General features: G+C 41.0%; 2 protein-coding genes across 2 annotated transcripts; one reads left to right on the top strand and one right to left on the bottom strand.

Annotated features, from left to right (window-relative positions):
• The first annotated feature begins 2,943 nt into the window (after positions 1-2,943).
• Positions 2,944-7,917, top strand: myl1 (myosin, light chain 1, alkali; skeletal, fast). The gene is made up of 6 exons (XM_053439865.1): positions 2,944-3,123; positions 3,987-4,014; positions 5,718-5,861; positions 6,598-6,771; positions 6,871-6,948; positions 7,423-7,917. Exons 1-6 carry the CDS (start codon positions 2,995-2,997, stop codon positions 7,449-7,451), a joined length of 582 nt encoding a protein of 193 aa, XP_053295840.1. The 5' UTR covers positions 2,944-2,994; the 3' UTR covers positions 7,452-7,917.
• A 984-nt stretch (positions 7,918-8,901) lies between these two features.
• On the bottom strand, positions 8,902-41,750 carry map2 (microtubule-associated protein 2). Its single transcript, XM_053439148.1, has 17 exons — positions 41,540-41,750; positions 33,958-34,047; positions 33,761-33,835; positions 31,348-31,563; positions 29,228-29,530; positions 25,189-28,149; positions 24,826-25,068; positions 24,539-24,658; positions 23,663-23,724; positions 22,022-22,160; positions 21,459-21,515; positions 20,965-21,272; positions 18,483-18,617; positions 17,295-17,387; positions 11,642-11,723; positions 10,756-10,868; positions 8,902-10,257 (listed from the first exon to the last, which is right to left on the bottom strand). The coding sequence occupies exons 1-17, from the start codon at positions 41,748-41,750 to the stop codon at positions 10,036-10,038; spliced, it is 5,430 nt and encodes a 1,809-aa protein (XP_053295123.1). The 3' UTR covers positions 8,902-10,035.
• Positions 41,751-60,948: the final 19,198 nt, after the last annotated feature.

The following is a 60,948-nucleotide window of genomic DNA, read 5'->3' as shown; positions in this document are numbered from 1 at the left end:
TCTTGTCATCTTCACAATGTGTCGCGTGGGGTGTTGATGTTGTTCTGTCGGTCAGTCGGTCAGTCGGTTAGTTTGACTGAAAGTATTCAAAAAGTATTGGATGAATGGACCGCCATAAAACTGGGTACAGACATTCAGTAGCAGCAGAGGTCAACATGCAGTTGAAATCAATCTTCAGGTGGTGTGGTTCACTTTATATCCCTGAAGGCCCCGCCTCTCTATAAAAGATATATGACTTGGCATCTCCTTTCCCAGAGGAGCTGGACACTGACAGTTACTACGTTCAGGGTCAGTTTAGTCAGAAGAAGACTTATTTCACTAATGTGATACTTAGAATGACTCAGTAACAAGATGCTAGATCTCATCCATCGCGTAAAGTTCGGTCATGAGGATAAACCCCCTGAGATGAACCATTTTGTTTTCGAGGGGGGTTTATTATCTAGCCCTATCTTTGAGGGTCGCCGGGAGCTGGAGACAATCCCAGCTGACATTGTGTGAATGGGTACATCCTGGATTGGTCACCAGCGTCGCACACGGCCAACATACAGTGACAAACCACCTTTTCACACATCAACCAAAAACCAGACCTGCAAGTGTTTGGACTGTGGGAGGAAGGAGGAGAGCCAGAGAAAACCTTCACTGGCACAGGAAGAACACGCAAACCAGGCTACACTTGATTTAAAAACAGGTCGCAGTTAAAAAGATGGGTTGTTTTTTTGTTATTTGACAGGAAACTGATTGCAGAGGCTAAGGTTCAGTGGATTTAAACAGCTCACAGTTATAACTGGCACCGGAACTAAACTAAACTAAATTTGACTCCCTGAAACGGTTGTTAACAGAATGCATACATGTCTGTGATGCAGTTCATGTGCAGCTCACGTGCTGCATATGATTCACACAACAATACCTGATACTATTCATTGCCGTTTCTTTCCTCTACTCACACTGACCGGCCATCACTTCTTAATAAAGCCCAGCTCCGCCATGTCGGTGAATCCATTAAGACTCTATAATGGAACTCAGACTGGACAGCCGCCCAGGTGCAAGGACCGGGGCAGAGTTTCTATCTGGCGAGGGATTGAGGGGAAGTCAGACCCGGAGAAGGTGCCACGGGGTGCCGCGGTTGAGCCGAGATGACAGCTGAGGGACAGAGGCTTTCTCTGGCATGCCCTCGCTGGAGATGGGGTCAGTGAAAGCAAGTGGATGAAGGGGGAAGGGAAGGGCCTGCAGAGTGGAGAAGTTAATGCAGCTCCGTCATCACCGGGCCCTGTGGTGGTGGTGGTGGCGGCGTCTGGGGATAGTGCTGCACCGCTGGCACAGGGAGACAGATATAGACAAGAATTAAGAAGACAGAATTTGCCCTCTTAGCCTTGACAGGGTTACTGGCATCAGCAGCTGAGAGCGCCACTAGACGACCCGGGCGCTGTACTTAAACGCCACATCCTCCCCCGGGGGGCAGCAGGACTGCTCACCAACATAGAGCCTGAGCACAGGTGCTGCTCTACCTTACACAAATCATCTGACTGGAAATAAACAAGGGCTCATAATTACAACTGAAAGACACCTCCATGTCCAAACGTCTGCTCATTTGACTCTTTTGGGTTAAAGTTTGGTTTCATCACTTCACTGAAGCTCAAAGTGAATAAAGTATTCTTCTAAACATGCAGCATTTTTATGGCAGCACTGTTACATAAAGTGCAGATATCCTACATATAACATATAATATATATATATATATATATATATAATGAATACAAAAATAGAAAATGTACAAAGGAGAAAAAAGTTAAAACAACATAAAATTGAATTGAAATCAAATTTATGAAAATAAAAATAATTTTCAATAGCTAGTTAGATCAGAACAGAAAATGTCTGTTTAAGAGAGATTAAAACAGAATAAGGAGGTTTTTGTGTGGGATTTATTGTACGGACACAGCTCCATGCTTGTCTTAAATTAAAATGCTAATCATGATAATGACGATCTGACTTAACCTGCGCCTGTTAGAGACTATGATAAACACTGTTAATGTGAGAGTTGACCTCTGTGTATGTTGGATTAAAGGATAAAAGTAAAGAAAGATCAAACTACAAGGTGAGTTAAGGTTCAGACACCATCCAAAACATCTCAGACGCCATAAAAACATCTACACTGGTATTTGGTGCCCAAGGCATATCACTACTTATGGCCTTATCTTTTTTGGGAAACACCCTTCGTCATTTCCAGTATCTTGTTTCCAACCTTTCACTGGAACAGTAATTTCTATCTGACAGATGCTGATGTCTACCAGTGTAAATAAGATGTTACGTAACCACAATCAATATTAGGATTATATACATTAGAATTCATAATATCCATTTGAAAACAAAACAAATAAAAGGGTCAGATTAAACTAGTGGCAATAAGCGAACGTTTTATTACACTGGTACAGACTTGACCTGACCTGGGGGTTTGAAGGTGTGTGTGTGTGTGGGTGGGGGGGGTCTCTTGTTTTGTGCCTGGACCATTGGACATTTCAGAGCAGCTGCTGTTATCAGGCTTTAACTTTCCTATTCCTTCCCCAAATAGACGAGAAACGAGTCCTGTGCGTCACGCGTAACGGTGCGCAGCGCCGTGCGTAACAAGTGGAGCAGCTTGACTTGAGACCCAGATGGCCCCGGGGTCAAATAACATTTCAGACCGGTCCCGATGTTTTCGTTTTTGATTATGGATCAACGGCCAGAATTAACACCTGCTGGCCCGCAGCCCAATATTCCATGTTTAGAGAGGACCCCCCCCCCCCCCCCCCCCCCCCCCACCCACACACACACCCCTCACACCAACCATCCAATCCTTACGCGGGGAAGGCGTTGACGGGGGTCAAGAGGGAAAATAGCCTCATATATATACGCCCAGACGGTGATTTCTTGCTCCGAGTCACGTCCACTTTGTGCTGTACACTCCTTGACTTGTCACACTAACCCCGGGAATTGTCCTACATCTGACTATCCGCTGAAATGGCACCAAAGAAGGACCCTAAGGCTCCCGTCAAGAAGGCCGAGCCCGCAGCAGCAGCTCCAGCCCCGGCCCCGGAGCCCGCACCTGTTCCCGTAGCAGCTCCCGCTGTCGACCTGTCCGCCGTAAAGGTAGAAAGCATGAGGTGGTCTGCGGTGGGGAGGGATGGAGATTGGAGGACCGCTGCTCGGGAAGAGCGGGGATTCGACTTTTACGCACAGAGGTGCATGGCAGAAGCAGAGCTACTGCAAAATGCGAAGGGGGTGATGGTGATGGAGACCTGGGAGAAACTTTTTATATTTTATGCATTTAAAGGAAGGATAATGAGAATATTCAGAGCTGTTGTGACTGCTTTGATTATAGAGGTTCAATTGAAGAGAGGATAGATACATCTATAGAATGCATGTATCATATCCAAGTAAAAGGATAGTGATGGAAGAGAAGGTCAATTTCATATTTAAATAAAGGTCTAATGCACATCTATCTTCACTTTGACTTAACTGGCAAAGTCCATCACACTGGCACCTGTGTGGACATTCACTTCATGGCCAGTGAGTTGGAGCAGCTGCAGACTTTAAAGGACCCCCCTCAGGGTTGTGCAGTGTTCTGAGGTAAAGGACTAGAACCATGGATAGCTCACCATGGTCCATCAGACCACGCCCCCCCGGTTCTCCTGATTGGAGCAGAGCGGTGACGCACTGCGGGATGACGCTGCCCAGCTAACACCAAATGTGGACATGTTAATGTAGCTAAAGATGGACCACACGTGACTCCGGAGCCAGAATGTGAATTTAATATTGGCAAAGAGACTAATTTAATCCTAGTCCGGATTGTGTGGTACCCAGATTAAGAAGGGACAAAAAATTGCCTGTTTGTGCTGATACTTTTTAGTAATAAGACCGTGAGTGATTATGTTGTTGGTTATTGATGGCGTGTCAAAACTCCTGCATATGTATGTTCATACACTAACAGGGCTGCTTTGTGTTGCTTGTAGGTGGAATTTAGCGCAGACCAGATTGAAGGTAAGAAAACTTCATTTTACTTTCGCATCTACATCATCTCATCTTTTTCTAGAGTGTCTCATTCTGCCAAAGTGTTGGCAAATCAGAAAGCTCATCGATATAATCCATATTATTAGGAACCCAAAGAAAATCTCCCTTCGAGATTAACGTAAAGTCAAAGCCAGCCTGCAACAGACATCTTAAAGAGTCTCTTCATGGCAGACAAATGTGTTTGGAAATGGCTGGAAAACTTCGAGCGAATATTAAAAATAACATCCGAAATCAATGTATTTGTAATATAAAAAAAAAAAATGTCAGTGCAGCATTTACAAGTAACAGGGTTTTAAAAAATGAGTTTGATTATCTGCAGGCTTTATATTTAAAGAAGCAGCAGCTCATTGTACTGCAGCAGGTAAATCAAAAACCTGCATTAATTTGTTTCATCTTCAAAAGAAACCACATTAAATCTCATATTAAACATAGACTGGAGGCCACAGGGCCACATTCATGAGTAAACTGGGAGTCAGTGCGTCACAAACGCAATTCAACCAATCCCTGTGTCCTCAGATTAACTTGCAGGTTGTTTATTGGCAGCTCTCCGGTGACATGAGCCCCTCTGTCACCGGATCTGTGATATCAGAGCATTTGCCAAGAGGCAACATTCTTTTTCTTACAGCAGCCAAAAATATTAAGAAGCTCATTAGTGGGATCACAGAAGGATAAAGTTCAGAAGAACCATGGTTTGTTTGGGTGCTTTCGATAAACGTAGGGTCGATGCTTTCTAACCTGGGTTGTGGACGCCATCGCACCGGACCTGTTGCGTGTGGTCTCTGCGGGTTACACTGCAGTCAGCATTAACTCAGATCACCCACAGAGGGCCGTGCCTGTAAAAGGAAGGGGCTCATATTCTCAGCTATGTTTATCAATTCCAAGGTGGTCTTTTAAAAGAGAGAGAGAGAGAGAGAGAGAGAGAGGGAGAGAGAGAGAGAGAGAGAGAGAGGCAGCTGAGATAGAAATAGTCTGAAGGTTGAAGCAGCTTGGCACGAGTCAGTCTGTTCAGTCCTTAATACCACAGCCCAGAGAAATGTCTTGCCCTTGTTTGTAGAGGAGCTGCCTCCATCTGCTGGCAGGTCGACAACAAATTCAAACTACTGATAATAAAACATTTTACTTATACTTATCCATGGATATCTAGTATGAAGAAAGAAGTTTGGCTCTTTAAAATTAATACTGTTATCTAAATATACAAATACCACCTTTTGTCCACTTTTAAAATAAATTTATGCAAAGTGCAGGAAGTGGACAGGAGATTTCCATCTACTGACCGCCACAGATTATTAGACGGTACTGCAAAAAGATTTTTAATGAACCTATTCAATGATATTCTAATAGGACTCTGCAAGAATATAAAAGTAATGTTTCAGAGTTGATGCAGACATAAACATCCTGACAGTTCCATTGTTGTACTTCAACTCTATGCTAACTTTAGCATGGTAGCTCGCTTTAATAAACAAGCTAATAACCAGTATTTTTTGAATTTGCAACAATTATAGTATATTTTTGGAGAAAAGTAAATAAACGGAGAGCAACTATAATATCACACTGATTATTCAGGCTTCGCAAAGTTAAGTTCAGTCCCTGTAAACTTTAACATGTCTAACGCACACAAACAACATTGATCCACTGAGATGTTAACGTGCCCCCCCCCCCCCCCCCCCCCTCAGACTACAGGGAGGCCTTCGGTCTGTTCGACAGAGTGGGTGACAGCAAGGTGGCTTACAACCAGATCGCCGACATCATGCGCGCCCTGGGACAGAACCCCACCAACAAGGAGGTGAACAAACTGCTGGGAAACCCCTCCGCTGATGGTGAGAGCAATCTTTCACTACATGATTTCATTAGTGAGGTGATGTTTGGGTGTATGGTGCAATTCATTACGTTTAGATTTTTATACAATACTTTTTTTAACTAATCTAATTGAATTTCCGTGGGACTGAAATGCTTCCTACTGGACATGGAAGACACAGACCTACCTCTAGTCATAGCTGTATTTCTGATGATTTTTGTATTCTCTTTCAACGCCATCTGCAGTATAGTCATTTACAGAAGTGCTCACACTGTTATGCCCTTTTTTTTGGGGGGGGGGGGGGGGGGGGGGATTAGAAAGGAAGAAATGATCAGTAACTACTTTTGTGGCTGAAATTAATCACGTTCAGGCTCATGAGCAGCTTTTCTTACAGCCTGTACTATAAAACATGTTTTATTGAGAAAATGCATTGAGCAGAGTCTCAGAGCTGATTCAGAATCTCCATTTTTTGGTATCTCAGTGCCTAGTCATGCAACTGAATTTCAAGCTTTCAGCCTGTAGGGGTCAGTGCAACATTACTTTTACTTCCTCTTGAAACTGAACGTTTAGGGTTCGCAAATAAGGGAAGACACAGAAATCTATAAATTTCGGCAACCTTAAGGAAAATTGCCAACATTATTATTTGTGCAAATAGAAAATACAATGCTGAAGCTGTAGTGGAGATGTGGACAAAATGTTGACAGGATGTCGTCCCCCTGGTGCAGCTGGTTCAGTCATTTTTGTCTCCCTTCACGCAGACTTGGTCAACAAGAGAGTGGACTTCGAGTCTTTCCTGCCCATGCTCCAGACCATCATCAACAGCCCAAACAAGGCCCAGTACGAGGACTACGTTGAGGGTCTGCGCGTCTTCGACAAGGAGGGCAACGGCACAGTGATGGGTGCTGAGCTGCGTATTGTCCTGTCAACACTGGGTGAGTGAGCCTCTAGGAACCTGCTGTGTACTCTCTCTACACGTGTGTGTGTGTGTCACTGTGTTGTTAACTGTGGTTGTCCTCTGTCTCCCCCTACAGGAGAGAAGATGACTGAGTCTGAGATCGATTGTCTCATGGCAGGACAGGAGGACGAGAACGGCTGTATCAACTATGAGGGTGAGTTACAAACAAAAATATATGTGCACATGATAAGATACAAGTTTTTATATTCTACACTTTATCATTTAATATATGAAATAACTGGTGTTTCAGGAACATTTGACCTGTGCTGCTTTGAATTTTGACCTTATATGATTCCAATGAGTCCCCATCTTAATAGTATTGAAAGTATAGAAAGTCTGGAGTGACCCTTTAAATAAATACTTCACCCAGAATGTTTCCATTTAACTTAGATTGTGCACACGTGAAAATACAGTAGTGACTTATAAGGTTGTTTAAACCAGGCTGAAGACTTTTGATGGTGTTCTAGACAATATCGCAGTGGTCTTATGTTATTTGTATAGTAGCTGTGCATCGGAACTTTTCTAGATTTCTATTTTCTTTTTTGTACAATTTACTTATTCGTCTCCTCACTCACTCATTTCCCTCCTCTCCTGTCTGTCTGTGTGCCGCCCTGGTCTCCGTCCACAGCCTTTGTCAAGCACATCATGTCCGTGTAAGGACCCTGCCACTGAGGCGGGTGACCATCGTACATGTGCAGACCCCATGGTGTCACGACATCCACTCACTGTTTCTGCTACAACCTGAGGAAGCAGGGGGAACAAAGGACTATGAGATGTCATTTCCTGAAACCTTTTGCTTTTGTTCCAAACTTTATTTTTTTCTCGTATGTCCAACTGGTGCTTTCATTTTATTTTTTTCCTCTTGTGGGATCCGTTCCTACCAGATGTCCTTCACCATCTTCACCCAGTTCTCATCGGGGATATTTTTTTCTTTTTTCTTTTGGGAGTCGTCACTGGTTTTTACTCTCTGGCTGGCGCTCGAGCCGCCAGTGAAGTGACTGATTTGGCCCAGGACTGGCAACCATCAAAAATGAATCCACTCCTCCCCCCAAGCCCTTCCCTAAGTCTTAACTTATTGTAGCCACTGCCATTTCACAATAAATTTTCAAAAACTCCCATTTCACCCACGAAGTTCTGACTGATTTCTTCACAAGATCAAACCCTTAAAATAAATATATAAAGCGTTTTAGAAAACAAGGTTATTTTAGTGTTCTTGCAGAATAACATTAGATTATTGTCTCGTCTATCAATTCTATTAAATATGAAGATACAACTTGTAGTCAATTCCCTTTATGCAGAATTGCAAATTTTGACATATTATTTTATACAGGTTATAACAAAAGATGCTGCTAGAGGGATTTTGTAAATATGGACATAATCACGCCAGCTTCTCCCATAATTTATGCTAAGCTATGCTAACAGGCTTTTGACTCGATGACCCTGTAGACATAAGAGTGATGTCAATCTTTTAATGAAAAAAAAATCTCATTCTCAAACTACCGTCTTGTCATGTGAAAAAGAAGACAGAGCTCCAGCATCAGTTTTTGTCCTTTTTATTGTCATTAATTATTGTAAGTGGTGTCATATCAACAAGAGAAAAACTGCGTACATTTACTTGACCTTTTAAATACATTTACAGTTGCTGTATGTTGAGCAGGAGGTGGGGAGGGGGCACACGGAGATGGGGGGGGGGGGGGGGTGCAGAAGAAACACAGAAGCAAACAAACAAGTCGGGGGTGAGGGCAGTAATTAGGCGGGAGGCAGGATATACCACAGATGGTGTTTGAAAGAGAAACTAGATAACCCAAAACACTTTTTTTTTAAAAACAGATGTAACAGAAGTTTCCTCTGTCGTTTTATTTCTTTTTCTTCATTAAGTGTTGTTTTAATTATTGATGTTTCAACCAAAAAAAGCAGAAAAGAAAAGAAATCCAATTTCTTCTCCGACATATTGCCACTCAACATCCACATACGGTAGCATCTGTGGTAAAACAACTTGGGATCTGTACCGAATGCTCGAACGCACACGCACGCACGCACGCACACACACACACACACACACACACACACACACACACACACACACACACACACACACACACACACACACACACACACACACACACACACACACACACACACACACACATACACACACTAGCTGCTCTTCCTCTATATCACCTGTTGCAAACAGTGGCGTCTTCCTCTGTGGTTCAGATTCAGTCCTGATGAGCGCAGCATCAGTCTGTTCTCTCGTCAATCATGTAATCTGATTACCCGCAGCGGTAAAGACAACACACTTTTTGCCAATTTCCTTTCTGGGATGGAGGCGTGTGGACCAGCTCCGGTGTGTAACAACGTTCTGACGTGTAAACAGGATCCTATAATGAACTACTGAGCAGGTACACGTGTATGATGCTCTTCAACAGGACGGAGATGCATCCCGTAGCAACACCACACCAGCTGTCTGACACTGTCACCAAGCGTTACACTGTAAACACCTAATAACTACAAAACATGAACTTGTTTCAGTCTTATCCAATAAGTGAGGAAATAACTTACTAAAATTGCTTTTTTTTAAATTACAAAATAGCCTCTTTTGAATATTTGAATCGATACATGCTTGTCATAACACGAGACCTAGTTCTTGCACTTACGCAATTTTACAGGTATATCTTATAGCCATAGTGTCGCTTCCTTTCAAAATGTTTCATGGACATTTAGATGGCAAAGGACTTGTATATTTTTTATACATGTTTCTATATATATTTGTTGAATATATTATATATTGGATGACAAGAATGACTCGCAGTAAGGATGCTTGGTTTGTTAGGGGGGTTTTGGAGTCCATGCACAGTTACTGAGCAAGAACAACACGTGCTGCATGGTGCGCTGGCCAAGGCTGTAGCTTCTTCAAAAATACTGATTCAGGACAGTTAAAGTCAATGACTGTTCCTCAATCTGATCTAGGACCAGCGCTCTATCTGAACTATTCTATGCAACGTCATCCAAAGAGAGAGAGGCCAACGGAATGAATCAGAAATAACACACATCTCTTTAAAGAGATGAAAAAGAAAGAGGACCAAAGTACAGTAGCTCCTAATTTCAGTTTCTACTCAGAGTTGAGACATGGGTATTGGAGGCGGAGATGTTCATGGTTTAGCTGAGGTTGGCCTCAGGGTGGCAGGAGTGGGCAGAAAAGTTTCAGTGGATCATGGCGAGGGCGTCCGGGGTCCAGAGTTCACAAACCCTGCTTCGCCAGAGCTGCGGTGACGTCCTCAGCCAGGGTCGCTAGTTGTGGCGACTCAGTCATGTTGAGGCTGCCGGAGGAGGACAGGTGGCTGTCCCGGTTGCGGTTGGGGGACACCGTGCCGGACAGGCCTGGAGACTGGATACTGATCTCGGCTCCTTGGTCCAGCCGGGCCTTGGCCTGGTCGCGGAACGCCAGCTTGTGGGTCTCGATCTGATAAAAGAAGAAAGCGCGAGGGGAGAAATAGATAGAGGAGAATACACCATGTTCGTTATGTGTCAAATAAAAAATAAAGGAATGCTTTTTTGTGAGTTCACTTGAGATCAACTGCAAATGATGTTTAACTTCAGAGTCTGTTTTGAAGCCCTCACTCAAAGGCTGTTGCTTAGTCCTGTGTTGACACCAGAGCATGATTAAACTTTACTTTACTTTTTGATAGCGGAATATACTTTACCTTTATCTTTGGAGTTTTTTAAAGATTGGTCTGAAATTTTTTTATATGTTTTACATATGTATTTATGAATAATTATTATTTTAAACTTGTTATAATTACAGAAATATTCATGGACTAGGGATATTTCTCTCTACATTATTTTCATTTAAATTAACAAATTAATGTAACTGGAAATTCTGCACACAATGACATGTAGATTAAATATTATTTACTATTTGTTAGTTTGTTGTCATGTATTCTCCATTGAGGACACTCACCGGGATTTGGCCTCCACCAGGCATGTGGCGAGAATAATCCAGGGAACCCACCTTGGCTTGGGCCTTGTCTTTAAAGTCCAACTTCACACTCTCTATACGCACGTGACCGCCCCCTGGGAAGAAGCAAAGTTAGTGTAAGAAAAATATATGTATGCCTCCGTTAACCAGTATAGTTTCTGCCTACTTCTGCCTATTTTTTTCAAGGTTCATATAAGATAGTCCTGAAAGAATGTTTGTGTGCCCAGAGTCAGACAGCTGATGGCCAGCAGATGGCGTTGCAGGAGGAAAAGGAGTCACCACAAAACCAACTGGGAGGGGGCAGTGGTTTTCCACACCTCAAATTAAAACAGCAAATACTCCAGAAACCTGTTAGATGCACATAATGTCATTAAGCTTCCCTTCTGGTGGTGTAGACAAACATTTGCAGCACTAAACTATGCTGTTTTTATTAATCTGTAATGACGTCAGACACCAGGTCAATTCAAAATAAAAATAAAAAAGTTTAATGTCGATTTTACAGCTGCACAGGTTTGACTGATCTGTCGTTTAGAGTATTACCACCAGCCCCACACAGTGGAGGGGAGAAGAACTGAATTCGAATTGATAAATGACCAAAACCAACGTCATGAAAACTGGCTATGGACTGTTTATTTATTCGCCTGCTATGTAGACTTCAGTGGTCTAATGCATTTCTGGGCTGATTTCCCTCTGATGAATAAGGTCAACTGAATGGATTGAATTTGCCCCCCGGCTCAGAGACCTTGCATTAGCATGGATTCTTCCTCACACAGATATGATATCCAGATATAGATTTACCATACCCAGAAACAGATCGCGTGCTAATGCTAGTGTAAACCGGATAATCTCGTAGGATCTTGTAGGTTACCAGGTCGATGATGGATGTTGTCAAGAGAGCCACACTTGGAGGTCACATGGCTCAAGTCAATCTTCTTGTACTGTATCTGCACCTGAGAGAAACAGGAAAAACCCCGGTCAGAGCATGCAGTTACAAACTGAGGCTAGGAGTAATCTATCTTCCCTTTATGCATTACAGAGAAGAATATAGTGCATCTGATCTGCCCTTATCTTGAGATTGTCTTGAAAGAAAAGCTGCAGCTATCTACATTCTGACACAGTGATGTCAGATTGTACTTAATTCTGTGAAAACACGAGTAAGACAGGACAAGAGCAGAAAACCAGTGACCATTACATGACAGTCCTTGTGCTCTGCTGGGAGGCAACCTGCTGGTGTCTGTTCAACCAGCTCAACCAAGACTGAACACGAGCTATGTGAGTGCCGGGACTGAACTTTGAGCTCAAATGTGTCGGCACTTTCAGAGGACCTGTCAGATATACTGTCCACCAGAACACTGATCAGTGTTTTTAGTTGAAAGTGGCCACAGGCGGAGAGTAGATATATATGCGGCTATGTGACCCACCCTGGGGATTTGAAGAGAAAACCCCATGAGAGATCCTAAAGGAGTGAACCGATGAGACAGCAAACAGAGCGGAGATATAAAGCTTAAAGCACAGCACAACGAACATGAGGAGATACACCACAAACACTGGGTCACGCCTGTGGTCATCCATCACTTTGCCAAGTCACAGATTCAGCTGAAAACTATTTTCAACAGGAAAAGTGAGACGAGGACGAACAACACAGACCATGAGCCGCGTCAGAAGCCACGACACCAGTCTGCACTGGAGCATGCTCATCTACCCAGTGTTCTCTACACATGCACAACACCAGCAAAGATGAGATGTGGTTTGTGTCGGCGTGGGGGAACATCAGGCTGCTGCTTGGATAACTTCTCCAGCAGTGATATCTAGCATTTAGTTTGATGTATTTTTTTTCATTGTTTATAAATAAAAAAAACATCTAGTATTAGTTGTGGTATTACAGGTTAATAGAAATTGGACTGTCCAAGAATGTTTAATTGCATGCTTAACAATTTATTTTTATTTTTATGAAATGTTAAAATGTGGTTCAACTCCAGATGGTATAATTGCATTGTATCTTTTCGAATAATAGGTAACTAGATCTGCACCATTGGTTGTGCAATATGATCTCCCAAACTGCTATAAAATATGATTTATTTTATAATTGAATGAGATTCCCTAAGTGAACAGTAGACTTCAACCAGATAACAGATCTATCCAAACAAGTGAAGCTTTCTTAAACAAGTCATGAGGTTTATGTCAAATGTTTAAAATGTTTTACAACGTCTATCTATTTGTAAACCAAGGAACAAGGTGCCAAAATAGATCAGTGGGTGTGTTACTGGTTGTCAGAATCATGGCCAATCACATTGATCCTTTCATGACTCTAAAAAGAACGAGTGGGGCCTAATGTCCTAATTTAATGTAAAGTACACTTTGGTAATAGAGTGAAGAGTATTGGCCACTTCTCATCATGTAGATTTGTATGTATGTATGTTACTGTGCAAAGGTTTTAAGCAAATTGAGTATTAAGAGTTTTTCTCCGTCACACAATACAAGCAGGTGGCGTGTGATGTGGTTGCAAATCATTCTGCAGCAGGAAAACGACTTAAAATATAAATAAACCATCTTCAGCAAACAGGGAGTCCTGCAACAGATGGTGCGGCCGCCACAGAGCCCTGATCTCAGCAACATGGAGCTAAGTCTGGAGATACGTTAAGAAACGGCTTTCATTCACAAAGGAAGTCAGGCACGTTCTCCAAGATACTGGGAACAACCCATCTGAGAAGTGGCGCAGTTTAAAAGGCCAAGATAACACCAGATAACCAGATTTCTTATATTGTTATTCCTAAGTCAGACTTAGAAAATACTCAAGCTAATATTTTTGAAAGCATCCATCTTTTACTTCTTGTGGATAAAAACAACCTTTGCACAGATTTGACATAAACATAGGCCGACAACCGATTTATGAGTTTTAATTTGGTCAAGTGTTAAGATCTCTGTGTCTATCGTTCTGTCTGAAAATCATACTTTGCATTCTGATCTCCATATTTCTAAAGCTGTGAGGATCCAGTCCAGTGATTGGTCCATTTAACAGCCCGTTCACTGACCCTGTGACCTTGAGCTCCACTTGGTACTTGACAATTTCACAAGTGGCCTGAACTTTGACATGTGCTCGCTATATAAAGCTGCACAAGTGATTTTAAGTGTGATAATGTGCCGTTGGACACCTGCTGTGGTTCAACAATAGATACCTGTCCTTTTGTTTTGGCTCTTTTATGTTGCACTATGTGACTGATACACACAAGTGTTACTAAAATAACAAAGTTTTGTTTGGTTTTCACAGGTAAAATGGTTTATTTTCTTTTAGCAATTTGTAAAATCTATGAAAGTGTAAAACCTCTACTTATTATTTACTGTTTACATTTTGGCTCCATCTGTCAGTCCCAACGTGCCATAGACAACAGATGTCTCTATGTTGAATTAGAGGTTGTGTACATACATATATGTAACAATACAGATTGAAGCAGCACAATGATCCAACAGTAATCACATTTGTTCACATTAAATAATGCTACTGACGCAATACTGAGGACAAAACGTTTTGGATTTCCTTAGAATATCAAATCCTCGTTTTCCGGCTGCTTTTCTTTCAAATTTAACAAACATGAATGAGTTTTGCACTTATAAATGTGACGCCTCTGTCGTCTCGGACTTGTCAGAGGCTGTGATGAGAACAGGCTATTCTGTGGGCGAAATGATTTTAATTGTCTTATTATTATTATTAGGCTTGCACAATGTACTCTGATAATGTGCATTACACAAAGTAGGGAATCTAGATGGAGCACACACTGTACCTGCTTTAAACATCTGTAACCTGAGTTCATCAGCTAAGACGGAAGAGGTTCATGCAGCAAGATCCTTTTGAGGATGAGAGGTGTTAGCTAGAGTCTTGCTACCAACAAATTAAAAAAAATTATTTTTATAATTGCCCCTCTAGAAAAAATGTTGATGAGTGTTACAGGCCTGAATGTTTCAAGTGCTAGAGGAGGTGACATTCAGCCTTTTGTATAAAATAAATCCTCGCAGGACACAAAGCACAACAGGAGGGCGCTGTGTTAATGAGGAGCAATCAGGAAAAGAGAAATGATGCCTTAATAAATGAGTGACATAAACTGGGAAATAGTAAAAGAGGTGGAAAAGAAAAGGGAAGAAAGAAACAATAAAACAAGGACATACAGAAAAAACACTGAGACAATGGACTTGTGGCACAAGACTCACATTTCCACCTCCTGCTGAGTAGCCCCGCCTGTCCAAGGACCCACACCTAGACTGAACATGGCTATAGTCCAGCTTAACACTGGGGATGAGAACCTGCAGGGGTGGAGGTCAGGAATGAGATGGGAAGAAGCGCGGAAGGCGTTCTGGCATGGCACGACATTTCAAACATCTCTGAAACACAATTTCTCTCCTTTGTCTATTTTTTTGTTCTATCCTTGATATGCTAGTTTATTTGGTTGTTGGGCAGTGCTCTAATAATCAGAACAGTCGAAAAAGGCAGGAAATATTCCTCTCATAACAAGTCTCATAGCTTGAAACGTTGACACTGTGTGTAGTAAAATGTGCTACATCATGTGAATCCTCAGCAGATTGTCTATACCGCTTTGAATCAACATTGACATCCTATGAACAATGGATTCCCTGCAAAAAGCTGGTGCTGTGTGACTGAAGCCAAAGAGAGTCAGTGTGCTTTTGGTCCCCTTGAGGATTTGTAGGAAGAAGAAGGCTTTGTAACAGAATAACATGATCTTTGAAGATATTGCTGAAATTAATCTGCTTTGACTTCAGGAACACTCAGGAAACCGTAGCTTCACAAGGTGTCGCCAGACAAATCAAGTCAACTCCTTGAGAAGATACTCAAATATGGTGTCAACATTTCCTTTGTTCAGATACAAATACGAGTAAATGCTAAATGAAAGCAGGTCACACTTGAGACTGTTAGGATGATACAAATATATAACTGAACAGCTGTGTAGCTGCAAGGAGAGAGAGCAGGAGTAAGATGCAGACACAACCAGTTGGCACAGACATATACTACCAGTGATACACATGTTCCCACTAGCATATTGAAAGCAACAGAAACTAAACTGGGGGGAGAAAAATGACTTACAGTTTAAACAGGAGTGGAGAGCCTGTGAGCCCTGAACTATCTATATCCTATGGCTACTTTAATATAAATAGATTCAAAGCTCATCTATGGGGAAAACAGAGACAGTATAAAAGACAGATGTGTCAAAAATGCAAAAGGTATTTCAGTTTTGAACGAGGGGCTTATTCAAAATGGCAAATCTGAGAAATCCTAACACGCAAACAGGACTTTGTTGGTAGTAAACTGAATGGGTCCAATTCTTTATTCAATTAGCAGTGTTGTCTGCCATTGCTTGCCCGTCGGTCTTTAAAGTAAATGTATTTTGGGTCCTAAGTAATTTCTATTAAAAAGGCATAAAACGGCATTACCATAAATTCGCCCCCAAAGCTTGAAATTCATAATAAATTATAAATAAAAACTGTGCCAAGTTATTCTTTCTTTGTCTTGAGACACTTCTTCACCACAATTAATTAGGACTGATCTTATATAATCTGTTCCTCATTAAAATAATATAAATGTTTAACATTTGTTATCTTTAATGCAACCAGTGCAAAGAACTTACAGCAGACAATTCAAAAATTTAACTGATATACTTGCTTTTTATATCGTAAAATTCAAACATAAAATGACAGATTTCTTGCCACAGCCTGACTTGAGTGGCACAGTTAAAAAATCTAAAAGAAGCTTCCATCTGGGATTCATCTAGAATTTGAACAAACTAACACCTTAGGAGAAAATGGGGATCTGAACATTTTCTACTGTAAGAAAAAACACTTTTAACTTATATATCCACATAAAGGATCTGGGATGATCTTTCACAGCTTCAACCACACAATTGGAAATAACTACCAGACACAGGCCAGACCCAATATGCACAGTATGAATTACATGTAGAATCTAACCCAATATGAATTATCAGAGGGGTTCCTTTAGGGAAGAGTTTGATGGGACTTAAATTGTCTCACTCAAGTGCACACGAGCACAGAAGACATTTGCCAACATATGGCTTTGGTCATATAATTATGAGACCACCTTGGTGCCACAGTTGAGGTATTCTGGGCTTTATGGCACTGCTCTCACAGGGTGGCTAAAAACAGAGGCTGACAGCAGTTGGTATGTTGCTACCATCTGCTTGTGGGTAGTATTTGGTATAAAATACAACAATTGTACAGATAAGCTTTAAATATCACCTGTGTTACCCACAAGCTAACGGGAAAACTAGAGACAATAAATGATAGTATACAGTACATATACATGTTTCAAGCACAGGAATCAACCTGGAGTGGGGAAGTAGGGATTGTAGGGGAAATACAACTAGAGTACCACGATACTCGACCGCAAAGCTACGAAGCAGCTTGCTCCATGTCACCGAACTGGACTCAAATCTAACTACACAGTGGCCATCACCCATCTCCTCAGTGGAGAAAGCTGAAGATTGAAGGGTACATACATTGCCTCCACGAGGAGAGTGCTTCAGATTCTCCTTGGAGCTGCATTTTGACAGTGCGTGACTGAAGTCCGGCCTCCTGTTTAAAATATGATTCTATGGAGAAATACACAAATGGACCTCTTACATGGTGGACGAGAATAAAAACCTGTCATACACTGACTGGATTAGATGCTAGAGGAGAGGGATGGACAATCTACTGAAAAATGTGAGGTAATTTGAATACATTGTATGGCCATTAATTATTTGCTCCAGTTCTCTGGGAAAAACTTCAGTAAAAAGCCCCATGTCAAAAGATACAATTATTGGTATTTTTCTATTATAGTCCTTTAAATTAAATTATACTATAGGTGATGTAGAGAGATGCAGGTTTGAAACCATTTTATTTGAGTGACAATAAATGTATCTACCATCCATTATGCGTTACTTTGGATAGCTTTTTCTATAAATGTGATCCTATTCAACAATCCTAGCTGGACCTTGCCATATATGTTTTTCCCTTTTTACTTCTTGTACTTGGTGTATTCTTTTAGTTGTCTAAAACTACTTGTTAAAAACTATGGAACCTAGAGTGTGCCACTGAAATAAATCTGGACATTTATAATTTACAAATATGTTTACTAATATAATCACAATATATCTGTATGTATTTAGTTCGTCAAATGATCAATTGACAAAGTTATTGTAATGTGAAAAAATGCCCCAGAAATACTTAAAAATAGAGTCTTTTTAATTCTTCAGGCTACCGAATTCAAATACGTTTATTTCCTCTTTCAACATTTAACATTTCCGATAAATTATTGTTTTATTTAAAGACAAAACACTTGAATTTAAAGATGTGTAAGCCCTGAAATTAACTTCTTAATCTAACCAACGCAAAATCTCGGATTGACCTAATCCCCTCTGCCTAAATATGACAGCTTAATCAAATATCAAACTGTATATATACAACTTATACGTAGAGATCAATTCATCATTAAGAAAAAGTTACCTATATTGTATTTTGTTTAATTTTATGATTTAATTTAGGAGCACCTCTGGCTTTACTCCACTTTGAAATACAAATGTATTGATCAAAATCTAGCCTTTCAGAGTCATCATTGTTTACTCAATATAGTTTTTTCAGTGGCACACTTTTATCAGGGCTCTAAAAAAACACTTTGTTTAATAGCTAACAGTTCTGAGGTGTACCAGCAGGTCTTTTGTCCAGGTCACACTCTGTGCCGCTGACACACACAGAGTGACAGAGATGAGACGCAGCAGTGACTTCCAAATCCAAGAAGCCTTGTGTTTGGCCTCTGGCGGCGTATTTTGGTCCGTGTGCTTCTATGAGGACAATGATGGACTGGTCAGTGGCTGAGAGAGGCTCACTACAGGAGCTCCTTGAAATAATACAAACTACCTGGAGCCGCTCAGGGCTACACCATGTCAGGAAAAGTATATAAGAGTCATATGACAATGGTTACTTGTCATGGAAGAAATCTGTGTATTAAGAGGATTTTACCATCTAGAAGGGACTTGTGCTCACAACAAATATTTCTTGTTTTTCCCTGGAGCTTGTTGCATGATACAGCAATATGTTGCTGAAGGATAGTTCAGTCAAAGGGGACACATGAAACGGAAATGGGTTGGCAACCCCCGCGTCTTTATATTCTAGATTTTCAAACTGAGTGAGTGTCAGAATATTTTAGCAGTTATTGTATATGCATCTCACACTGCAGTTTGCAAAAAAACAGCTGTCAAGACAGAGAGAAACATAGTGAGGAGTGGCAGACTGGAGCTTGTTAATTTGAGGATCATCACTGTCCTCACTTGATCAAATGGAAACATTGCAAAATCCTGTCACTGCTCCCATGGAGGTATAAGGATAAATAAACATACTCAATACTGAAGCTAGTATTAAAACTGCTGGGAGACACAGAAATTCTACCCAACCATGGACCAACCACATCCAAAATCCTGTAGCACCTGATGGGCAGCAGTGGATGGTCTACACTGTCACGCAAATATCACATATTCTCAGTGGATAAAATCCCCCACCCCCCAAAAAATGTGATTCCTTCTGCGGGTCGTCATCTTTCTTACCCTCTACACAGCTTTACCTCACAGAGATTTGCATAACAGGAACACCAAGCATCAGTTTCTGTATTGGCACTGATTATGACCCTGCAGCATGCATGCTTGCGCACACAGACATGCAAACATGCACAGAAACTCCACTCTGGCCATTTCTCCTGCAGCTGACAGGGAGGCGTTGGGAGCGCGATCCCTCCCTACTCCTGCTGGCTGCACAGAGCAGAACGCAGAGACTTGGCAAGTCATAAAGATGTCAGCCAAATGCTCAGACTCCTAATCAGGTCATCAGCGGAGGCTTGTAAGAGCTGATGGCTACAGACACATCACTGTTTTCATTACCGCGCTTGCTGTTTTTTAGCGCTGACTTTGTGTTTCAGACTAATGCTGGAGCAAGATATTTGTCAAACTGTGGGATATACTCTCCCAAACAACCTGTTAATGCAGATTCTAGGCAGCAAACGGGAAACTTGATTTGAAGGCTGAAGTGATGGTTTCAGTTCACAGACCAGGGCAGAAAAACTGAAGGAACAAATGCAGCTCACAAATTTGAAATGCAATGCGAGGTCAATGTCAGGTCACTTTTCTGTTTGTTTAAATTTGGAACCTGAGAATGGACAGTTAAAGAACATTTTAAGATATAACATAAGTACACTTTTACTAAAGTAAAGCCTGATATTTAGTCAAACTTTTGCATTGGCTTGGTTCATCTTGTTTTCCTATCTCTAAGGACAGCTTTCTTTTGGCTCGCATCTTATGCAGAGGACAGGAAGTACTTCAACTTAGTATGTGTGACCTCACTTGCTGCAAATGGCTTCCCTTTAGTTGAATTTAGGACAAACACTGGGAGGTTCACTACTGGTCAAACATGAAAGCAGCTAAACGGCAGAGTTGGGAGTCAGATCATTACTTAAATTAGGGCTTTCAATAAGTTCCAGTCTTTGTCTTACACCTTCAAGACCTGGGGAAACTTAACATTAAATGCATTGTAAGTTAAGAAAAGTTGTGCAATATTCATTGTTAAATAGCTTTGAGAGTCGATATTCTTTTCTTCCACCATTATTTCTAAACTCATGAGTCTTTCACTCCGGTGAGTCAGCAGGATAACTGTCGGGCTAAAAGTGGAGAGCAGTAGGTAAAAGACACAAAAGACAGCAAGTGTGAAACAGGTCGGAGAGAAGGAGGCCTGTCAAAGCAGAAGAAAAAGGCAGATGGTGTTAAACACACTTAAATACATTTTGTATTCAAAATGTTACTGTTGGTCTTGTTTTTTAGTTTTTATACATTAAGACGTTGCAGGGTTGTTGTGTTTACCCAATTCTTCTTATTGGTGTTGAACCCTAAGTTGCACTGTGGTTCAAGGAAAGAATCATGGGTCCAGTGCGGTAGGAGACTAGAAAACCTGAGAGGAGGCTGATTGCGCTCTATCTACATATTTCCTGTACTAACATATATAAATATCTCAATGAAGGCATCTATCTATGATCTCATGAAATAACAGACACATAGTAAAGGCAGTAACACAAGCAACATTGCAAAGATGAAAGACAAACATGTAAGAAGAAGCTACAGGTGTTTGGGTGTGGGAGTGAAGCGTCACCTGTCCTCCTTTGGGCTGGTACTTGATATTCTCTGTGGAGCCGATCTTGGACTTGATGTTCTTGAAGTCAGGCAGTGGCTGGTTGATGATGCGAAGCTGCTTGGGTGTGGTTGCGGGTGACTTGGGTGGGGTGCTGACTACTGCCACCTTCCTCTCCTGGGAAATCAAGCTGAGGGAGCGAGGGGTTCCAGGGGTCCTCGATGATGACGAGTAGCTGGGAGGGGTCCCTGGGGTGATGGCTGTGGACCCCGGGGTGCGGGGAGTGGAGTGGCCACTGCGAGCTGAACGCGAGCGCATTGATTCTGCAACTGGTTGGGAGACGTGAGAGGCTTTAAGTTGGACTTGTTTTGTAGAAAGAAATATGCAGTTATCACCCCATCAAAATCTATTACCCACATCCATTTACCAGTTGATTAAGAAGACCTGTAGAAGCTAATACAACCTAATACAACAATCCTGTGTGAATATTATTTGGTAGAGAAAATCCCTTCTACCTGTCATACTTGGGGCTCGTCCTGTCCTGTGCTCTGCCCTCATCTCAGTGCGGAACGCTAAAGAAAGCAAGAAAGGAGAGGGATGAAGTTTGTTTCAAGAACAAAGTAGAAAGAACTGGATATTTTTGATCTTGCTAGCATTTAAATTGCACATGCACACATTTGGATCTGTACTAAAGCAGGTTGTATTTTGATAAAACAAAGACAAATTTAAAGAAGTTTATCTTATATATACAGAATGAATGAAAAACAATACGGCAAGTAATGAAACAGGAAAAAGATGTATGAGCAGAATATCAAATATGTAAATCTATAATTGGACAACTAAAGCTCGGACTTGTTAAAATAATCCAAATTGTATCTGACAAGATGATGTTGCTTTTCACTACAGCACAACATAATACACTCAATGTCTTAATATCAACATTCAAGTCAACATTTGGCGAAATATTGGTTGAATCAGTGATATTTTGACTGATGTTGGAAGTTGGTTCTGTGCTGCCTGATGCCACCTGAACACTGATACTTTGTACAGTGAGTGGATTGGAGGAGCTGCAGCCTACATGTGGGTCTGCGGGGAGCCGTCGAGCCGGAGCTGGTGATGGAGGTGGAACTCTCCTCCTGGTCATGGTGCCCACGGCGACTCAGAATGGAGGTGTGCCGCGGCACAGACTTCTTGTCTGGGCTCCGTGATCCACCATCCTGTTGAGACACACACCAGACAAGAAGGAGATCCTTAGGCCAGTGTGGCTGTGATATATTTTTAATAGGAGGTGAAACAACGGGTTTAGATCCAGAATATATCAAAAAGAAAGTGATTTAAATTTTGTTTTGTTTTTGTTTTTCCCAGGCATAAACTGGCATACATCCGCCTACCTTGGCTATGAGTCAGTGTAATACTGTGGAGCCCTGAGGCTCTGCTGAGGACGGACGAGGTCTGTCTAATAAGGTAGTCACTGTGGATATGGAGGTGGGGATCTTTGTTAGGGGCAAGCGATGGGCATGACACTTGAGATGATGCAACAATGGAGCCTAACGGGCAAGCAGCAGGGCTCCAAAATGCACTGTGAAAATAACACAGTGCTTCTTCTGCACTATCAATGTAAAAGATCTGACGTATTAAAATATAATAAATAAGATATTAGAATCAGATATTATGTGTTTGCCCAAAAAACATGTGAACACGCCATTTTAACAAAAGAAGCATGTTCTTCCATTTAAATGTCAAACAAGTACAGTGTCCATGCAAGATTTCAAGTTGCACTGCATAGTAACAGATTTATTTAAAGACTGTGAAGAGAGTGCAAATCCGTTGTGAAATACAGAGTATGTGGGCTCAGGGTGACACAATACTCTGTAATGACATGACATTTAAGACACAGTAAGTGTCATTACCATGGAGAGGAGCAAAATGGAATCACGACCACATGTCGCCGGAGAAATGTCACAGGGTAATTCAACACCCACTCACAAAAAAACAACCACACTCTAAATGGATCTGTCTCATCTACTTTTGCAAAAAGCCATTAAACAAGGCAACAATGGCAACATTGAACAAAAATCGAAAGTAGAAAACATTTTTTTTATTAAATGCGACGAAAAAGTGCTCATACGGGAATTTTTTTTTTTTCTTGCAGTGATTCTGAATCAGACTTTATGTAATGTGTTTCTCTGAATAGCTGATTAGGTTGCAGGGAAGTCACATGAGAAGAATACACAACAGCTTCTTAATGAATCTTAATTCGAGAGATAATTATTCTGCCTAATTATTGTGGTGCGAAGTGTTTCAGTGTTTACAGTAAAAATGCACAAGGCAAGTTGGAGTGTTTGCGGTTCCATATGGGGACCAGGAATTAATGGTTTGAAATCAATCTCACCAGAAACGATGAGAGATAACAAGAGAATTGCAGTTTCCTGGTGACGGAGACATCAGAGCTGCTAATGAGAAAGTTAAAGAGATGCTGCTCACTTGTATCCCTGCACTGTATTCCAAAGGCATTCTTCTCATTTCCATGGAGAGGCTCTCACAGGTTAGAGGTTCGATCTTCAAGGTTAATTTGTCTTGGCCGATGTTTATTTATTTGCTCTGACAAAAACCCAACTGGAGTTCAGGCTCTTGGCCAGTAACGATTCAAAATGGTGTTTCTCTGGAGGTTTCTGGTGCCAGAGGTTGAGCCATTGTTGGGCTGGTGTGATTTACTTACTGATGCTCTGTCATGAGACTGTCTTGCAACACTGAGAGGCTGACGGCCGTCTGGTCGGGCTTCTGAGGGACAGAGAGAGAAACAGAATTTCAGGGAAATGGACATAATCTAGGACATGTATACCCCTTAAAGGAAATCTAAAAATATAGACATCCAGCTTTGTAATCCAAAATTTGGCAGTGTAAGCTACATGTCAAATATAATGTTCTAGGGGAACGTGTTGCTGCCCCCTTGAGAGCACTATTCTGAAAAGACTTGGCAAGACATCACACAGAATGGGGGATATTGGGTTATGTAATGCAACCTTTAAAAAAATCTAATTGGGGCCGTGCAGCAGCAGCATGGTGAGCTTTCATCATCCCTGACACAGAATTTTGTCCACCAGGGGAAAATGAAGAGCAAACCGCCTCTGGTACAGAGCAGCATCTTCACAGCACCAGGGCTATATAACATAAAAACGTTGGTTACTAGTTGCCTGGGAAACTGGTTAAAGTGGTGTGGATGTGCATGACCGGAAAAGTCAGAGAGGTTGTGTAGGGTTTGAAAAAAAATACCTCATCCACCATGTCCATGATTATCAAAGAAAGCATTAAACATTTGGAATCATATAAATGAGAAGCCCATTGAGAGAAAGAGAAAAACAACACAAAACAAACACCCAAAGATGAATGAAGTCAAAGAAACAAGTATGATAGTAAATGTTTATTTCAATGGAAAGACAAAAACAAACTGCTTCAACAAATAAAACAAAACAAATATCAAAAAAACAAAATGAAGGTGACAGTGGAGGTAAAATATAACGAAAAGTGGTCTTGTGGTGACTGTCCTGCGGCGCAGAAAGAACCAGTTGTGCGACAGACAAAGGGATTGTGTCACCTGTATGTCTCCTTCTGGGGCAGGAGTGGTGGGTGGGGCGGGTCTCGCGTACTGCTGGTTTCATCAGAGTCCTCTTGGACGGTGATTGAATGTGAGTCAGCTCAGTCTTCCTTATCACAGCTACATGATCAGATAAAACAAGGCCATCGACAGAGACACAACAAGAAGCAGAGAGAGAGACAGATGCTAAACAACAGTAAAATATGGAGTTAAAAAGCCCTGATCCATGAGCTATTGAGATATAACAGACCTCAAGAAAATCAGATGGAAAACCAAACAACAAGAACCTTTTTTCTTCTTGACCTCCTCTCTGGGGATGCAGACAGGTTCCTTGCGGACAGGTTTGCGCTCTGGTGTGGAGATTCTACCTCTAGGGCGCCCTCCTTTGGCCTTCGGTTTGAATAGCTTCTCCTGTTTCTCTTGCTTCTTCTGTTGTGAGTGTTTGCTTGAGACCACACCAGGCGTCTTAACTGGGCTGGGCCCCTTGGACAAGGACTCGATCTGCTCTGTTGCCATGCTCTTATCATCATCTGCAATAAAACAGGACACTATTTAACAATATTAAATGTATTTTTTATTAAAGAAGTAGATGCAAGAGAGGAAAGGGAAGAAAATCTATAGTCAGGCAAAGACAAACAAAGAGATCTCACCTTGAGTGTCAACCCAGGAGCTGTCCAGGATGGAGTCATCCATTGTGGTCTCATCTCTGTCATAGCTTTCTGTCTGTCCCTCTGTCTCGATGGTTTCTGCCTCCTTTTCGAGGAAGGCAGAGGTCTCAGGAACGTCAGCCACCTCCTCTAAACTGGCAGCCTCCATTTCAGCTTCCTGGGCCAACTCCATAGATTCCTCCTCTTCCTCCTCCTCCTCCTCCTCCTCTTGATCTTTCTGGGCAGCGACACAGGTTTCGGCCTCAGGCGGAGCCGAGAAACGAACGCTATGTCCCGCCTCCTCCGCTTCATCAATGGTCTGGACTACAGTGATGAAATCGTCTTCGACTGTCACCACTGATTCAATGGCAGCACGAGTCTCAGAGATCTCCTTCGTGACTGCTGCTCCAGCTGCTGCCCCTGGTTTCTCCAACATGTCCTCCTCTCCTCCCTGTTCCTCCACATCTCCTTTATCACCTGGTTGTGTTGCTATCTCCCCAGGTTTGTCCACAACCTTCTTGTCCATCTCTGCTGCTTTCTCCCTCTCTTCCTTCAATTTCAGTTCCCTTTCAACTTTCTCTTTCTCTTCCTTCTCTTTTAGTTCCCTCTCTTTTTTTTCTCTCGCTTCCTTTTCCCTCACTTCTTTCTCAATTCTTTCTTTTTCTTCTAGATCTTTCCTTTCTCTCTCCATTTTTTCTCTCTCTAGTCGTTCTTGGATCTCCATGTCTTCTTTCTCTTTCCTCTCTCTCTCCTCTTTCTCTTTCTTCTCTTTCTCTAATTTCTCTTTTGCCTCCAGCTCTTTTTGTTCTTTCTCCTTCCTTTCTTTTTCTTCACTCAATATCCGCTCTGCCTCTTTTTTCTCCCTCTCTTCTTTCTCTCTCCTTTCCCTCTCTTCTCTCGCTTTCTTCTCTGCCTCTTCTTTCTCCCTCTCTTCTTTCTCTCTCCTTTCTGTCTCTTCTCTCGCTTTCTTCTCTGCATCTTCTTTCATTTTCTTTTCAGCTTCTTCCCTCTCCTGGTCTTCTTTTACTTTTCTCTCTAACTCTTCATTAGCCTTCTCGTCTTTTGTTACTGGGGACACTGATCTTTTAGGGGAGCCATAAACCTCTCGTTGTTTGAGCTTGGAGGGTGAGAGCACAGGGGAGAGCAGCTTGTCATCTTCGATGTTGCTCTCCACAGATGACGCGGGTGAAGTTTTGACAGGTCTGGCAATTCGGTCCTTGGCCACGCCGGTCAACTGGTACACATCTTCGGCATCCACTTCCTCATAGGCCTCCTGGTGGACCAGCTTCACCTTCTCCCGAAGCTCCTGCAGTTCCCGTTCCTCCTCCATGCTGAGAGGTCTGTCCTCCATCTCCAATTTGCGGATCTGCCTCTCGTAGTCAGCGATCTCGGTTTCTGATGCTGAGCCTTCGCCACTGGCCTGTCGTTCAGTCTCACTCACTGACCTCCCACCTTCTTCTAGAGTCACTGTGACCGTTGGGGTCACAAAAGACTCACTGGGCAGAGGAGACAGTTTCTTCTGCTCACTTACAGATTTAGTCAACTGACCATCCGCAATCTGCTTGTCTTTTTCTTCGGTGGAAACCTTTCTATCTAACTGCTTCTGATCTTTCTCCTCAGTGACCTCTGCAGCTGCTAATTGCTGGGTGCTTTCCTCCAAAGACGAGTCTCTGACTGCAAGCCTCCTTGCCTGTTCAGCCACTTTCTCCTGCAGAACAGAGGGGGTGAAGACCTGTGCAGGAATGTTTGTAGGGCTAAACACATCTGCAGGGGATGGCATGGGCCCTGAATATTCACTGAACACACAATAACCCAACTCCTCAAGCTGGCTGTCACTTCTTATGGGACCAGGACTTTGTTCCCCTGAAATTAGGCTAGCCAGTGGGTCATCAGCGAAGGCAGAGACATCAGCTTGAATTGACTTTCTTCTGATTATTTCTGGGTCATTGTTCTCGGATGCTAGTCTTGAACGGGTACCAGCCAGGTCCAGCATCTCAGGCAAGTCTTGTGCCATCACTGTGCCATTTTTATAAGTATTCTTGTGGAGCTCGGGTGATTCAGGCAACTCTGGTTCAGGGCTAGGTTTTGAATCTAGTTCACTGGTCCTTGGAGGAGATGAGCAATCTGAGGTGATGGAGGCTGCAGTCTCCAGAATCAGAGGAGGCAAGGATGGAGGCTTTTCCACAGAGGGTGTAGTAACTGGGAGGTAGTCTGCTGATTCATCTAGACTTCCACTAGTGAATGACATTATATCTGTGGCCAGTGGGGAGAAGTGCTTGGGTTTGCCTTGGCCACTGTGATCAATTGCTCCAATGGTGATGTTAAGTGAATAACTCCTCTGTTCCAAGGCCAGTTTACCTGGGGAAAGCCTGCATTCATTATTCCTGTCAGGAACTGCAAACACTCCAGTATTTTCTGTCGTACTTGTTTTACTTTCAGATTGATCCTGGGCTCCAGCCAGGGTAGTGTAACTTATCTCCTGAGACCTGGAATCAATTGGACTCTTCTCTTCGCCAGCTCTGCTCAGTTCGTAATAACCTTCACCCTTACTTTGGGGAGCCTTGTCAGCCTCTGTGGCTGATGTTTCAAAATATGCTGACATTCCAGATCTGTCGCTTGCATCTCTTGTTGTGTCTTCTCCTTGAACTTTGATTCCCATTGAACAGAAATCAGAAGGCGCAGCAATGCTGCTGAACTCCATCACCTCCACTGACGGCTGCTTCTCCGACACTGTGATTGGCTCACCATATGTAGGCTGAAGTGTGAGCGGTTTGGCAGATTCTTTGGCTTGGGTTTGAGGTGCAAAGGATGGCATATCCATTGTAGGGCTCTCTGGTACAACTCGTTCCCCAGCAAAGAATCCTTGGACCTGGGGCTCAAAAAACTCCTCTGGGCGCTTCTCTGATCCAATGCTGTCTGGGCTCATGGACCCACTGCCCTGCTGGTCTGAGTCCATCTTCAAAGCTGAAAAGACATCTGTAAGTTGGCTGTTTTCATCAACACATAAATTACTTGCTTTGGCATGCTGCGAGTGGGATTAATATTAAGGCAGGGACTGAAAAAGCAATTATTACAGAAACAGGCAAAGCCGTCCTCAGAAACTTACAACACAATGATACGGCCATCACTGAAGAAGTACGGCGAGTTAATGGAGGTCCACCAATTCACAGATGGATGAGAATATGGCATGGTATGTGACGGAACCGGCATGAGGAGACTGTGATGCTGATTTATGGGAAACAAGCGATGACAGATAGGATGGAAATCCATGTGACTCTTCAAAACATCATAAACAAAAATAAAAAATAGCATTTCTGTCATTCTTTAAAGTGCAATTAAATATCTTTTACCTTGTTCGTATAAAATGCATCGGTGGTCAAAATTATTTGTGAACATCATATCAATTTAAGGTCTTAATTATGGCTTTCAAATGTCATTGCATATTTGAAACAATATCAGCACAAATACAGAAGCGCCTTGATGGAGATGACAGATAAATGCTGCATGCTTTCACCAGCTAACAGTGACAAAAACAAAATAAAGTAACGCACTTGATGAGAACAACTGTAACACAATGAACCTGAGACAGCCAACACAAATTACCCTGCAAATTCTCTACACAGAATTATGATATCAATGTGAGTGATCCATGTTGATGGTTAGAAAAATAGCATAGCACCGGCATACTAGCACCAAGCCATGTCTGGATAGAATGAAAAACCTGTAGGCTTATAGCTTGTAGCAGTTTATCACACCAATATGAAATGCCCGTCCCCAAGATCACAGCAAGAATAAAAAAAATGCAAGCGCAAAGATTACACACAGTAAAACCAGGCTAAGTTAAATATAATGTGACTCTTTTCACCAACAAGCCTGTGTTGCCTTGCAGCCGCAGCAGAGCACAGAGAGGATCACTTGCCATTCCACCTGAATTATAATGCCCATGTTATAAGCTTACGAGTTCCCTTAGACATATCTGGTGCTCTTAAACAGTGGACAATGCTGTAACATGCAGGCAGGGAGTGCAGAGGGCAGGACACACCTTCCTCAGGGCTCTCCTCACCCTCTGCTTCCTCCTCCTCTCTGTCCATAGAGCTTTCTGCAGGAGCACTAATAGCTTCGGATGGCTCCAGGTCTACGTCCTGAGCCTCGTCTATGGCCTCTGCCTGCTCTAAGGGCTCAGCTTGGAGGCTGTCCAGCTCGGGCTCGTCCCCACTCCATTGCTGCTCATCAAGAGCTGCTTCGGACTCTGCTGCCTCTGCACTCTCCTCCTCCTCCTCCTCCTCATCCTCCTCCGCTTCAACCTCCTCCTCGTATTCAGCTGTAAGAGCCTCCATGGTCTCTTCTTATCAAAAACAGGGTGAGAGGGGGACACATTAAGACTACAGGCAACACAGACTTGGGTTATGTGAGAACACAACTTATGACGAGACACTTTCAGCTTGGGAAAAGATGACTAAGTGCTTGCCTGTTCACACATATAGGTACAGTACATTACACATACAGTGTGTTTGTATTTAAATTCTGTATATGCTTGTATGTTTCTTTTTCGGGGGCTTAGTGAAACCCTTGTGAAAGGAATCCATTTATATATACTACATACATTTAAGGTAAGTTCAAACGTGAATGACATTTTTTATTTATTTAGGAAATACATTATCTTCTTTATTTACTGTATGATTAAGACAAATTTAACAATCCTCTCTCCATCTCTTCCACTAGTCAAGTCTTCAATCCAAGTTGACCAAACTCCTTGTTGGCTTGGGTTGTTTATAAATAATGGAAACATAAATAAACTCTTGCAAAAGCACTTCTCAAATCTCTGGGTTTTCAGAATATGCAACTATTAAGAGCTAAGGTCCAGTGAGACTCAAATTCCTGACATAGAATGGACTAGATTTTAACTGTGTTGCTTTACTCTTGAGAATAAAATGTTGCTGGGTATGACATATGTAGATGTTGGTCAAAATAAATATTTCAGCAAGATGATTTTGTCAGCAATGATGAAAAGGTTTGGGGGGGGTTGGAGAGAAAGCCACGATCCAGAATCAGTGTGCATTAACAGTATTTATGCATTATTCAGTTTCAGAGGCAATGGTTTATTCTCGACAACTCTTTGGAATGTGTTTCGTGTACAAATATTTAATATGATGAATATAGGAATTTATATAGTCATTTAGATTTATGCTAATGCTGGTCTATATAAGAACAGCTGCTCATGAGTCAGCTTCTCTCTGTGTAGGCATTGGGAAATGACAGAGGTAATAATGAGGATATTATCGATTGTGATGAACTGTCCAAGCAACACATTTATTATTATAACAATGCATTTAGGGGCTTGAACTGACAGATGGCCAAGTTATGTTATTGTGTAGCCTAAGTGAAAATACACTGAGGAGTTCTGCCTACGTCTTTGGGCCAACAATTTAAAAACAACCATCTTTTTTTCTAGTTTTCAAAAGAGAATAAAATAAATAAATGTAGTTCAGAAGGTTTTATAAAGACTATATGTTGGTTTATGAGCTGGTGAGTATGTGGAGCTGAAAATCTTCCTTGTTGCCACAGTGTCAGAGTAGTTAAAGATGAGTATAGAGGGTTACACGAGGCGCAGGGTAATAAAATGAATGAGGGGTAATAGGAATGAGCTTAAACAGAACTGCGGTAGATGACTGGTAGAGAAATTTGTGCAAAGTGACATTTCTATTAAAGCCACCTGGGCCTTCAATCAAGTCAGAAAAGTTAACCCTGTGCGCCATGTGGTCTGAAAGCAAAGGTGAAGTGTCTTAGGTGAGAGTTTCACAATAAAAGATTGTCCTACTTTAGAGATCTCAATATCATGTGTTTGACTCATCAGCATGGTGACCACAGGTAGCAACAGCTTTGGGTGAAATAAATCATAAAAAAAACTAAATATGACAAAAAACATGAAAGTGCTCAGATTTTGAGCGGACAAACATCACAAGGACACAAACACACACAAAGACCGACGAAGAGACGAACTGACGGACGGAGAGACGGAAGGACGGCACAAAGGAGAAATGGAGGGAGGAGATCAAATCACAGAAGAAGAAGAGGAAATCTGTGTTTAAAAGAGAAAAGGGAGAAAGAAAGAGAGCAGAGATGGAGGGGGGGAAATGGCAAAAGGAACCATGCGTGGTTCACCTTCAATCTGTCTAAAGGCCACAGCCTGCCCTGTGGGGCGAGCGCCCGAGTGCGTCCACTCTGGGCTGAACAATGGGTGATCATAGTACTCCTCGTCGGAGTGGTAGGGGTCGTCCTCGGGCACGGAAACTGAGATGGAGGGGGCGAGGAACTTGCACCTCTCCCGAGAATTTTGGAAGCAGCGGAGAGGGCCCGCCTCCTCCTCATCCCCTACATCTACAAACAAGACAGACACAAGGAGAAGAACTGGAGGGATATCTGGACACAGACTGAAAGAGTGAGAGTGAAGAGGAGGATAAAAGAAAAAAGAAAAGTAGAAGACGACGAGAACAAGCCAAAGAATGTCCACTTTAAAGGTGATTTATCATATAAGCTTTTGCAGATTTATTAGTAAATCATTATTTATTCATAAAGTTTACAATGAAAATTTGTTTTTTATTTTATTTACAAAAATCTAAGATTTATGGCATCTCTGATAAAACATTAAGGGAAAATGCTTTTTTGGAAGTATAGTTTCCTAACAAAGGCACAAGTGTATGTGTTTACTTGTTACATTTTGATTTAGCTCATAAGCTATAGCTGTGGTCTTTGGATTTTTAGCAAGAGTCAAAACAAATACCAAATTCTCTCCTTGATAAATCTTTAAGTGACATTTTAAGTTGGACATTTTTTGGCAGTAAGGGAGATAAAGCTTGAGGAGATAAAAATAACAAAAAAAACAGCAACAAAAACAGAAAGTCACCAGATAGGGGAATGCAAGGAGCAGATAAGTAATGAGTGAGAGCAAGAGAGAAACAGAACACACACAGGACACTGACAAGGACACGATGACAAGCAACTCAAAGATGACCAAGCTTCAGGGACCAGCCATACTCAAAAACCGACAAAGTGAGTAAATCGCACTAATGGAGAAATCTACACAAAAGGTTATTAAAAAACTGTACTTATACTATATAGCAGTAGTTGTAGTAACCAAATAAGTAAAACATGTTTTGCCTTTGCTAGAACACAAACAAACATCTATGTAAAAAAAAAACTCTGGATCCAGTCGAACAGCTGGATACAGTAAAACCATGGCATATCTCAGAAGGTCATCTTAAACAGAACACCACCTCTCAGGCCTGACCATGACCAAGCCTTTCATTACTTGTCCCGTACCGTGTCTATAGATAGAACAACACACCACTAACTGAACCTCTATATCACTCCATCTGGTCAAGAACATAGTTACACCATCCCCTGCATGATTTAACCTTTTATCTAGGATTTGTTACTTCTCATACAGTACAAATGACAGAACAGGCTATTTATAATTAATGCATGGCTGGCCCGACTAAAGATTCTCCTCATAACGTTCCTGCCAAGACTGAGCAGACATTAAAACACAAAGCCCAAACCAACACCCGACCTAACTTTTGGTACAATGTACGACTATATCTTGCAGGTAGCTTCACAAAAACTGTAACAAAGCTTAAATTTGGAAGTCAATAATAAAGAGACAAACTGCATCGCGGTGATAAATAAGATACAGAAGACCCATTCTGTTGAGTTTTTTAACGAGGTACTTTTTGCCATTCAGAGTGTGGCATTCATAATGACGTAAGGCTAGTTGACGTGATGCTTACCTATGTGCTAGTTGGCCTGGTTAGGCTAACTAGCTAAGGCCAACTAGCACTAAGGCGATTCAGTGATTATATACTGCAATTCAACAGAGTGCTTTCCGCCTTACTATTGTTACTATAGACTTCAGCAGCCTATTAGCCAGAAAATGGGTAACTCTGCAAGTAACGTATATATATTTTTAAAGCTACAGCCAAACACATAAATAGAAGACTGCGAGTGGACGATGACAATACAACACTATAATTAGAAGTGCAAAACTTTATAACATCATCCAACTGAAAAAGACAGACAAGGAGAAGTTGGAGGGTTACCAAAATTGGCTGTCATATTAGTGTGTGGGAAGACAGCAAGGTATGGAGGTTAGAAAATGGAAACGGAAGAAGAGGATGGGAAATAAAGACTTTACATAACAGGGTGGACATGTATGTGAGCCCTTCTTTTCTTTTTTAGATAAATGGTGAAGACAATGAAGATACAACGTGTATCTGTCCCAGGTGTACGATGAGGAAGAGGAAGCAGGATTTCAGAATTAATGGATGTTTGAAAAATGGAAATCATTTTCCTGCTTTTGGTAAATCTCATATGTTCATGTTTCTTGTAGAGGTTATCAATGTGCGGTATGTCCCTTAGAGATGGGGCATGTCCTGAGACGAGCTGAAGAGCATAAACAGGGCCAACCCACATCAGTACCCCAATGTGTTGGCGATCGCAAACCTCCAGAAGTTACAGTTATGTAAAGGAAGGAAACTCCTCCATTAGAGACGTACTCCTATAAACACATTGGCCCTACCTTGTTCCAGAGGGCCAAAGGGTTCTGCAGCAGGTGAGGGGGGAGGAGAGGGAGGCAAATTGGTGGTGTCTTCAACTGCAAACAGAAGTAGAGAGTATCGACCTATAAATCAAATACTGCAACTGGCTCTGTGTGAGTGTTTGTGTGTGTGTGTGTGTGTGTGTGTGTGTGTGTGTGTGTGTGTGTGTGTGTCTTACCTGATGGCAGCCTTTGGGTCTCCTGTTCTCCCTTCAGTACTGCCACAGCTTCTGCTGTCACTTCTTGCACAATCCTTGCCGACACTTGCTCTGGCAGAGACATGCACACAAACACAGAGAGACAGACAGGCAGGCACGAACGCAAACACACACACACACACACACAGACACACACACACACACACACACACACACACACACACGCACACACACACGTAGAGAAGTCAATTTTAAAGTTCCAATAAATAATAATGTACTAGAAGCTGGAAAAGTTTTCGAAGACAAGTGGAGCGTTCACCATCGTTGCATTTAAAGCCCTATTTCTGCAGGCCAGATGACAGACTAGTGACTTCCAATCCAAAAGTTTGAAAAAGGAGAAAATCTGAACACCTTAAAAAAAAAAAACTTAAAGGATTTATGTGCCATAGTGATGTTTTACATATAAGTCGGAGGAAGCAACAGCAATATCTTACAAGTAACTCCTTTAAGCTATTAAGTTTGGTTCAAACTGGCTGGAAAAAGATTCCATCAATTTCACAACACTGCATTTTTTTAATCATGTCACTCAGAGCCGGAATAGAAAGCCAGACAGGGGCTGAAATTGTGATTATAACTGCCAGAACGCTCAAGCTGCTGTTGAGGGCTGTCGCCATGGAAACCCATCATCCTTGCAGACTGACTGACCCACAGTTTGTGATAAAGACGTTTCTTTTTAAAACATGTGGTCATTTCTCACAATTTTCACCTAGTAGAGGAAAAATATATTTTATTTGCAAGGATTTAATGTTTCTTCGAACGTTGGATTCACAAAAATGAGGGACCTTACATCTATACAGTAATATCCAATCGGCAGCAGTTCAAAGACTAAAAATACATTTGCTGTGTACTACTGATTCTGCTTTTTGGGACATTTTATGGAGGACAAATTGTCACGGAAATTATATGTTAACAATAATATTATGATAAAAACATTAAAAAAAAATGCATTTATATATTAATCTAGAAGTAAATGGACTAAAATACATATCAAAATTATTTAATATTCAATAAGCAAAAACAGTTACTACATCATTCGAAATACCTAAAACAGCTCACAAATAAATAATTAAAAAGATAGCTTTTTTAATGCAGTTTAAAAAGAGAAGTAAATTGGATTGGAGACACTGGATTTACACATTGTATGAATACGGATTTTAATCGGGCATTGAAAAGGACAATTTTCTTTACCATTTGCATTTCCAATTTTCCGCTGCTTATCCTTTTCCTGCAATAAGGAGAAGCTAAACGATTCAAAAAATCAATTAGCTAATGTGGTCAAAGAAAAACACTTCAAGTTTGCAGATAAATAAAATGCAATGTTGATTTTAGTCTTTTGCAGGAAATTGAAGTAATATTGTGTTTATACCTTTCACATGTATTTCACACTGGATCACGTGTCAATATTTAAAAAGAGGCCGTCAACACAGTCTGACACTTGTGGGCAGCAGGTGTTAAAAGAGGGAGAAGAATGTGGCCAAGCTGAGACCCACAAGCAAACAGTTAGTGACTCTTAAAGACAGAAGTAAACCTGTGGTAATTATGTACACATGCATTTCAATAAAATGCGCCTTTTAACCCCAAAATTTAAACAAAGGAGACAATGTCCAACATCTGTATCTGTCTCTTACATCTCTCTGCCTCAATTACAATACAGTACATGTCAATTAGTTGACACTTTGTCCAAAGGTACTTACAATAAGTGCATTCAACTATGACGGGCCAAACGGGGTTAAGCATCTTGCACCAGGACAATTCTGCATAGGCAGGGATTCAAGCTGCCAACCTTCTGTTTGGAGGACGACCGCTCTATCCCCTCAACCACGACCGACCATTAATACCACTATTAAATCTAAGACCCAGTTTGAGTGTTGTCCAGATATAAGGCGTGCTGCACAGTGCTAATCAAACCTGCGTTCATTTGCATAGTAACTGTGGTTATGTGGGATTGGGCGGCAGTGATGCTTTTACTGCTGCCGGTTTCAGGACATTTATCTGTCCACAATCACCCACACATCAACAAAAGCAAGCTCTCAACAAGGCATACACACACATGCAATTACACACACTTATATACACACTTCTTCCCGAAACACTTAACACATGCAGCCCACTCACCAACTCAAAGCAGCCATTTTCTATTTTCAGCAGCAAAGTGCAGTGTATGTGTTCGGCTTATTTACTGCTTCCAGACTAAACCTTTTCTTCCTGTCCTGGAACATCGATGGTACTGTGGAACACAATCAGTGCGTGTAGCATCCAACGACTAAAAAAAGACGGTAAAGCTGAGACCTGGGGGGAAAACAGCCCTGTGGATTTGTGACTGGTTCCATTTTATGAGTGAGAAAAACACCTCCAAAGTGAGCGATGCTGTGTTAAGGTGGTACATTCTCTGCTTTATGTAACAGTTACTAAATGTTTCCTGAAATATCCTACTAGCTCACTCGATCTGATGAGAGGAGAGTTCAGACATGAGTTTTCACTTCTCTTGTACAGAGCAAAACATACAGAGGCTATTCTAAATATTAGCACAGAACTGAGGAAGTGAAGCTGAAATAATCAAACAGATAACATAACACTGCTAACCAGTTTCAGATGAGGAAGACTGCGGTCTTTAACAATGAAAGGTTTCGCCACCCATACAGAATTCATTCTTGAAAGAAAACTATTGACATTATTAGAAAGGTGAATATAATAGGATTTTTCTAAAAGTACAATAAGTATAATCTCTTACAGACATGCACATAAAGTGACTTTAGGGCACCGCCTTCAAACAGTGATGGGCTTTGTTAACTCTCTCAAACAAATCCCCAGACATGCACAATCACAAAGCAATGGCACTGTAAAAGTGACCTAGGCACATCCACACAGCGAGCAGGCAGTGATGAAAACAAATCCGGTCTAAGCAGTTCTGACATCGCCACTTGCCTTTTATTGGCTTCAACAACAGAATTAACCAAAAGCACAAACGTGCATCTGTACAGAAGATGCATCACATCTGTGGATCTACATCATAGAGACAGAGAATCCCTCACAGCGAAGTAAAAAGTGTGTATTACCTGATTAGAAAGACTGAAGCTGAAAGCACTCTCTCTCTCTGGGCAGAGACTCCGACTGTAAGCCCCAAATCAATGCACCACACACACTCACACACACACACACACACACACATACCCTCACACAGGCACAGTAGGACTGAAAGGGCACAGCGGGAGCAGAAGTGTCGTTTGGTTATGATACAAGCCAGCAACCAAAATGTGTAGCGCCAAAAAGGTTGCCATGGCAACAGACAGCTGGTGGGCCGACGACTTGGGTCCGTATGAAATTCAGATGCCAGCAACACGCCGCGGATGCTTCATCTGAGTCTGTCTTAGCTGGACCTTGTTGCTCTAAATTTTCTGATCCATGACTTAAATGATAGTAAATCTAACATGTGTGAATACAAACATTAATGAAAAAACAAGCAAACCAGATTTTCTCTATTTTCTTTTTTAAAACAAAGACTCCAAGGCATAATCATATTCATTCACTAAATGTGGCCGGAAAGTAAAAATAAAATGAACATGACAGAAAGAGGAATGTCACATCATTTTTAAATTGACTCTTTCATATATTTTTTTAAACGACCACAAGATGCTGCTCGTCAGGAACATCATATAATTATAGATCTCAATCTTATAATTCAAAGATCTGCATGATGGAAACTCCAAAATCCTGATTGTGCGATCTAGTCCATTCAGCTTGGTCACAGCATATAATCCCATTAACATCATATCTGACTTATAATGATACATGTAATCAAGACTATGAAATAATTTAACAACAATTAATGTGTGATGCATTTTGTAATAATGTACTAAATCCTGACAAATTTTTAGATATTTCCTCATAACGTTGCTGTAATTTTCCTATCAAGAACGTTGGATGTGTATACAAACAGATACACAGAAAACTTTGTTTCAGGTTATGGTTTTCACAAGTGCAGACAAACACAAGTTGTATTTAGTGATGTCAATTAAGTCAGTGTAGGTTGAGACTGAAGCAAAAGTTAAGATATCTGTGGCGTTAGAAAGACGTCTCTACCCGAGGCTAGCTCAGGCCTACATCGACCACTTGTAACATAAGAATCCAACAGAAGTGTTGGTGGTTGAGATGCATTATGGGTAATATTGACCTGGGGTTGAAAGAGGGAATAGGAATGTGTGCATTACAAAGAAAACAGTTATTTGCTCTGCTGAATCGTGTTTGATCAACTTCTCTAATACTGTCCCTGCCTAGTCCAACAATGTTTTCGAAGCTACAATTATTTTACATAAAAAGAGACATGTCTATGTAACCTATTTTCTATATCCTTCAACATATGGAGGGATAGGAATTTAACAACAAAGAATCTGGTCCAGGCTTTGCTATATCTCAAATACTACACAAGAGATTGCTTGATAGAAATAAATATTAAAAACAGCTCAATAACTCTACATTTTCTGATGGTTTCTATTAGCTCCCTCTGTTTTTCTTCCTCTCGCCACATCTTTCTGTTGGCCACTCTCAGCATGGCTGACCGGCTTCCTCAACCTCATTTTAAAGAGAAAGTCAAGAGGGTAATTTTGTGCTTCAGTAGTTCTTGTTGTGTCTGAAGTGCTTTTCACGGGGAGAGAAGGTTCACTGAGGGCCAGCATCAGCCCTACTGTCATCCATCCTGTCCCAAATATAACCTCGACCCCCCACCCCCCAGCCTGCCCTGCTCTGGAGCAATGCTAATGTACGCTGACAGGACTCTCTGCAGTCTGACAACGCTTTGGTTACACAGCTGCAGAGAACATGTCATGTCTATACACATGATTAGAAACCATGTTGAGATACACTGGTCGGGCAGGAGGGAGTTAATCTTTTGGACCAATTCATTTAGTTGATTTTGTACTAGTGTGCATCCACCACTTTTTCTGAATAGTGTTTGATTCTAGATACAGCTGAGAGATTTGCTGAAATTGAGGAATATCAGTGACTCTCACTAAATTCCATCATCTCCATCATCAGGCTCAAGCACTTACTTTGGAGTGGGAAGGAAGGTGTTACTACTTCCATGTATTCTTTCTTATTCTCATTTTTTTCTTGTGGCAGACCACTAGGTTTGAATATTACCAGCAGACTTTTCACAGAAAAAATATAATTTGTATTTTCATGTTGTCTGAATAATGACCAGGTTTATTGCTTGATGTGTTTTTAACAAAACACTGATTATATTTTAGAACTGTTCTTCAACTATGACATCTTTATCATGTTCTAATAAAGTCAAGATAATATTATAGATCAAAATTGGTCCTACGTGGGACAACAATAAAGTAAAGCAGAGGCACAACTACCTTCCCATCAGTGGGAAGGTAGTACTATATATACTATATATATATAGTAATACTATAAATTCATGTGTGTCAGTTGCATTTGAATAAAATATCAAACTTGGATAACATGTGATTCCAAATATTATTAATTTCACATGTGGCAAAGATTTGATCTACTTTGTTAGGGCAGAGGTATGGACCTTTTATTTTTCAGAAACCTCAAAGAGACAACTATGACTAATACCCAGTAGACTCATCTTAACCTAATATAAATGTGATGAGAGATAAACAACACACAAAGCTGAACAGGCTGAACTATGACTTGAATAACGTCTATTAATGTAATGTAAGGGTGTAGATATGTCAACTTTCCATAAAGGTGGGATTCCAGACGCACAACAGAAAATAACCAATACCTTTAAAAGACAACATGATGCATGGAGCATAGGATACCATGGAGATAGTTGCTGCTCCCCAAAAGAGCATCACTGTTCACATGAAGGTTGCCAAAGAGCACTTTGACATTTTAATCGTTTGGGAAGAACACACAGTACTATGTATGGTGTATAAAAGGGCACTGGTATAGAGATGGGAGTATCATCCAGGGGAAACTGTATTCCTAAATTTCTTTAGGCACCTAATAGGATAATGTCATGGTGGCTCTTCCCCAGCAGAAGCTCAAAAGAAGCAGAGTCAAAGTAAAACCAAAGAAAATTATTATTTTGGCCCGACCCAGTCAGAGCACAGTGGAATGATTTCAGATAGCAGAAATGTTGAGATACGACTCATTAATTTGATCTCAACAGATCGGTATAACTATAGAATTTGCCAAAATTTTCCTGAAAATAGATGAAATGACAGAATGACAATGCATCACAAAAGAAAGTAATGGTGCCATAAAAATGGCTACATTTCAATGAGCAGCTTCACTTAAAAACACTGTTATCAGCCTTCAAATCTAGCTTTAGTAAAGTCCTAACATTGTGGAAGAGAGATGTTTCATTGGGCTCTTATCATTGCCTGCTTAAGAGCTACAGGGCAAAAAGAACAAAAAACCCTGGCAAAGTAAATTGTAGGGGAGCCGTTGCCATGGTTACACCATTGGTAGATTCTAATTCTTGTTTCCATTGGTGTGAATGAGGATGTGGTGGGGAGCTGAGGGTAGATAGACAGATTTTATGTGTTAATTACAGCACCGCTAATAACAGTATGTGATTGTAGTGAGGACTGAGTATAAGGCCCCTCACAAGAAGACAGAAAAAGAGTACACACACACACACACACAAACACCACGCACACACACACACACACACACACACACACACACACACACACACACACACACACACACACACACACACACACACACACACACACACACACACACACACACACACACACATACACACACAGAACAGCAGACGAACTCTAGTGTGGACTTGTATCTCTGTTATCGAACTGCTGATCTGATTTGTCATGACTTACAAAAGCTATTTCCACAGATTCAAATTACTTTTGACAAAGCCCTTTTTGGTTTACATCAAGATTTCCAAATTAATAATGAGAATAATCTGACCTGAAGATATTCAACCATCTAAACTGTGAGTTTTGCTTGTGCTTGCAACTTGGTTGTCAGAAAGAGGGCCCCTACTTTGTAAATCTTAACACTGCTTTTGAATTTGATCGTCAGACCTCGCCTCTACTGGGTGCCAACTGTCTTTCGGATTTGCATGTTTTACCAGTTTTAATCCACATAGTTATGGGTATACTGCACATTTACATGTCTGCACTTGCCTTACTAGCTTTACAGTAAATCGTGTTGACTTCTTACGGGTGCCTGGGTGGTAAATGGCTTTGAAGTAGCGACCATAAACCACGTCACCTGTCTGTGCCTTGCTCGGGACTTTGCAAGTCGTTCCCCATCTTTCTCTTTTCTGTCGACTCCATGATAAAGGCATTAAATGCTTAAAGTTAAAATCATGCAGTGCACTATCAAATGTATGACTGTTTATGTAAAAATTATGACTCAAAAAACAAGGCCCTCAAATTATATATCCAAACATTTCCAGCTATACTTCACTGATTATAATGTAATGTAACCAATGACCTCTTCACATCTTGATTTTTTTGCAAATCTACTTACATTCAAGTAGATGCCAGGTGAGCCACTGATAAGGTAAAGCAGAGAAATCATGAGAACTTCTTACCGGCAGTTATTGCAGGAGCACCAGTGAGCTCCCCATTGAAACCATTCTCTCTGGCTGAGTAGGAGGATGTGGCCAAGTGGGCGCCACCAGCCTGGCAGGTCCTAAATGCTGAGGAAGGGTAGCCATTGGCTCCGTGAGTGCCAGCGGGCTCCTGTCCTCTTGATGGGTCCCACTGGGGGGCACCGTCTTCTGGCTGTCGACTGTCTGCCATGCTAGTGCTAGCTAGCAGCAGGCGAGGGTGGGTGAGGGATGGGGTCTCTCCTTCTGGCTAAGAGACGGGAAGAAGAGACGGAGGGAGGAGAGAAGGCGAGGCACGATCAGAACATTGGCTTGTTAGTGTTATTCACTGTAATGCAATGGTACAAAGAGGAGACTGAATACCTTGCAGACCAGAGGAGACTCCAGGAAACGCAGCATCAATTACATTCCCAAATCTATTTTTTGTCAGTCAGTCACTCAGTCAGTCTGCTGCACCTCTAGTCAGCTTCCCTGTCAACAACTCTGAAAGCAAAGCTGTGCTTGTGTGAAGGTGCATGTGAGAAATACTGCCCTTGGATGTAGGCGGGCAGGTGACAGCCATTGGAGGAAATTCTATTGATTCGTGAGTGTAATGACTCACACAGCCAGTAGCCAAGGTAGAAATCACAACTGGATAAAAAAATGAACAGCAGACCTCAGATTGCATGACTCAGGGTTGTGAGGATGGTAGGTCGGCTCTGATCAATCTGGCAAGATCCAGTTTGATGTTAGACAAATAGTTTGAATTAGATAGACATTGAGACATATTGTGTAATTTAAGGTTGACATTAAGTCATGTGATTTCTGTGCATCATAATTTTTTCACTGAATCTGTTTCAATTGCACTTTCACCATTTCTCAAAATACGAACTTTCCGACTATCTAACACTCAGGTTTTTTAAATGTGCTTATTGAAAATGTTGAAACTGCTAGATGGAAACACAACTGCTGTCGGGCTACCATGTGTATGAAAACCCATTCTGAGATTTAATGACTGATCAGACACATGTGGAGAGGAGCTCAAACACCAGCAAGAGGGATACACTATTGATCAGCCCACATGATGGAGGAAGGAAAGGCAGCAAGATTCAATGATCTCTTGAACTGTGCAGATGGTGGGGGATGGAGATTAATGGGTTTAACATAGCCTTGAGATCAATACACAGGGGTGTGTATGTTGGGTCCTTTACTCAGTCAGTATGTTGTGAATAATTGAGTTAGCCGGATGAGTCTATTGGCCATTTTGATTAAGTTTTATTGCAAATTGTTGTATGTACTTCCTCTTTCTTCCCATTGACAGGGATATCAACACATTATTATAATTTGCAGCTATTTCAGTCATACTATAGCAACATCAGTATTGGCCTAATGAATGTGGTCTTGGTGTGAAAGGGCAGAACAGGAGATAAACAAAGGGTTGAATGGGAAAAAGACAATCATGAGCACACATGCAAACACTATCTAAAGGAAATACTCTGAAAGGGATTTCATTTTTTCGAGAGGGTTGTGGCAGTTTGTACTCCAAGCATGAGCCAAGCGGCCTATAGTTGTGCATAAGGGTATGTATGAGAGAGCAATTTGTCATTTAGCTCTGCAGTCCACAGAGATCCCGAGACTAAAAGGAAGTCTGCTGAAGTAAAAAGGAGTAAATTACTGCAGCCTATAGGACCGAGGTAGTGCTACAGTGAGCACTAGTCACTGCATACCCACATAATATACATTCAATATACTGCTCACTCTCTGCACACAAAGAACAGAACAGAATATAATTGAAATAAAGACTACAAAAGAGATTTTCAACCAGGTGCACCTAAGTATGTGGAGTAAATATGTGGAGAAATTGAAAACTATATCCAAATAATAGATGATATGAAAGTAAATCTCTACTTTAGTATAGTGATTGTTAAAATAAATTAACCTAAGCTGAAGTATAAACCTTCTTTGTATACAAACTAATACAAATGTTATTAAAATGGTGACAGCAATCCTAAACATTTCATTAGTTTTATAGGTTCTTGGTGATGGATCAAAGCAGTAAAAAAATTCAACAGAACCACAGGAGTAGAAAAACATAAGGATCTAGCACAGAGCATTTAACACAGAATAGAATATTAAAGAAAAATATGGTGGCTGTTCGCAGCATAAATGGATCAAATTGCGGAGTCAATGAAGCTTTGCGTGACTCAGCTTTGAAGAGACCATCAGTGGGAATTAAGCCTGTTCAGACTCCGCAGAACAGCCTCCTTACCAAATACTCTTTCAGTCTCCTTCCAAAAAACCACAGCAGTATATTTTAGATCGTCCCTCCGCTGTCACTGTCTCTTCTGTTTCTTGTTCTCAAACTGGGCCCCTGCTCCACGAAGAACACTCTCGATATTAAAAGTCATAAAATAGAGGGATGAGCCTGCTGTCCTAGTGCTGCGTCTCAGTGCTCCCTGTCTGATGATGAAGGTCACTTAAACCTCTGTGGCTGATATCCAGACCCAACAACACCATCCTGACTGGTGGGCATGCTCTGGGTGACAGTGCTGGTGAAAGAGGATGGAAGACATTGTTGCCTGGTTTACTGGAGGCCTGTTGAGCTATTAAGAGCATAGTCTGCCTGTTTGTGACTAAGGGTGTGTCGTGTAAATGAAACAGCACCACCTGCTGGGCCAAGGCATGAAACGATAGATTGGGACTATTACAAATCATTATACAAAGTGCATGCTGGGTCTTGAGATTAGGGAGGCATTAGAAAACATTATCATGTGAAACGGCACCTCTATCATCAGCATAAAACATAATCTGGCTCTGCAATGCAGTACTGTGTCTCATCCCTGCTCATTAAGATGCATTGTATTTGGTCTATTTCTCACCATATACTAAAGGGTACTGTATGATGTGGAAAATCTAGTGTATCATTAACAGTAAGTAGCAAGGAGACAGGTGCAGAGATTTAACAAGAGAGAACAGGGGGGACTACTGAGAAGAATCTACTCAAGGTTAATTAAGTAAGAAAATGATGGAGAAAAGTGGAATACAGACAATTTTGGATCACAATTTTATATTGCCCAGATGATATACTGTCCTCCAGGCATCGTGTCCAGTGGGAAGTTACTGTCTGAGATGGTGATATGACAGAGATAGACATCAGGCACCTCAGTAGACAGCAGTTCAGCTGCACTTGGCATAAAGCCTGTGGCTCTTTGCCAGAGGGAAACTGAGTCTCTCTCTGCACCATGCACAGAATGGAACTGAATATAGAGAAGACTCTCTAAGATTTAACGCAGCTCAACCTTTTTTACACCAAGTACTTAAAAATGTCCATGAATATGGATATATTTTAATCCATTCGTAATCAAATGCAATAGAACGATTGTTTAAACTCACCTAGCAGCTAATAATGCATCTCTTTACTAGGAAAACATCTACATCATACAATCATCACATGGGCCAATCGTGTGGCAGCACTGCACTGCCAGACGGACTGCTGATCACCTGGAATTTTTACTGGAGTTTTTACTCAGAATGGTGCAAAACACAAAAACCTCCAGTGAGCAGCAGTTTTATGGACACAAATGTATTGTCAAGGAGAGACGTCAGAGGAGAATGGCTGGACTGGTTGAATTGACAGAAATGTTATAGTAACTCAGAAAACCTCTCTTGACAACTGTAGTAAGCAGGAAAACGTCTCAGGAACTAAACAAACTAACTGTTGCATGAGCAACAACAACGAGGTTCCACTTCTGTCAGCCAGACAACAGAAATCTGAGGCTAAGTTAAAGACTCACCAACACTTGGCAGATAAAGACCAGAAACACGCAGCCTGGTCTGCTGACTGTGGATTTCTGCTGAGGCTGCAGATGGTAGTGTTCGAGTTTGGCACCAACAGCTTACACCCAACCTGCCTTGTGTCAACAGTCCCGGCTGCTGGTGCTGGTGTAATGGTGCAGGGAATGTTTTCTTGGCAAAATGTGGATCCTTAAAAACAATCAATCCTCGTTTGCATGCCACATTCTATCTGAGTATTGTTGCCAAAAGCAAAGGTTGTCATTCATTTCATGAACAAAACACTGAGTGGACTTCAGTGGCCTCCCCAGTCACACCATCTGAATCTAGCAGAACACATCTGGGATGTGGTAGAACAGGGGACTGGCAGCTTAAATGTGAATGTGTGACAGATCTACAAGGATTATGCAATGCTGTCATGTCAACATCAAGGAGAATCTCAAGTGAATGTTTCCGACCTCTTGTAGAATCCATTCTACAAGGAGCTGAGGCTCTTTTGAGAGCAAAGGCAGTGTTGGTATGCTGAGTGTAATATCAAAGATGGTTTCTGTGAGCTATGTTTTCCTGGTACTTATATTTTCTTTGGTAAATAAAAGAGAAACAAATTTGGACCTTTTCTGAACACTGTTGACTGTGACAGTGGATCTTCAAAGATATAACTGCTCAAATTGAAATGGTATTACTGTATATTGTAATATTCAACATAATAGTCAATGCATTCTGAGAGATAGGCTTAAACGTATCATGGTAAGAACATAGATATATAGCAACATATTATGACAATATGGATTAAAAAACTCAGGATTATTAGTGGTATAAGAAAATAAAACAATTCAGCAAAAGGCTATGAAACAAAAATCCAGACCTGAAATCATGTGCTGGCTCTATACTGTAGAACCTTAATGTGAATGAATAAATTGGGGGGCATAGTAATTATAACAAAATAATAATCATACTAATTATAAATAATAATAATTGGTCTAATAATACATCTAATGTCAATCTACTGTTTTTATCAAGCAGTGCTACAGAGCTGTATTAAAAAACAACATCCAGAATTCAAGAATAACATATGTATGATATATTTATACTCGTTCTTAATATTTAATGACTCTGATTTTCCCTGCAGGCTACTTGCAGGGTTTTCAACAGGAGCCAATCAAACTGGTTGCTAGGCAACATGTACAGTATGTATGTATGAACCCAAACTGTGATTATAGCTTCATATTGGAAGTTACAGTGCCCCTCAATGATTAATATTTACATCATAATGTCAATTCAAGTATCCCAAATATTCCCATGTACTCTGGCATGTTTTGCAGAATGAAACTGAAGTGTTATGAAAGTGTTACAAGTACACAGAAGGATGAGTAATCACGTTCAATATCCAAATTTCTCTGCGCCTTTTAGCTTCTTGTGACAAGATACATTTTTCACTGTTAATGTGGCTCGATGAAATTGTATTCCAGCAAAAGAATGTTGCATGTTTTTCGCCGTATCAAAGATTGAGTCAACCAACCAGATATAATACTTGAGAATATGTTTTTGTATCAGAAAACCTGAAAATCATGCTGCTGTAGGGGGCACTTTTCCACACTGTGTCCTCAGAATAGATCACTCTTGGTACTTCTCCCTCCACTCTGTCTGATTTTAAACTGGAAATAGGTCATTTGGTGAAAGAGATGAAGAGACCATAGGCAGGCTGGAGCTAATCCCATCTGACACTGGGCGAGAGGCGGGATATTGCCTGGACAGGTCATCAGCATATCGCAGGGCTGACATACAAAGACAAACAACAACACATTCACACCTACAAGCAGTTTAGAGTCTCCACTTAACCAAAGCTTCATGCGTTTGGACTGTGGGAGGAAGCCAGAGTAAAACAAAACTCATATGCACACTCCACACAAAAGAGCCCTCGCTGGTCAAACCCCTTCTTTCTGTGAGGTGACAATGTTAACCACTGCACCGCCCCACTATTAAATAAGACAAAGACAAATGAAGATTTTGGCAATGTTCTCTCTCTAACCAGAGAAGGAAGTCAGGAAAAACACCATGATGGTTTCCAGCAACTCCCCTCTTCATATTCAACCCACACATTTGTATTGTGTGCTGCCCAGTACAATCGGAGAATTGCATCCACTCAGCTGCAGTACTATAAAAATGATCAGTTCAGTGCCTTCACAGTAATTAACAAGGGAGGGAAGACTGTAACTTTCAATTATTCTAACTTTAGTTTCCCAGTGAGGCACAATCTATGCAAAATGACTTAGCTACAGTCAATAATGAACAAAAATCTGAAAGAAAATATTAAGGATATTTGCAGAGGAACACATGCACACAATTTACTATATTATGTAATTAAATGCACTTGTCACTCATCATATGGCGAAACAACCTTAGTGAAGTGGATATTAATTTGTCATTATCAATCAATGATCCTGTTGTAATACGTGCATTGGTTGTAACACATGCAGAATAAGAGAAACTGGGGTGTTTGGTTAGTTTACATGGACTTAAATCTAGCCATCTTTTCTGTTTGTTGTGTTGTAGGATTACTATTTTATTACTCAACTTTCATATCAAGGGTTTTTATATGGTAACAAAAATTATCTTCGCTCTTGAAATGATCAAGCAGGAGCTTTCAGTTATTGGCAGATTGAAGGCCATAATACAAGCTTCTCCTGCAGATCATTCTCGGACTATAAAAGACAACATCTTAGAGTAATTAAATGTTTTCTGTAGATGGACCTGCAAGCTGTGTGTATATTCTAGTATTTATCATTTGTTTCAATAAAAAGATGAAGCAAGACTGATGAACTGTGAATGCATCTGCCACAAAACTTGGGCCCGGCCGAAGTAATCAGCAAGATAATTAAGAACTCCATTCGTCATTTCAATGGCTCTTATCAGCTTCTTCACATCATTTTATCTGATTTCTAAGCCTCCTTTCACCTATGAATTATCCTCCCACCTGTTATTGCTTCTTCCCTCTTCACCTTCCTCCACCTCCTCCCATCACTGTTCATCTTCCTACTCACGCCTCCTCCTCCACCTCCTCTCAACACGCTTCATCTCTCCCCTCACTCTGCTCTCCCTCTCTCCTCATCTCCCTCCTACGATCTGAGCGCTTTCACGAGCCACCATACCACAGTGCGTGCGTGTGTGTATGTGTGTGTTTATGTGTGTGTGTGTGTGTGTGTGTGTGTGTGTGTGCGTGAGTCACACAGATGCTGCATTGCAGCGCTCTCCTTTCAGGGTCGTTTCAATGCAGAAGCCTGAGAGCAGGGATGCAAGATTGGGTTCTTCTGAGCATTTGTGTGTGTTTGGGTGTGTGTGTGTGTGTGTTTGTGTTTGTGTTTGTGTTGTGTGTGTGTGTGTGTGTGTGTGTGTGTGTGTGTGTGTGTGTGTGTGTGTGTGTCTGTGTGTGTGTGTGTGTGTGTGTGTGTGTGTGCGTGCGTGCGTGTGTTGTGTGTGCGTCTGTTCATACATGTCTACAATAATGTCTCATGCAGATATATGTCAAGCAGATATTTGAGAGAAGGGAAATATGTATGCATGTCTAAGTGAGTCTGGAATTTTTCTTATTAAGCCTCTTTACTCACTTGCCAATAGTTGAATGAGAATATACATGTAAGTACCACTCTCATGCATAAAAGGTTAAATATAAATCTGAAGTCAGCAGCTAGCTGGCTTAGCTTAGCATAAAGACTGGAAACACAACTAAACATCTCACCATCTTTAGGGGATAACAATGTGCCCTTTTTTGGCAACGACAATAAACCTTCTGAAGGCTCAGCTGGTTGCCTGGAAACAGCTCCTGGCCAAAAATAATCTGACACATAACCCAAAGTAAAACAGGGAACTGTGAACATAACATGTTGGATTTTGTATGAATTAAACAAATTAAGCGTATCATAATTAACTTTAGAGGTAATAGTAGAAGTAGTACTAGTAGATAAGTACTTATTATACTTGTTATGATAAAGCCAGACTAGTAATTTCCGTCTTAATACTAAACTTAAGATAACAATGGTTTATGAGTCATTCTCTATGTGAATACTTCTTCACATTATGTTGGACTGAATTATCTTTTTTTAATCCTCGTCACTATCCTTTTTGGAAAACGAAACTCACCTCATGCCGGCTTTGAGGCACTGTTTTAAGAAGACCTGACTAGAGAAGCTTACAGTGTCAAGGTCTATGGTAAATGCAGCTTCAATACCCACTTATTATTATTTAACATGAAAGGAAAAAGATGCTGAACAGCATCATAAAATAATGCCTCTTAGCAGCGTAATTTCAGGAATTATGGTATTAGAGTCAAGCCACTTTAGTCCGGAGCATCCCCCCTCAATGATACTGATTAGAGCTTGTAAACACTATTTTATTTTTATATTCCTTTTTTGAATTTGTATCTTTTTTATTTCTACACTAACTTCGGCCACTAGGGGTCTCTCGATTAAAACAATAATGAATTAGGTAGCGTATTAACATTTTTTTTACTTTAGCAGTGTGTTTTTCCTCAGTTATAGGTCACTGAAGTGATTTGACGCAATTAAAAGGCAAACAAAATGAAACGTCCATTACCTTGAGCAAAAATTGTGGATTTATGGGTTTGAAACAAAACAGTAACAATCAAATTATGTTATTTGTGTAACTTGAATTAGTTGTTTTAGTTGAAAGTTTCCCAATATCTTTCAATCTTTAACACATTTTAACCATTATGCGTTTCTGTCCAGACCATTACATCCTGATGTTGTCTCGCCTTGAAACTTGATTGCTCGTGATTTGCATGAAAATAATAGGAGGGAGAACAACCCTCTGATCCTCATATATACATGCATAAATAGCTAATGGCAGACGCATATTAAAAAATATAAACTTTAACCCTCCATCCTCTACCTGGAACTCTGTCTTTGTACAAATGCAGAAAACAAAGAGAAGCCATGAAAGCACGACTGCGTTTCAGTGGGCCTTGGTGCTGATTGTCTCACTAAAGCAGCTCTCCTCTTCCCACTCAATACCTACTTCCCACTCACAGCTCCTAGCAGCCTGCACTCACATGTACATCCACCCACACAGCTTTTTCATTTGTGACCGTACTTTCAGTCTCTCTGTCTCTAAAATGTCTCTTTTTCTCTTTCTGACAGGTATTCACCATGTCTCAAATGTTAAGGATAAATGAATGTGGTTCTGAAAAGGCTCAGTACTGATCCTGTATGGTTTTTTTTGCGTTATTCAATCAGGCATGGTGAGGCACCCCAGCAGTAATGGTGCACAATAATGCTTTACCTCTCATCATCTTATTGCTAACAAAATTATGGCATAAGAGCAGAAACATGGTCAGGGCTTTAGATTACATTACATGTCATTTGGCTGACGCTTTTGTCCAAAGCGACTTACAATGCGTACACTCAACACTCATGAGGGGCCATTTAGGGGTTCAGTATCTTGTTGGTGCATGTGCTTCAGGTTAAACTCCAAAAACAAAGGTCATGATACTGCATATGAAAAGGCTGAAATTAGGTATTTTCAATATTTTAATTTAAATGGTAATGAACGCAATTGGTGAGAGAGATAATGCTCACATATAACACCTTCATGAAAAGTGACAAACAAGTCTTAAGGCCGGCGCATGCTTCTGCAACTGCGTCTGCGGCTTTTCACGCCGCTTTGTCGAAGGACTCGTTGTCAAGGCCGAAATATAGTTGGGTTGTAGGCACGCACGCATGCACGCAAGACACGCAACACGCCCCTTTCGTGCCCTCTGGCGGCTTGCGTGCGTCCGCCAATTTTTCTAACTATACGACACAGCGACGCGAGCCTCACGCAGCCCGCAAGGCTTGTGATTGGTCTGCTTACTACATCCCGTCCGGAGTCTAGTTTCCGGTTTCATGCCCCACAATACGCGGAAATCACGGAAGATTTAGAAGAACGAATATGGACCAAATAGAAGAGCACTTGGCAGAAGAGATCCGAAAGTATGACCACTTGTATAACCCGACACTGACTGGCCGATTTGTCCGCCAGAAATAGGCTATGAGGAGCCGGAGTGGCAATCTAAATAAACAGTCAATGAAGAAAAAGACGTCTCTTCTTTGTGTGTTTTGTCTTCGACAAACAACGTTACTCCGCCTAGTGTTCTGGCGGTGAATTGCGTTGCAACATGTTAGAGAAGCATAAACCAAAACGAGTCCGTCGATGCAACTGCGTGGCCTTCCGCGGTTGCAGTCGCAGGACTATAATTCGGCCCATGCTTATCCAAGCGTTGCGCATGTTACCAAGCATATCCCCGCCCGAACACTAGGCGGAGTGACGTTTTTTGTCGAAGACGGTCTTAATTTAATTGCCTTCTTTGTGTGTGGCAGTCATCGTCGACTGTTTATTTACATCGCCACGGCGGCTCCTCAAAACCTTTTTTCTGGTGGACAAATCCGCCAGTCAGTAACGGGATAAGCAAGTGGATATACTTTCGGATCTCTTCTGCCAAACGCTCTTCTATTTGATCCATATTCGTTCTTCTAAATCTTCCGTTGTTTCTGCCGGTATTATGTGGCATGAAACCGAAAATGCGATTCCGGAAAGGATGTAGTTAGCAGACCAATCACAGCCTTGCGGGCTGCGTGAGGCTTGCGGAGCTTTGCCGTATGGTTAGAAAAATTGGGCGATGCACGTAAGCACGTAAGAAGAGATACATAAGCACGTAATGGGCCCGGAAGGGCTCTTGCGCTTACGGGCCCTTGAAAACGCAGAAGCATGCGCCGGCCTTTAGTCAGCTATAGTGCAGAGACGAGAGAGGTGTAATGGGGAGTAACAAGATCATGTGCAAAGGAAGTTCCGGGGTCTAAATTGTGGCGCAGCCAAATTTTGTTTGGGATTGTGCAGTCTTAGAAAACAGCAACCACATTTGGAAACACATACATCAGGCATCCTTACCTGGTCAGTTGTTCTAGAACTTGAGAGGATGACACAAGCTGCCCTCTCTCCAAATCTCACAGGGTTGGGGTCAGGATTTTTTTGAAGATTACTGAAAGTCAAGTGTGGCCAGGATCACAGCTGCACCTGTCAATTATGAAAAGAATATCAGTAAAAATATATAATATATATATATATATATATATATATTTTGTATTTCTCAATATCATATTAGCAAAGATCTTTTTTTTCTGGGGGACAACAGAAAGAAAGAAAGATAGCTGGAGCACATAACGCAATCATGTCAACAGTTTTTGGCAATATTTGGTAAGAGAAAAAGGGAACCAAACCAAACGGGCTGATTCCAGTTTTGTTTCTTCTAGCCATTCCACACAGCAGAGGCACAAAGGATGAACAATAACATACACATATCTGTCCAAGCTTTAAAGACCATAAAAATAAACCAGGCAATAGGTACAGGATTAATGATCATGGGTTGCATTAAAAACTTATTTTCGGAGCTGTTGTATAAGACTACATATGTTCCAGCAAGGTGCACAATAACAAACTGGCAATTGTAAACAGTATAAACACACATCATCTGTTGTGGAGGTAATTTGCATATAAACTCCAACTGTTTAACATAATAATTAGTTTGTTGTTTAGTGATGTGGTGAAATAGTTCATACTTGATTAAAAAGATGGATATAAACAAATAAACAAATATCATGGAATAACCTGAACATAATGTATTTCAATGAAAAGCTATGACCATTTAGTTGACTAGGCACCTTAGTATATACTTATACACCAACTGAGTATCGTCATGAATACTCTGCATTCTCTCTAGTCTACATCCACTAATAATCCACCTTTGGATGCAGGGACCATAAAAAAAAAGGATCAAGGATACTAAAATAATCTACCTATTAATAATGTAAAAAAATATATATGCATGTTCAAAATGGCTGAAAAGCTGCAGGCTAACAGCACTGTCATGTTTTATTGATGTTGTTAAACTTAATGAGGGGGCCAGAGCCTATACAGCAAAACCGATATTACAATGTGTTAAAAATTAAAAAAATGTTACTGTATCTATCCTACTTCTGCTTTTATCATCGAATCACTACAATTGCCAGTATAAACAAAGATATTGGTAGAGGATAAAACTCTGTAAAAGCACATATGTATACTTTGCAAAAGATAACCAGCATATTCCACTTCGGCCTCGTCCTGCAACAGAAGTGTGGACAGCACCTTATACTTATAAATTGAATCATACACAGTTTAGTACAACTCTAAGGGAAAAGTGCTGATGAGGTCTGAAGCTTTTCTGAAGGATCCAAGCTGAGTCAGCAGCACCACAAGCCTTTTCTTTACCATATGACAAAAAGTGAGTATGCTCTTACGTCATACTGAATAAAAGGGGAGTTGGGAGTTGTGCAGTGACGAGATAAAAAAATGCTTGCACACCTGGGATGCTTATATATTTATCTAAAAGCAAGTGCAGCAGTAGGCTGATTATCACACTGAATTGTGATTTCAGTAAATGTATTCAATCTCATAATCTATTTCAATCCCGGTAACAAATGGAAAAATTGGGAAAATAAAGGTCTGCAGAGCTCCAGGGTGCACATGCAACCAAAAATCTGTGAAGGGCAACAAAAAAATGTCCCTGGTCGCACCGGTGTGCCGAACATGTAACTGGTCTGTCACTGTATTCCAGTGAGTCGTGTCCCTTCCTCATCTCATCTCCTCTGTGGAGTTTACAACCAAACACACAGGCCCTGATCTGGCCCTGACCCCACTCACTCACACGTTGACACACGGACAATGAAGCAGGGAGGAGAGGCAGTGACGAGACCGTATATGTCAAACAGTGGCGACAAAAAGTGTGAATACAGGGTTTCAATGAAGGAATTGCGTTTTTATGTATTTAGGAAATGTTTATATTTTTATTTCTCATTCACATGTCAGAATGGAAGTCATAACTGTATTCCATGTGGCTGATAGGTGGTGTCTTCAATCTGCTCCTCTGTTTAGAGATGGTTTCTATGACATAGATGGATTCCTTCACTGCTCTTTCAAACAATTTGTCTTCCGAGTCTTGACTTCCCTCCCCAGGAAGTTTCAATACAATTCACAACTTAGGACACATGACTCACAGAGGGTGGATGGGTCAATGACCCACAACGACTCCCAATGAAACCAACACCCTTGCGGGTGCAACCTCTCAGGTAACCTGAACGACTCCTAACGACCCTACTAGTTAAATACCTGGACTCCCAGTAGTCAGTCATCCTCTTGGATGAGAGGTGAAACGTCTTAAAGAAACAAAACCAAGTCCAGTTGACCTGTTTTTAGGACTTGGATATACCATGACCTGGATGAGTGAGAATCTCCACAAGACCTTACTCTTTCCATTGCGGTAACACACTTAATACACAACAGTTAGAGCAGAGGGCCTGTAGCCAACGCAACCAAACCCTCAGAGCTTTGAAACCAAGACTGTTTACAAAAGCAGAAGAGACATTTTTATTTCTTGCCTCAGCTTAGCAGTAGTCGAGGGTCGCAAGTGAGTCATACAGACAAGGACCTTGAAAATGCCTGTAAATATTTGTGTGAGTAAACATACAGGTTGCTTTGTACACGGCACATTACATGAAGAGACATCTCACCTCAGGCAGACAGGGCAGCGCTGCAGCTTATTATGAAATCTTATGGCTCTCAGGGGTGCTAACACTCATGTCTCTTTTAAAACCCCTTCTGGTCCTCTTGCAGGAGAAATAGTTTTTTTTTAAGGAAAAATAAAACGAATATTTTTTATAGGGCTAGAAACACACGTGGCATCACAGGACAATACAAATTAATCATTCAGATATTATTGTTCAGCTAAAAAAAGTTACTAACAAATCTGTAAAGATGCTAAATTAAAGGCAATATTTTGAAGTAAAAAGACTCGTAATAAGTAAGAACAATCTTTGGTGGATGCCTTGAGTGGATACAAACTTGAACTGTGGGGACTCAGGTCAACAGCTGAAGAAACCAGTAGCAGGTCTGGTGAAGCTCTGGAGCCGTGGCCAGTCTCTGGCAAACAAACTCACCAATTAGTCCAGTATGTTATTACAGCCTATGTAAGGCTTCATGGATCTAAGTTCTACCATGTGTTTAGACCACCAGGGCTGTAATGTAGAGTAGATCTGTAGCTGTCAAGAACCTTCAGTAAAAGAGGTGTCCAAGAAGTGGATCATCAAACCAGAAAACTGATCAACTTGACTGCATTGTGTATTTTTTCTAAATAATTGCAGATAAATCGGATAAACCATTTAAATTTATTTTGTCAACAATAAGTCATTACAATCAGTTCAAAGAGTTTAAATACAGTAAATGTGCTGATTCCTCAAGTCTTTGGAAAAGTTTGGAGCTTTAGATTATTGCAGTAACACAGTAAAATGGATTAATGGAAGCTTTGATTCTGAATCATATGGTTATGTAAAGCTTAAATTATGAATGAGTGTGTGCTCTGCAAGCTAAAGCCTTTACCTCTGCACAGCAATATGACTCACTGTATTGACTCTAGTATTGAAAAGAGCTTAAACTACATTGAAGACCAACAATTTTTTTTAATAAATACCCCCCAAAAAAGCTAAAAAGATATTGTAACCAGTGAGAGCTTTAAAGTTTTCTAGAAGATAAAAAAAAAGGAAACGTCCAGAGAGGAAATCTTGAGTTATCTAAAAAAACAGAGGGCAAGTTTCTACCCCACAAGTCATTACTACATGGGTGGAACTTAACGTTCAACAGACAGTAATCCACCCATTAACTTCACACAGCTCCCTACCATATCCACGTGGCAGCGTTCAGGAAAGCTATAGTATATAAAATTGATACCGAAAATGCTAAATCTGGGCTGTTCAATGAGATATACTGAGTTTAACAGTTGTTTAACAGAAGTATATCCAATCAAACTAGGAGCCAAACTACCACTGATCTTTATCCAGTATAAATTTAACATTTTCATGAAAAAACATGCTGCGTCTCGTTCTATTTTGAAAGTATTGTTTCTGAAGGCCATACCAAAAAAGCTGAATGAGGTAAAAATACAAATCCACACATATTCTATTCAGAATGAGAATGCACTTATGCAAGTATATTTCATAAGAACCCTAGTAAATATGTATGAGCACGTTGACAACAGGAGAAGGAGAGAGAAAGACAAAGTGAGAAAAAGGACATTGAATCGCTGTCGGGAGCTCGGAGAGATGGAAATTAAACAAGAGAGAGGGATGAAAAGAGATGGAGAGGAGAGGTGGACAAGCAGCAAGAGAGAGAGAGTCAAATCTGAGGAGTGTAGGAGTGTTCCACTAATTACTGTAGGAATACTCTGCATTCAACTATTTCATGTAATTTCTTATGTCCTCATATAAATAAAAAAAGAATACAACAAGATCCATTAAGTGAACTAATGGATTTTAGTAAAAAAAATTATATTTCAATATTTGTTGATACTGTGGACTGAGGAGTTTTTTACCACTAGTAGTACCCACAGACCTGCCCTCCTCTACAAAACAAACGGACCTGGACACATGATAACGTTTGCTCATTTTGTTTTTCTGAAGACTTAGAATTCAGTGATAAAACACCCTCGGCTGCCTTTCTGGTTCAGCCACCACCATGTGTGATGGAGGAGTGAGGACGAGAAGCTAAACAAACAGGAGAAGGTGAATCAGACCTGCTGTGAAATGCCACTAACGTTTTCCTTCACAATGACAGCAGGGCAGAGAGAGACAGGGAGGCTTGCACGTTTTTCCCACTGGATACTTGGATTGTGTTTGCATGTACACATTGTTGTTAGATACTGACCAGCAGTGCCCTGCGAGGCACTAGTAAATACCTGTGTGTTCATGTAAGTGTACAAAAGAGTTGGTGGGAGTGGAAAGATAGAATAAATACATCACAATGGTACATCACAACATCAAAACTGAATTAAAAAGTCTAACCTGGGTTTATTATACAACACACACTCTGTCTTTTATCTTTCCCCTCATCTTTGAGGAAACTCAAGCGCTCAATGTTTATGTATATCTTCTAAATTCATGTTAGTTGTGTAGTTACAGCAACAGGAACACAGCACATTACATCAGATGCAGGAGCAATTCTGTGGGTGTTGACAGACTGATGGCCGATGATTAAGTACTTTATCTGACATCCATTATCTTTTTGTTGTGGGTGTGACAGGAAGCGATGAACAAAGATGTTGCACACACAGGCTAGGCCATGTTCAGAATAATTACTCTGCACAACCTGAAGTTATGTAATTATTGCTATTCTTCTTTAGTGACTAATGAAACAGCAGACATAGCCCACATTCCTTTTTAAAAAAGTACAATGCAAATTGGTGCAAACTGGATGAATTTCCAGTATTTTGCATATCAGAAAATGTCCGCAATGCTGCCAGGCTGCTCAATGAGTCTGGATAACAAAACACTTTGACATGTCATTTACATTTTGAAGCATAATATTTTTTTTAATTGTATAAGAAAGTTACATATAAGCTTCACAGCTACCTTGTTTGGTTCAGGTGTGAAAAGTAACTCAGACCAAATTTAGTGCAAACAAAAGAGGCGATCTCGGTCTGCATCAAACTGAACCATATGTTAGTTTGTTTGCAGTGTGAGATCATTTTAGATACTCCATACTTTTGGACCTATTGTAGGAAGTTGAGCCAGCAGTAAGCTATAGAAAAATGAAAACAAAGCGGAAGCTGTTTTTACCTCCAAGATACAGCACATTTCAATGCCAATGGAGTATTCCAACTAGTGAGAGTACTGCACCTAATGTTAGTGATGCTAGTAAACATAATGACACAACATACAGTAGACACATATGTCAACAAAACTATTTAATGCGCTCCCTAAATTTCAATGTGAAACCAAAACTAATTTGGTCAAATGTTTAAAAGACATATACCTTTGTTCAAGTTTTCAGGTGTGAAAGTGCTCTTAATATCCAGGAGATCTATTACAATCAACATACAGGGTACTATATATCAAGATCTAATTAAATCAAGTGCTAATGCATCAGCATTGCAATGCATCACCTACGAAGCCAGCAGACAAAGACAAATAAGCTTCTCAGCTCTGGGGAGACATTTTTATGTCTCTTAGGCTTCAGCATTTGTCTTGCACCATTTCATGCTGGACAGATGAACTGCAACCAGCTTGTGTGAGCTTATGACCTGGAAGAAGAGGTTAATGGTTTTATATGGGGGGCATCTGATGACCGCCATGTGGCTCAGCAAACCATAGCAGAATAAAGGGTTCCATAGATTTGTTGGATAGGCTTCACCGGCAGCCCTTTTACATCACATGGAGCTGTTTGTTGCTGTATTGAGAGTAGATTAATGGCTTAATGGACTTTTAAATGTACTTATTTAACCCTTTAAGACCTGAGGTACCAAGGCATTCATAAACCTAAGTTTATTCTAAGATTAAATGTATTTTTCATTTAGGCTTTTATAAGAACTTATTGATTTTCAGTTGGTAACTGGATATGACTGGAAATAAGAATATGTTTAACATTTGTCCATCTACATTTCTCATTCCCGGAATGTAAATTGTAGCCAATCACTATGCATTTCATTTGTCAATGATTACATCATATGACGTGGGAGTACATCTCTTCCGATTCTACTGAAAGTAGAGACATCGAACAGGTTATTAAATGTTGAAACATGCATACGCTGCATCCAGCGGGTTAAATCACATTTGAACATATACGATTATTAGATATTTATGACATGAGAAATACATTTTAACAGAAGAAAATTACCTCCAGACACTGACATTGAAAGCAACTAGTAGCCATACCAATTTTAATAATTAGGAGGAAATTAAATGATTGATCTCGTTTCAAAGTATTAAATTGCTGAGATGATGTCAGTAAACCGAAATGATCATTCAAAACTGACAGTTTGTGCGGCTTTTGTCCAGAGGAATGACAAAGCAAAATACATGAGGTCTCCATCCGTCTCTGGATGGGGTGCCAGACGATTTGTAGGTCACCCTTTAGATTTGTCTCTTTCCGTTGGCAGAGAAGTGACAAGACCTGACACCAGAAATTAATTTGAACAAATGTAGTGAATCGTTAGTGTCCCAGTCAGTGGGAACAATGTGCCCTTCCACGATGCAACTCAACCACGACACAGACTGTCTGGGAGTGTCTAGACATGACCACACACGCAAAGCATACACTTGTTTTGACACATGTAAACTCAACATTTAAACCATCATATGATGCACTGTATTAATTCCTGACACAGAGCCACATTTTTCTTTGGGTTCTTGGTAAAATACACACAATGAATCAGCAATTCCATACACATCTTCTTTTTTCTGCTACTATCCTACAGTGAAATTGGAATAGTGTCAACTCAAAAGCGGCACAGTGACGCAGCATCTTTGCAGCAGCACCCAAAGGAATGCAGTGAAGAGAGGGAGAGACAAAGGGGTGTGTGAGTGTGGCAAAACAGAGAGAGAGAGAGAGAGAGAGAGAGAGAGAGAGAGAGAGAGAGAGAGAGAGAGAGAGAGAGAGAGAGAGAGAGAGAGAGAGAGAGAGAAGGAAGAGGCTGAGCTACACACCTGACTAGATGGGGTGTTGTCTTCTGTGTCCTCGAAGAAAGGATAACATCCGAGACCTGAGAGGGTGAGCGAGGATAAGGGAAAAGAACAGTAATGAGGGGGAGAGAGAGGAGGGAGAGGGGGAGAGAGAGAGATTAGATTTGGCTGCCAGTAGTTTGGGAGAGCAGTGGCAGGTGGCACCTCAGTTAACACACACAAACACGCACTTCCTCAGTCCATTTTATGGACAGATGGAAAGGAAGGGAGGTGGAGGTGATAAAATACTAAGAAGTGGTTGAGAAGGGAGAGTGCGACTGGTACTGGTTTCCAATCAACTGTGAATCTACAGAAAGCGATAAAGTGACAGCAAGGGGGAACATGTGTGCAACTTATTTAATGCCACATGTACAGCGCTCATTTGACAGCAGCCACAAAGACACAGACATATCGCTGCATCTGTTCTCTCTTCTCCTCTCTCTCGCTCACACACACACAAACAAACACACACACAAACACACACACACACACACAGTGGAAATACTCATGAAAGGGTAAACCCGACCATGCGGCTCCATTTATCAGATGCACAGTCGCACACGAGAGCTGACTAACTGGCTTCAGTCCAACACCCACAGTCTGAAAATACTGATAAATGCACCCATTGTAGGCCACTGAGGGTATCTCAGCATGAGGGAAATGGGTTCATGATATGAGTTACACTGATCCAGCGGCAGATAAAATAAATCATCAATGTCAAAGAACTTTGGCGACATTGTATTTCTAGTAACCAGTGTTTGTTAAACCCCCTGTTTGATCAATTTGGGTAGAGGTTTGACATTTTTTTAATTGTTGGACGAGGATAAACAATCAGGGGTCATTTATTAATTCATTCAAAGGTTTCCTAGATCTTAGTAGCACTATCAACAAGTCGATCAAAAGAAGACAGAAGTCCTTTTACATTTTCTTTCCTTAATCCTGGCAGTTCTGGATGATGTCAAACCACAAACTTGGATGTGTGTGAATTTACTGCTAATTAACTTAGTGTGAAAACAACTGCTCTGCTGGTGAATATAAGGTGTATGT

The sequence above is a fragment of the Pleuronectes platessa genome, chromosome 14, assembly GCF_947347685.1.
Source record: "Pleuronectes platessa chromosome 14, fPlePla1.1, whole genome shotgun sequence".
Taxonomy (NCBI): domain Eukaryota; kingdom Metazoa; phylum Chordata; class Actinopteri; order Pleuronectiformes; family Pleuronectidae; genus Pleuronectes; species Pleuronectes platessa.
The sequence above is the reverse complement of the archived record's forward strand: the minus strand, read 5'-3'. Positions and strand labels throughout refer to the sequence as shown.

Coding starts and splice junctions, on each gene's coding strand:
- myl1 (XM_053439865.1), top strand. CDS start 2,995: ATGGCACCAAAGAAGGACCCTAAGGCTCCCGTCAAGAAGGCCGAGCCC. Junction 5,862..6,597: donor GGGAAACCCCTCCGCTGATG/GTGAGAGCAATC, acceptor CCCTTCACGCAG/ACTTGGTCAACAAGAGAGTG. Junction 6,949..7,422: donor CGGCTGTATCAACTATGAGG/GTGAGTTACAAA, acceptor CTCCGTCCACAG/CCTTTGTCAAGCACATCATG.
- map2 (XM_053439148.1), bottom strand. CDS start 41,750: ATGGCAGACAGTCGACAGCCAGAAGACGGTGCCCCCCAGTGGGACCCA. Junction 33,836..33,957: donor GACCCAAAGGCTGCCATCAG/GTAAGACACACA, acceptor TTCTGTTTGCAG/TTGAAGACACCACCAATTTG. Junction 10,869..11,641: donor CAACATCCATCATCGACCTG/GTAACCTACAAG, acceptor GCTTCTTCCCAG/GGGGCGGTCACGTGCGTATA.